The sequence below is a fragment of the Bufo gargarizans genome, chromosome 10 (genome assembly GCF_014858855.1).
Source record: "Bufo gargarizans isolate SCDJY-AF-19 chromosome 10, ASM1485885v1, whole genome shotgun sequence".
NCBI classification, from domain to species: Eukaryota; Metazoa; Chordata; class Amphibia; order Anura; family Bufonidae; genus Bufo; species Bufo gargarizans.
In genome coordinates, this window is record NC_058089.1 from 14151194 (window position 1) to 14223282 (window position 72089).

At 48.2% G+C, this 72089-nt stretch overlaps 2 protein-coding genes across 2 annotated transcripts in view; one reads left to right on the forward strand and one right to left on the reverse strand.

The window, feature by feature from the left end:
- Window positions 1–2189: 2189 nt before the first annotated feature.
- SERGEF (secretion regulating guanine nucleotide exchange factor) lies at window positions 2190–33721 on the forward strand. The gene is made up of 11 exons (XM_044270139.1): window positions 2190–2316; window positions 3575–3713; window positions 3861–4016; window positions 7585–7676; window positions 9758–9818; window positions 10313–10426; window positions 16078–16140; window positions 19280–19438; window positions 21057–21199; window positions 30986–31022; window positions 33459–33721. The coding sequence occupies exons 1-11, from the start codon at window positions 2197–2199 to the stop codon at window positions 33653–33655; spliced, it is 1281 nt and encodes a 426-aa protein (XP_044126074.1). The 5' UTR covers window positions 2190–2196; the 3' UTR covers window positions 33656–33721.
- A 29909-nt stretch (window positions 33722–63630) lies between these two features.
- Window positions 63631–72089, reverse strand: part of KCNC1 (potassium voltage-gated channel subfamily C member 1) — a 56351-nt gene continuing 47892 nt past the window's right edge. The window contains exons 3-4 of the mRNA XM_044270531.1: window positions 65574–65762; window positions 63631–63665 (exon numbers count right to left, since the gene is read on the reverse strand). Of these exons, the coding sequence (XP_044126466.1) occupies window positions 63631–63665; window positions 65574–65762 (224 nt within the window). The remainder of the gene's footprint in view (window positions 63666–65573; window positions 65763–72089) is intronic.

Sequence of the window (72089 nt, forward strand, 5' to 3'; positions counted from 1 at the left end):
GAGACATCTACTGCATTATCTATACTCAGAGAGCTATCACTGTGTTATCTGTGGTGTTACATAGGACTGCAGGTGACATCTACTACATTAACTGTACTCGGAGAGCTATCACTGTGTTATCTGTGGTGTTACATAGGACTGCAAGAGACATCTACTGCATTATCTGTACTCAGAGAGCTATCACTGTGTTATATGTGGTGTTACAGAGGACTGCAGGTGACATCTACTACATTATCTGTACTCAGAGAGCTATCACTGTGTTATATGTGGTGTTACATAGGACTGCAAGTGACATCTACTACATGATCTGTACTCGGAGAGTTATCACTGTGTTATACGTGGTGTTACATAGGACTGCAGGAGACATCTATTGCATTATCTATACTCAGAGAGCTATCACTGTGTTATATGTGGTGTTACATAGGACTGCAAGTGACATCTACTGCATGATCTGTACTCAGAGAGTTATCACTGTGTTATATGTGGTGTTACATAGGACTGCAGGTGACATCTACTGCATGATCTGTACTCAGAGAGTTATCACTGTGTTATATATGGTGTTACATAGGACTGCAGGTGACATCTACTACATGATCTGTACTCGGAGAGTTATCACATAACCCCTACAAACCCCACAAACCACCGCAGCTTGGTTTGGGGTTTCGCCGTGCTCCACCCACCCTGGACCCAAGGCCGGGCTCCAGCTTCCAGTGGGTGAACCTCTCCTTAGTCCAGAGAGCGAAACAGGGACAGGAGCAGCTCTTACAAGAGCTAGGGATTATACTCTGGAGAGTATAATGATTATAGCAATCCCCAGAGTGTAGCTCTCCAATCCCCAAACATGAGCCCGGACTTCAAGAAGGGTAAAACGTGTATAATGTATATGGGGCGCGGGGTCACGTGTGTAATGTATATGGGGCGCAGGGTCACGTGTGTAATGTATATGGGGCGCAGGGTCACGTGTATAATGTATATGGGGCGCAGGGTCACGTGTACAATGTATATGGGGCGCAGGGTCACGTGTACAATGTATATGGGGCGCAGGGTCACGTGTATAATGTATATGGGGCGCAGGGTCACGTGTATAATGTATATGGGGCGCAGGGTCACGTGTATAATGTGTATGGGGCGCAGGGTCACGTGTAAAATGTATATGGGGCGCAGGGTCACGTGTGTAATGTATATGGGGCGCAGGGTCACGTGTATAATGTATATGGGGCGCAGGGTCACGTGTACAATGTATATAGGGCGCAGGGTCACGTGTATAATGTATATGGGGCGCAGGGTCACGTGTACAATGTATATGGGGCGCAGGGTCACGTGTACAATGTATATGGGGCGCAGGGTCACGTGTATAATGTATATGGGGCGCAGGGTCACGTGTATAATGTATATGGGGCGCAGGGTCACGTGTATAATGTGTATGGGGCGCAGGGTCACGTGTACAATGTATATGGGGCGCAGGGTCAAGTGTGTAATGTATATGGGGCGCAGGGTCACGTGTGTAATGTATATGGGGCGCAGGGTCACGTGTGTAATGTATATGGGGCGCAGGGTCACGTGTATAATGTATATGGGGCGCAGGGTCACGTGTATAATGTATATGGGGCGCAGGGTCACGTGTATAATGTATATGGGGAGCAGGGTCACGTGTATAATGTATATGGGGCGCAGGGTCAGGTGTGTAATGTATATGGGGCGCAGGGTCACGTGTGTAATGTATATGGGGCGCAGGGTCACGTGTATAATGTATATGGGGCGCAGGGTCACGTGTGTAATGTATATGGGGCGCAGGGTCACGTGTGTAATGTATATGGGGCGCAGGGTCACGTGTATAATGTATGTGGGGCGCAGGGTCACGTGTGTAATGTATATGGGGCGCAGGGTCACGCGTGTAATGTATATGGGGCGCAGGGTCACGTGTGTAATGTATATGGGGCGCAGGGTCACGCGTGTAATGTATATGGGGCGCAGGGTCACGTGTGTAATGTATATGGGGCGCAGGGTCACGTGTGTAATGTATATGGGGAGCAGGGTCACGTGTGTAATGTATATAGGGCGCAGGGTCACGTGTATAATGTATATGGGGCGCAGGGTCACGTGTGTAATGTACCATTTTCGGGTGGGAACAGGAGGCGCGTGAAGTGGGGCGGGCCGGAGCCGGACTCCTCCCTCTCATGTGACTAATCACATGACATGCGCCGTCAGCAGTCACCACGTGACCTCATAGATGACGGACACTCTGCTCCGGCAGGTGGCGCTGCCCTGACGTCACACATGGAGGAAGATAAAAACCGCCAAGCTCTGTTCACATGGGTGAGTGTGCGGTACCGCCGTGTGTGGGATCCGAGAAAGCGGCCGCTGCGTGATTGTAGAGGGAATACAGCGCAGTCAGCAAGCGGAGTGTGTGCCTGGGAGCCCCGCTTCACTGACCCCAATGTTCCTGCTCTGTCTCCTCCATCCAGTTTATCAGGGTCTGGAGTCGCCTCTTCATTCAGCTCATTTTGTCCCATAAAGCAATGACGGCTGCGTTTTTTCTCTGCACAGACTTGTGGCTTCAGAAGTTAAGGAGACTTTGCTGCAGTGAATTGTAAGACCCCCGAAGTCTGAAACCCCCAGTCAGCGGCGGACAGCTCCTGTTGTTGTGCAGTAAGCGGCAAGCGGCTCCTGTGGTGGTACTGTGTGAAGTCAGTGGCGGACGGCTCCAGAGTCCTTAGTACCAGGTGCAGTCAGCGGTGGGAAGTTCCTGTGGTGGTACCGGGTGCATTCAGTGGCGGACAGCTCCTGTGATTGTACCGTGTGCAGTGAGTGGTGGGTCACGTGGCTCCTGCGGTTGTACAGTGTGCAGTCAGTGGCGGGTGGCTCCTGCGGTTGTCCCGTGTGCAGTCAGTGGTGGGCGGTTGTCCCGTGTGCAGTCAGTGGTGGGCGGTTGTCCCGTGTGCAGTCGGTGGCGGGCGGCCCCTGCGGTTGTGGCGGGCGGCCCCTGCGGTTGTCCCGTGTGCAGTCGGTGGCGGGCGGCCCCTGCGGTTGTCCCGTGTGCAGTCGGTGGCGGGCGGCCCCTGCGGTTGTCCCGTGTGCAGTCGGTGGCGGGCGGCCCATGCGGTTGTCCCGTGTGCAGTCGGTGGCGAGCGGGCGGCCTCTGCGGTTGTCCCGTGTGCAGTCGGTGGCGAGCGGGCGGCCCCTGCGGTTGTCCCGTGTGCAGTCGGTGGCGAGCGGGCGGCTCCTGCGGTTGTCCCGTGTGCAGTCGGTGGCGGGCGGGCCCCTGCGGTTGTCCCGTGTGCAGTCGGAGGCGGGCGGGCCCCTGCGGTTGTCCCGTGTGCAGTCGGTGGCGGGCGGGCCCCTGCGGTTGTCCCGTGTGCAGTCGGTGGCGGGCGGGCCCCTGCGGTTGTCCCGTGTGCAGTCGGTGGCGGGCGGCCCCTGCGGTTGTCCCGTGTGCAGTCGGTGGCGGCTCCTGCGGTGGAGTTTCTCTGCCTGCACTTGTCATAATTCTGGATTGACCCTTTGTTGTCCTGACTCTAGCCGCGGGGGGTAGAGTTCCACTTTCCGACCTCCCAGTCTGATTCTTTTCTTCCAGGGCTCGAACAGTTACGGTCAGCTGGGGCTGGGCAGCACAGACGACGCCAGAGCTCCTCGGCAAGTGCCAGGCTTGGGGGAGACGTGTGGCATCCTGAAGAGCCTCACTGCTGGCGGGGGGCATTCTGCTGCTGTTACAGGTACACGTCTGTGTCATAGATGAGGCGGTTACTGCGTCCGTCGTCCGCTGACGCCATGTGTGATGCCAGTGACGCCTCGCCGGCAGGAAGGAATGCGCTCCGGCACAGGGAGACTTTCGGTAACGTTCTCCTGTTTCTTTCTCCCAGATTGTGGGAAGTTGTACGTTTGTGGTCAGAACAAGAGTGGTCAGCTGGGGCTGGGGCACTGCCAGGACCTCGCCCGCCTCACCCTGTGTACTGCCATTTTGGACCTGTGCGTTGCCAAGGTTTCCTGTGGCTGGGACTTCTCCCTCATCTTGACAGGTATTGTGGCGGCCATGTCTCATTCAGACTGCTGGAGTCCCCGGTGAGCAGCCATCTTCTGTGCTGGACATCGTCTCTCTGGATCTGTTTTTTTTTTTTTTTAGGAGCCACGTGGGCGGTGCTACCGCTCCCTGTCCACGTGAGCACGCAAAGTTGCCGTGGCTCCGCCCACATGACTCCTAAGCATGTAAAACATTTGTGGCGACCGGTACAGAGGGGCAAGACGGCGCCTACTCCTCCGAACCGCTGTGAGAGTTTTCTCATGACACCTTGCACTTCATGACCATGCTAGTCTTTATGTTTCACCTTTATTTATAAAAAAATAACTAAATTTACCCAAAATGTAGAAAAATTGGCTAATTTAAAATTCTCTGCTATGAAGAGAGCGATGCCACATAGTAGTCCTCACTTTACATTCCCCATTTGTCCACTTTATGTTGGCGGCATTTTGTAAATATTCTTTATTGGAACAAATAAAATTAAAAAGTTCATATTTATCACAGGCCTTTACCTGCATCCACGCTTTTCGGACTGTTTTTAGTAAGGACTATGTACAGTCTGAAAGGCGTAGACGCTGTCCATGGGGATAACGGCCTGTGATGCAGATTACATTATTCTTTTGCAAGTAGGCCGGCACGCCCCCGCACGTGTTAGATAAAAGATTGTTTATTGGTAAACAATCAATAATACAATTGGATTAAAATAGACATGAGTGTGAAAGAATAAACATTTTTTAAAATACTATACTGAACACCTAAAAATAAAATACAATACACCGCCTACAATGTAACAGTATAGTGCACTATACATCCTCTGTATACAAGTAGCTCCTGCAGATATATCCTGTAAACATGCTCCTAGGTATATACACATCACACCACAAGCCGTAATCCGTGTCCAGGGGCGTAGCTCATCGGCCCTGGTGCAAGAGTTCAGCTTGGGCCCCCTACTTTGTGGCAAGGGACAAGGAAACACATAGCCTTCGTGCCACCTGAGGCAAAAAATTGAAGCAGCACCCCCCCCCCCCCCCCTTCAATCCAAATTCTTGATGTAACCCCGTCCCTCCAGCCAGAGGTGTAACTTGACCAGCATGTACTTTCTATAATACCGGTGTCTCTTATATGGCACAAGGGTCTTTGGGCCCAGTCCTCTGCACCCCCTATAGCTACGCCCCTGTCCGTATCTATATGGTCACTTGAAGATGGTATATCAAATATATGTCATGTGATTGCGCCAAAGGTTTCCAGTAATATAGATAAATGCAGATCAAAAGGCTTTGTTAATAGTTCAATGTATAAGACCTGCTGTTACCGTCAGTTTGTTGGTGTCAGTTCACCATTTCTTTTAATAGATGTTCGCTGTATTATATATATACGGTATATATTATATCAAAGCCAAGGGGGGCACTGAAAACAATAGTACAACAAGGGGGGCCAGCGGCTGTCAAACCGTAAATGAAAAAGGAAATTCCACGGGTTTATTTCACCAGATGCAACGTTCCGGTTCTCCCTCTGGAACCTTTCTCGAACAGTGACAAATTCATGCCCCAAATAACATATGTTTTATAGCACACACGTGATTATTGGATAATTAAAACAAAAATATAAGTACAAGTACAAAAATATAAAAAGTGCATGATTATAATATTACAAAATACATATAAAACAGTGTATAATATAATACATATAATGTGTCTACATTCATACATGAAATATCCAAAATGTACAAAATCACAGAATTCATAAGTGATCCTTAATTCATTAATTACAAACAAATGTGAATAACCCCTGGTTTGTGATTAAAAACATAATTGATGTGTGGGGGGGTGAATACCGTACCTGTCAGCATAGAAACACCATCAGACACAGCACCTGTCAGAAGGAGGTGCAGTCACGTGACACGACGTCACATGATGCATCCTGATCACACGGCCGCTTCCATCCACAGCCTCGCTCTGCTGCTTGGCCTCAAGCACATGATAATAGTCACGAGATCACGTGACCGTGTATTATTCAGCTATAATAGCCGTAGTAAGAAAAAATATTAATTGAAAATTAATCCCTCTTTTTCATTCACTACTCAGTTACAAATAAATAATGTAAAACAATAAGTATACTAATAAACGAGTGCCCGCCCGCCTCCGGGATAGTCCCCCAACAATCCACAAACATCGGCAGAATTCGTGGATGGCTGGACATTGCAGCATCAATAAGAGTAACCAATCCCCAGAGGAAGTTTGGCCCCAAATCAAACACTAAATAATATAATTCGGGGCCACACGTTTGGGTGTCTTTTTAATGACATTCCAAATATGGAACATAATAATGTATTACTTACGGGTGAACTATCCAAGGGGCCTTGTGTTGATTAGATAAACTATGGCAGAAACCGTCCTGCCCCCACAGCACCGGACTACCATATAATGAGGACATTCCATGGCAGGCAACCCCGCTAAGGGTGCCATCCAAGACTATCCTCAAACAGTGAAAGGTAAGATTTTAAAAAAACTCAGCGAGGACTGTCCTGCAACTGTGGTACATAAAAGGCCGCCACCAAGAGACTGTTCAGGTCAGGCTCCTCACCATATCTACGGCAAGAGGATCCTTCCCAGGCAAATATCCATCCAGCACATCACTCTCACGTCATCGTGGCCCAACAGAAGTCCCTCCACAAGTAGAGAGTAAAAATGTGTATATTAACTATTAATAAAGGCATCTCGACGTATAACGGCCTGTAACAAGAAAAGAGTAACGATAAACAAAAAAAGTAACATGAGTAAAAAAAAAATAGGGGGGGGGGGGGATTCAATAGTTGAGATGATACAATCTAGGTGTGTGCTGGTTCATGCTGATATCTAGGCTTCTTCCTCCACACACCAGCAATTTACACTAAAAACAAAGGGAAAAATATTAGTATTGTAGTTTTAGTTTGCACCACATTCAAGAAGAGACAGAAATCTGACGCATCTCTGTCTGTGGGGGAAGTTATATAAGAATACCCGTTCAGAGTGGCGATCCAATACATCTCACGTTTTTTCAAGGACACATCAATTATGTTTTTAATCACAAACCAGGGGTTTGAATGAATTACGGATCACTTATGAGTACTGTGATTTTGTACATTTAATTATTTTCACATTTTGGATATTTCATGTATGAATGTAGACACATTATATGTATTATATTATACACTGTTTTATATGTGTTTTGTAATATTATGATCATGCACTTTTTATATTTTTGTACTTGATTGTTTTAATTATCCAATAATCACATGTGTGGTATAAATATATGTAATTTGCGCCATGAATTTGTCACTGCTTGAGAAAGGTTCCAGAGGGAGAACCGGAACGTTGCATCTGGTGAAATAAACCCGTGGAATTTCCTTTTTCATATATAATATATATATTTTCTCACTGTACACATTTGTAGGTGTGCTTTTTTTTTGCTAACAGTCCCCTAGAACTTGTGTAGGAATATATTTATTTATATCCATCTGTGAGAAGGGGTTAATGCCGACTGTCCTAGGGCTAGAGAATTTTATTAACGGATTATGTTTTGCTTGCTAGATGGCGGGCATCTGTTATCTTTTGGATCCAATGCCTATGGGCAGCTGGGAAACACCCAACAGAAGACGAGTTCAGTTCCTAAACTAATTCAGGTGTGTATTGTACGTGGGACCGCTGTGTGAGGAGACGCAGAGTCCGGGCTGAGAGCTGCCAGGAGGGAATCCTCTGCAGACAGATGCAGTCTTATCTCTGCACTATGGTCACTGCGCGCACACAGGTGGCAGAGACTCTTCACAGAAAGTCTTATGGGTATTTGTACAGATGAGACTTTCTTTGGGTGGAGCGCTGTTTTAGGACGGCCTGCTCTGTTCAGTCCCATTAGTCCTGGTGGGCGGCAGAGACTCAAGACTTGCAGATTGCGCTGATGCTCCAGATCACCGTAGTGGGCTCCCGCTATAACAGGGCAGAGGAATCGGGGATCACTTAACTCCTTAGATGCAATGTCAGTAGTGATGGTGACATCTAGGCAGTTGGAGGGAGAGGCTTAGCCACCATCAGCCGTGGCGGCAGCGGGTCTAACAAATGCCCCGGGATCAAAAAGATTGGCGACCTTTATGATAAGCAGCTTTTCATCTCCTTTACCAAATACAGTGTTCCTGCAAATACGTCAATTCCTATCGGGATTAACCCTTCCCACTTATCATGTCCCTTCCAAAATACTTGTCCTGTTAATGGATTTCTCAGTCTAAAGCTTTATCTTTAAGCTGCTCGATTCTGGTTGAGCCGTTAAACCGTGCGCTCACCCCTCTGCTTCAGAAATGGGGGAAAGATTTGGACACATCTGAGGAAAGTTCGATAAAAATACTTTACAGATGGTATGTGAGCCCTCCCAGGCTTTCTAGAATCTACCCACCTTCTGCATCTAATTGTTGATGTTCCTCCCCTGAAGCGGGTATGCTTCGCATTTGGTGGAGGTGCCTATAAATTAGTTAGTAAATCGCCCCCCATCTCACTGACTCCCACCCAAGCTTTTCTGCATTTGGACTTTGCTTGCTTTCCTGGACTGGATCGCGCAGGGCTAGGGCTTTTTTGTTGATATTTTTACCCTTCTAGACAGAGGCTTCCGCCTAGCAGTGACATCACCGGCACTGATGGGTGGGCTTTAGCGTATAAAAGCCCGCCCATTAGTGCCAGTGACGTCACCGGGCTCCCTGCTAAGTGGAAGCCTCTGCCTAGAGCCCAGTACGTCACCGGATCTCCAGAAAAAGCCTTTGCCCTGCACAATTTAGAAATGTCAGAGAGGCTGTCTGGGTGAAAGTGGGGATCTGTCCGGGTTCAGAGCTGAAGCACTTTAAGCCACATTCTTATTATAGTAAGATAAGGACTGAGCTTTGAGTGTTTATTTTTAATAAAGTGCAATTGAAAAATAGATTTTTAGCTCCAAATAAGGCTACTTTCACACTTGCGTTCAGAGCGGATCCGTCTGGTGTCTGCACAGACGGATCCGCTCCTATAATGCAGACGATGGGATCCGTCCGCATTATAGTTTAGAAAAAATTCTAAGTGTGAAAGTAGCCGCAGACGGATCCATCCAGACTTTACATTGAAAGTCAATGGGGGACGGATCTGTTTGAAAATGACGTTGACACAGTATGGCTTAATTTTCTAACGGATCCATCCCCATTGACTTACATTGTAAGTCTGGACGGATCCGTTTGCCTCCGCACGGCCAGGCGAACACCCGAACGCTGCAAGCTGTGTTCGGGTGTCCGCCTGCTGAGCGGAGCGGAGGCTGAACGCTGCCAGACTGATGCATTCTGAGCGGATCCGCGTCCACTCAGAATGCATTAGTGCTGGACGGAAGCGTTTGGGGCAAATGGAACTCTCAAGCGGAGCCCCGAACGCTAGGGTGAAAGTAGCCTAAGTACAATGCAACAAAAAATTCCCCCATAGGTGCACATAGCCTTTTAGAGTAAAAAACAAAAGGTAGAAAATGCAGCGTGTGATGGGAAGGGCCGGATGTTGGTGTTCTCCAGCGTGGGCTGTTCTTCCCTGTGCCTGGAGAGTCAGAGGGGGGGTGTTGGGGTAATTGAACCAACCAATCAGAGCTTTGCTTTCAAATTTGCATGATTTGGAGTGAGGGCCCCTCGGTGTAGGATGGCCCCCGCCCAGCCTGGACTCTTGCTGGCTCTACCTGCATCCTCCTACATGCAGATTTTGTCTCTTTTTCTAGAATGTTCCTGAGAGGATTGTGGACGTCGCTGCTGGTTTACGACACTCGTTGGCTGTTACAGGTCAGAATCGGATGACGTGTGAACGGGGGCGGCAGTGGTCATACGATGGAATGAGTCCGTCACTATGGCGCCAGGAAATGCTAATTGATGTGATTAAAGCCACAATTCCCGTCCACGATGCGGCGGTAATTGAAACGAGAGCGCCTAGGCCTGTGCACCCTCAGAGAGCGCGGGAAGGAAATTCAAATAATAATCTGTCAGGGCGGGGGCGCTGGGGGTTTAGACACCAGCCTCAGGGGCATTCACCTCATCATAACAAATGGCGGATCCATGGAACGCCGGCACTGGCCACGTGCAGCCCACGTTTTCCTCTTTCACACGTCCCTCCCTACATTAGAAATACGTATATTGTCTGCTTAACGGACTAGAATAAGACGCGTTCTACTCTATTGTAACGAATGAGACCCAGGGCCACGTGGACCCCTTCAGCTACGTGTGGCCCCAAATAAAGAAAGGCCCATTTATTTCTGTACTTATTTGACTTATTTTTGCAGAAAGTGGACAGACATTACAATGGGGCTCTGGACTGGCATCGCAGGCAAAGAGATTCTGCCAGGGGGGATCAATCCTTGGTTTCTACACAGCTCGGGAGCCTTGCCCAGTGCCAGGTAATATCTGTATTCTGAAGGCAAAGCACCGGGGGCTCTCTTACTCCTCCTGTCCACGGCACTTCTCCTTACTGATTATTTTTTTTTTTTTTATGATTTCATTTTGCTAATTTTGGGCTAAAAATTATTATTTTAATTGGCCTTTATTAAAGGGGTTCTGCACCTTCATTTAACTGATGATCTATCCTCTGGAGAGATCATCAGCTTCTGATCGGCGGGGGTCCGGCACCCGGGACCCCCGCCGATCAGCTGTCTGAGAAGGCAGCGTTGCTCCAGCAGCGCCGCTGCCTTCTCACTGTTTACCGCCGGGCCGCCCGCCCACTGACGTCACGACTTGTATCAACTACAGTGGGCTTGGCTAAGCTCTGTTCACTTGAATGGAGCTTAGCTGCGCCCACTCTAGTTGATACAAGTCGTGACGTCAGTGGGCGGGCGGCCCGGCGGTAAACAGTGAGAAGGCCGCGGCGCTGCTGGAGCGCCGCTGCCTTCTCAAACAGCTGATCGGCGGGGGTCCCGGGTGCCGGACCCCCGCCGATCAGAAGCTGATGATCTATCCAGAGGATAGATCATCAGTTAAATAAAAGTGCAGAACCCCTTTAAAAATATTGAGCCGTTGTGTCACAAAGGGTTAACTGTCTAGCTGTGTGACTGGTACTGAAACACGTATTGAAGCCACATTCTTCTCGGTAACACGAGAACTGAGCTGTAATGAGGGTTTATAAGGGCACAGATAAGGAGCCGTCAGCTGAGCTGCCGGATGGAACAGAGTGAAAATTCAGATCCTGCTACTAGAGAAAGTCAAGGCAGCACAAAGGCTCAAAGTAGTTCAAATTTTCTAATAAACAACCAATTAAAAAAATCTGTACAACGCAATAATAAAAAAATTGCCCCCAAAGGTGTCAAAAGCCTTTAAAAGGGGTCGTCTCACTTCGGCATATGTTATCATGTAGGTAACGTTAATACCAGGCACTTCCTAATGTATTGTGATTCTCCATATTGCCTGCTTTGCTGGCTGGATTCATTTTTCATCACATTATTCACTTTTCGTTACGACCACCCTGTAATCCAGCAGCAGTGGTCGTGCTTGCACACTATAGGAAAAAGCCAGGACAGTGGGAGTGCGCATAGTCCAGCACTTTTTCCTATATTGCACAAGCACGACCACCACTGCTGGGTTACAGAGTGGTTGTAGCAATGCAAACGAGCCATATAATGTGATGGCAAAACGAATCCAGCCAGCAAAGGAAGCAATATGGAGAATCGCAATACATTAGGAAGTGCCTGGTACTAACTTTACCTACACGATAAATGCCGTTTGCTGGAGTCTGACAACTCCTCTAAGTCTTGTCTGGGTATAAACTGGGTGTCGGGCATCCTCCTAGTGGTCCGACTCTTCGCCCACACATGCCTCTGTATTTCACATCTCTGCTATCATTATGGGCCGATCTTTCATCAGTCTTGTCTGCCCGGACGAAGGCTTGTGCTTTATGAGCCGGCACAGTAGGCAGCCTGGTGCAGGGAGACCTCTTCTATTAGAGGTCCTACCCGCGTGGTTGCATTGGAGGGAACCAAGATGTGGGGCCAGACGTGTATTGAGAAAGAAGTGAGGGCCCACAAGACTAGCAGGTGAAGGGTTAGGGTGCTGCGGTGGTGCTAATATTTAACCCCTTAAAGATACAGCTCATGTTGGTTTATTGATCAGATCGGAACATTTGTGAGAAATACCAGTGTAACATAGTACCATGGTTTGTGAGGCTGAAAACGCCTGCACATTGATCCAGAGGAAGGAAAAGAAAAAACTGAGGTAATAACCGATTTATCTCATTTAATGGGAAAAAAATTCCTTCCCGACTCCAATTGGGTATCAGAATAACTTCCTGGTTCAACGACCCCTCTCTAGTAGCTATAACCTGTAATATTATTACACTCCAGAAATACTTCCAGACCTTCAACTGTCCCATAGTCTCGCCGCTCTTACCGTAAAGAGTCCAGAGTCTCGCCGCTCTTACCGTAAAGAGTCCAGAGTCTCGCCGCTCTTACCGTTCATACAATTTGCGCACTTTTTGGATCAGAGAATATATATGACACATGGAGGGTACTACACGTTTCGGAGTGTGATTGCTCTTTTTACTCGCGCCCCCATAAACAATATTCTAAGATAGACTTGATCATTGTTGACAAATGGTCTCTACAAAAAATATCTTTTAGCATCCATATCATGGTCCGCTCATGCCCCAATCTCGTTTCAAATCTCGGAGCAATTTAATTAACCCCCTTATTCTCCTTTTGAGGCCCAATGAGTATTACTTATCTTTACCTTCTACTCAATCTCAAGTTAATGAAGTCCTTCATGAATACTTTGAGTTTAACTGTACCCCTGATATCCAACCGACCATGATTTGGTGCGCCCACAAGGCCTACACATGAGGTCATTTTATTCGTAGCTCAGCTTTTTATAAAAAAACAAAAAACCCAGAGGCGTCTTCGCACCGAACAATTATGTACGTCTATAGCTTTGCATCCCTCCTAGGTCACATTTAACCAACTTGAAGATTTATGTTTCGCACTTTACCAACTATATGATTGCGTTTTATATTTTGTTTAATACTCTGTGTAATAGTTTACAAGTTTTTCCTTGTAATGTAGTGGGTTAGAGATAGTACCCATCCCCCATTGTGCTGATAAGAACAGATTCCTGAGTGATCTCAGAGACCTGTGTGATGTGCACTGCAGGAGCCTGATAACTGTGGTCTGCACTGACATTTAATTGGGGCTCCATTGAAGACTTCATCCTAGGTAGGATGTAAGTACTGATTTGCCCTATCTCTCCACGGGCTACGACATGGCGACCGGAGTGCCTCCCCATATTGTATGTGGCGTTGTTCTCTTACCTAATCTCACATAAATATATTTATGCATGAGTTTATTCCTTCCCAAATCTTTTGAATTTACGTTACAATGAAAGTAAATTTGAGCACAACTTGAGGACGTCCAAAATATTATTCACAAGGGAATAGAGCGAGTATGATTGATTCTAGCCAATACAATTAAAGCCATGATGGGAGGAAATTGCTGTCTATCTATAATACACATAGGGAAGAGATTATTCATCCCCGAGCTATCTCCAGGACGTTTCCAGTCTATAATCTCAGATAACCGCCGCTCACTGCCTCAGCCGACCCCAGACCTCATTAATAAATTCCCATCCGATATCTCATTACCTAAACTGTCTCCTGATCAGCTCTCCCAACTTAATTAACCAGTAGAGCTCGCCGGAATATCACAGATCATCAAATCATCCAAAAATAACAAATCCCCAGGACGGCTAACTAACGAATACTCTAAAAATCACTTTCTCCTCATCTCCTCCCTAACTACCAGGAATTATCCATCTGAAATGCTCCGCACGACTGGTGGCCCTCTCTGAAACCGGGAAATCTCCGGAGCAGCCTGGGAGTTTCTGACCCATTTCTATTTTAACCCCTTCAGTACCGAGCCATTTTTTACCTTTTAAGGACCATGCAAAATTTTGGAAATCTGACGTGTCACTTTATGTGGTAATGTATAAAGAAATCCCGGCAACCGTATATCTTGCTTCAGAGTATGTTCTGTTATTTCTTAGTTGTCCAATATATGACGCGTTTCTCAATCCATTTGTGCCGAAACGCTTCATATATTGAATGACTAAGAAATAAAAGAATATGCTCTGAAAGATACGGTTTCCGGGATTTCTTTATACATTCCACGTGGAGCTTGCAACGTGAGCACAGGATTGAGTGCCGACTGGAGTCCGCTAATAACTTTGGAGCGCTTTTACTTATCCAAGTCATTCTGGAGGCCCCCCACCAGTGACCGATGCTTGGGCCCCCCCCCCCCACCAGTGACCGATGCTTGGGGCCCCCCCCCCCCACCAGTGACCGATGCTTGGGGCCCCCCCCCCCCCCACCAGTGACCGATGCTTGGGGCCCCCCCCCCCACCAGTGACCGATGCTTGGGGGCCCCCCCCCCACCAGTGACCGATGCTTGGGGGCCCCCCCCCCACCAGTGACCGATGCTTGGGGCCCCCCCCCCACCAGTGACCGATGCTTGGGGCCCCCCCCCCACCAGTGACCGATGCCTGGGGCCCCCCCCCCCCCACCAGTGACCGATGCCTGGGGCCCCACCAGTGACCGATGCCTGGGCAGCCCCCCCCCCCCCACCAGTGACCGATGCCTGGCCCCCCACCAGTGACTCTTTTGTGTTAATTACTTTATGTAATTTAGTATCTGCAAAAAGTTATTTTACTGGGCAAGCCTTCAACAAGATCATTAATAAATATATTACATAAAAGAGGGCAATCCTAACCCCTGTGCTACCCCGCTAGTGACGGTGACCCCTCTGGTACCCCACTGGTGACAGTGACCACTCCAGTACTAACCCCTGTGCTACCCCGCTAGTGACGGTGACCCCTCTGGTACCCCACTGGTGACAGTGACCACTCCAGTACTAACCCCTGTGCTACCCCGCTAGTGACGGTGACCTCTGTAGTACACCCACTAGTGAACCTTCCAATCCAACCCCTGTGCTACCCCGCTGGTGACCCCTCCAGTACTGACCCCTGTGCTACCCCTGCTAGTGACGGTGACCCCCTCCAATACTGACCCCTGTGGTACCCCCGCTAGTGACGGTGACCCCTCCAATACTGACCCCTGTGGTACCCCACCAGTGAACCCTCCAATCCTAACCCCTGTGCTACCCCGCTAGTGACGGTGACCCCTCTGCTACCCCGCTAGTGATGGTGACATTCTCCCCCCCAGTACTTACCCTTGTGCTACTCTACTAGTAATGGTGACACCTCTGATATGGACTCTCCTGTAGATTATATGAATCTTAGTCTTTATTAGATGTTTGTTAGTTTTTTTTTGTTTTTTTTATATTCTCCTCCGAGGGACAGGAGGCATGAGGATGGTGGGTGTGGTGGTTAGGATGATCTGACTCTTCCTATGCCCACCACCGCCCTTTACATGGGATGATAATTTTGCCAGATAATCTCTAAAGTGTTCATAGAAATACTTGTTAGCAATTCTCTGGCAGTGTAAAGCTGCTGCCGATCACCTGATGAACGAGCGAGTCTCTATGGGGATGAGCGATGGCAATAGTGATCACTGCTCCCTGTACTGTGGAGGAGATCGCTGCATGTAAATGTGTCTCCTCCACTGACGAGCAGGAGATTGTCAGGAAGGTACGCTTCTCTATGGGGATGAGCAATGGCAATAGTGATCACTGCTCCCTGTACTGTGGAGGAGATCGCTGCATGTAAATGTGTCTCCTCCACTGACGAGCAGGAGATTGTCAGGAAGGTACGCTTCTCTATGGGGATGAGCGATGGCAATAGTGATCACTGCTCCCTGTACTGTGGAGGAGATCGCTGCAGGTAAATGTGTCTCCTCCACCAACGAGTAGGAGATTCTAAGGATTGAACAATCGCTTGCAAAATTGGCCCATGTGAAGGTTCGTTCATGATTGTTTCTGGGCCTCGTTGTATTGGTTCGGTTAAGTTTAGTAGAAGGAAACCTCGCCCTGAGATCTCCAGGGAGTTTCAGTTTTTAAGTTGGATCCTTTGCGTATTTCTGTTCAGCTCAACTTCACAAACTCCAATTTTTCTTTTATAGGTTTGGAAACTGTAAAAGTAAAGCGTGTGGCGGCAGGTTCCTACCACTCGGTGGCGCTCTCAGGTGAGGCGTTTCTGTGTAATCATTAGGGTTAGGTTTAAGGGTCCATTCACACGTCCTTAGTGTATCGCGGATCCGCAAAACACCCGGCCGGCACCCCCATAGAACTGCCTATTCTTGTCTGCAATTGCAGAAAAGAATAGGACCTGCTCTATTTTTTTCCAGAGCTGCGGACCGGAAGATCGGGGCCGTGCTCCAGAAATGCCGATGCGGAGAGTCCATTCCTGCCCCATTGAGAATAAATGGGTCCGCTCCCGTTCCGGATATTGTGTAGCGGATGCGGACCCATTCCACGGACGTGTGAATGGACCCTAATTCTTATAATTGCTTTAGAAACGTTGCTTCTGTTCCTACAATTGTTGTCCTGAGAATGCGCCATCAATATAAAGGCGCTGGACAACCTGATGAAGTGGCGAGATGAAGAGAAAAACTGCTGCGCACAGCGGTATTTGTCCGGCTGTTTCTCAACATATTTGCCGTATCCTGCCATACTCTTCACGCTCCATGTGAGAGAGGGATGGTGCGGGGTCTGCACCATAGACAACGCTGCGTGCCTCTGTCTGACCTTTCTGTAACGGAATCATACTGACCGCTTTATGCTTAGGGAAATATCATTGTCATTGATACATTTTTGGATGGCATCAAAGTGAGCCCTGGGCATTGTGGTGCAGGACCTCAGTGGACCAATAGGCTTTTAGAGAAGTATTTTTTTTCACATACCGGTATTTAGAACCAGTCCCCAACACTGCTGGATTTCGCTCCTATTGGTGGGATGCCACCTGTATGGCCTGGCAAAAAAAAAAAAATGAACTGGGATTCGCCAAAATATACTGTTGGGCATAAATATGTGTTTGGTCCATGATAATTTGGAGCAGATCATCAGAAAAAAGTAATTTGAAAAATTCTATTCCTGGGATCCCTGCCATCTTTATGCGGAACCCTGCAGCGGAAAAATCTGGTACTTGGGGGGTGTAGGTGGTTGGGGGCAGCCAATTAGCCTCAGCTGTGGGCACCGCCTGAGCGTTAACCCTCCTGTGACTGCGAGGAGAAGGAGAGAACAAAATACCTAAATAACTGTTTGTTTATTTTTTTTTTACTGTTTTATATAAAAAAAAAAAAAAAAAAAGCTCCCTTTTATACAGTGGCAGTGATGGGGGTGAGAAATATCTTGGGGAGATTGAGTGAGTGGTTAACTTTTTTTTATTATTATTTTTTATTGAGGAGGCAGCTCTGCCACACAGGCTCAGCTCTCCCCCCTCTACTATGAGAAGCTGTGAGGAGATTGGAGCCTGTAACCGGCTTCTTTGCCGGCTTTTCTAGATTTTCCTGAGCAGACTAGCCAATCAGACCGATCACTGGCAAGGACCACTCTGATTGGTCCCTTGCCGGCATCACCGGAGTGTCCGCTGTCCGTGACAGCAGCGGTGTGAAACTTCTGCGTGTTTCAGCAGTGCTGAATAATTTGGGCATAACTGTACGCCAAGTTACTGCTACCCTTGGGCGTGCAGTTATGCCCTGGTGCGGGAAGGGGTTAAAAGACTATATCTATGGCTTGTCTGTCTCCAGCCTAGTGTAAACAGAAGACAGAGGGGGCGGTCCTCCATGCTGCATGTTTGCATCAGGCTGCAGAGTGAGGAGGCGTGTCTCTCAGTAATCCAATCTGATTGGCTGGCAGGGAGCTACTGGCTACAGCAAGTGTGTATGGGAAGTGAGGGAAAGCAGTGCTGGCCTCAGAGAACTGGCAGAGGAGCCATCTTGAGGAGGTCCTCATATTGTAGGGTTCAAAACTGCAATAACTAAGAGAAACTCAAGCAAAACAGTGGTAAGTGAGGAAACTAAAGATGGCTTTATGCATAATGCTGCTGCAGCAGTGACATATGCTAAAAAAAAATATGAAAACATGAGTTATACCCAGAAAGTCTTCCCAGTGCAGGAAATTATTAGGGATCTGATCATAATGAGTGGAATAAACCAGATAAAAAAAACTCTTCTTCCCTGGATCAGTAAAAAGAAAGGATCCTATTAAGGAGGATGTTTCTATATGGCAAAGTAGATCTAGGGGTAGATGCACCGGGATTAATAAAGGATCAGCTTTGCTGTTTGAAGATCGGAAAGATGTTGCCTCGAAGTCACTCTATCATGCCCTGCCATGTCTAGGAAGTTAGATGAGATTCCGTAGAAGGATACAGGGTTTTCCTGTAGCCACCTGCCCGAAGCCACTTCAAGGGTAAGAAGAGCAATAGATCTAAAGGCCTCCTCTTTAGACCCCAGTCAGCCAGCATTACTCAACTATGACGCCAGGCTTCAGGTGGAGGATAGCCTTGGATTTTTTTGAATAGGCTTGGCAGTGTATATCCGCAAGTTCTTGGGTAAGAAGTATCATAAAAGGTTAGGCTACTTTCACACTAGCGTTCGGGGCTCTGCTTGTGAGTTCCGTTTGAAGGCTCTCGCAAGCGGCCCCGAACGGATCCGTTCAGCCCTAATGCATTCTAAGTGGATGCGGATCCGCTCACAATGCATCAGTCTGGCAGCGTTTGGCCTCCGCTCCGCTCAGCAGGCGGACACCTGAACGCTGCTGAATGCAGACGATTCCGTCTGAACGGATCCCATCGTTTGCATTATAGGAGTGGATCCGTCTGTACAAATACCAGACGGATCCGCTCCGAACGCAAGTGTGAAAGTAGCATTACCAACTAAGCTTCAAAAGCCCCCTACCAAGAAGGGTCAGGGTCCCAAACCAAAGGTCAAGCTCTCCAAAGTAATTAGGGCTGTTAAGAAAAATCACAGAACTACTGGAAAGAGAGTAATTACTCCAGTACCACTGAAGTACTCTCTTCTGGTACCAAAGAAATTGTAGCACTCAGGAAGACAGGACCTGTCTTATGTCTGCGGCATGGAGGCCCAGATTGGCAGCACTATGAAGCGCTTCTGTAGGCTTTGGGGTCTGGGCCTCTGCACCACAAAAGATAAGACATGTCCTATCTTTGACCGTATCTTGTGGGTCACAGATCCATTCATGTCAGTGGGTCCGCAGCACGGAGTACACGCGGCCGGTGCCTGTATATTGCAGACCCGCTGTTTGGAGACCGAGGCTATGGGTGGCTGAGCAGATGCTATTTGTGTTCCTTTTCCTTTTGTGTAGTTGCAGGAGAACTGCATGGATGGGGCAGCAATAAACACGGGCAGCTTCTTCATTCTGAGCCCTTCCTACTGCAGCCTCGTAAGATGGATGGCGCAGCGTTCTCTGAAGAGAAGCTGAAGGCGGTGTGGAGTGGATGGAGCCATCTGGTCGCACAGTCTGGTAAGTGCCACCTGCGGAAGGTATTGGCCATCAGCACACATCAGTCTGTACAAGGCTACTTTCACACCAGCGTTTTGGCTGGATCCGTCACGGATCAGCAAAAACGCTTCCGTCACCATAAAGCAACCGTCTGCATCCGTTCTGAACCGATCTGTTTGTATTATCTTTAAAATGGCCAAGACGGATCCGTCATGAACTCCATTGAAAGTCAATGGAGGACGGATCCGTTTTCTATTGTGTCGGAGAAGATGTATCCGTCCCCATTGACTTGCATTGTGTGTCAGGACGGATCCGTCTTGCTCCGCACCACATCGTGGACAGAAAAATGTTGCTTGCGTTTCGTTTAGTTCGGAAGCATTCCCCTCCCGCTATTGAGATCTTATGACTGATCTCAATAGCGGAAAGGGAAAGCGCACACGTGAAAGTAGCCTAAGGCCTCATGCACACAACCGTATTTTGTTTCCGTGTCCGATCCGTTTTTTTTGCGGATAGGATGCGGACCCATTCATTTAAATGGGTCCGCAAAAAACACGGACACGTGCTGTCCGCATCAGTATGTCCGTTCCCTTGCTCCGCAAAAAAAATAGTGCATGTCCTATTTTTTTTTTTTTGTAGCTTGCGGACAAGGATAGGCATTATTACAAAAAAAACAGATGCCATACGTAACATCATCCCTTTTTTTTTTTTTGCCGACCGCAAAACGCATACGGTCGTGTGCATGAGGCCTATGGCCATACGGATGGTGTCCGGGTCTGTTCAGGAAAACTGATGGTTTTACACGCCAGTTCGGTCAGTTTTGTCTGAGATTGCGTTAAGTGTTTCAGTTTTTTCCATGTCGGGGCATGTGGAAAAAAAAAACTGAAGGATAACAATCTTCATCTCTTAGCAACCATCAGTGTAAGACGCATTGTATCCGGATGTAATCCGTCTTTCACTGAAGCCCTATTCACTTCTATGGAACCGGAGCTGCGAGAAAAACGCACAATACAGAACATGCTGCGATTTTCCTGAATGCAGAAACTATGTGTGAAAAACGAGGCTGCGCAGAACCATTCCAATAAATGGGTCAGGATTCGGTGAAATCTCGCTTGTGTGAAATGGGCCGAAATTGTTAGAATGCCGTGGTCTGTAGAGAGGTCTCCTGTCGGAGTCCTGCGCGCCGGGTGCCCTGTTCATGGCTGTCTGACTTTTCAGCTTGGCTCTATTTGATCTCGGACACTTTGACAGGAAAGCTATAGTTTTTGGGAAAAAAATTCTATTTTATTTCATTTTAATAAAAAAAGAATTGATATGGTGAAAGGTAGTGGAGCCGCTATAATGGTGATGGAAGTGGTCAGCCTCTCCTTGGGTGCGGAGTCCTTGTGGTCACCCTTACATTTTATGTCCAGCTTGGGGGGGGGGGGAGGGCACCAAGGCAGCCAGTCCGAGAGTGTCTGGAAATCTAGAGAACATTGGCACGTGACACTGAGCCGTGAAGAGACAGCTGAGCTGGGGTCTTCACTACCAGCCGTCTCACCATCAGCCCCACGCATGTAGACAAGCGTCCCGTACTCCTGAAGAAGCTACGGAAAATGCCCTCACTTTGTACAATGGTTTCATGGTTGGTTCTGTATTTTAGAGACTGGTAAAGTGTTCACTTGGGGAAGATCAGACTACGGACAGCTTGGTACCAGTGTGGGCTCTCCTTGTGCCAAGAGCCAAGAAGCTAAAGGGAAGTTCAAGCCCCCGCTGTGTGTCCCTGTCTTGACCGGAGCCTCTCAGGTATGATGCCGATCGTGGCCGTGGTCCGGACTCCCTTTCATCTCTTGTGGGTTGTGTTTTTGTAGCGAGGTATCGCATCTCCCTAAAAAGGGAAAACTCTGCCATCCTACAGAATCGGTATATACCGTCATCTCCACAATAAATGCACCGGAGTCAAAGAGAGAACGATGTCGCTCCCATCCAGTTCACCATCTCCCATAGGTACCTGTGGCCATTACTGCAATAACCCTAATGAAATCTCAGTGTTTTTTTTTTATTTATTTTTTTATTTTTTTATTTTACATGTTATTATAAATATTAAAAAAGAAAATCCTGAAATCCTGCAGTTTTCTCTCTGGTCGCTGGGTCTCATAATACTTCTCACCATCCGTAATAGGTGATGTTTCAGCTTATGTATTCCTTATCCCCCCCCCCCCCCCCCCCCCCGCCATACAGTGACCTGTACACAGGTATCATGTCAAGAAACATCTGCCATACAAGTCACTGGGAATGTCCTGTGTCCTCCGCCATACAGTGACCTGTACACAGGTATCATGTCCAGAAACATCTGCCATACAAGTCACTGGGAATGTCCTGTGTCCTCCTCCGCCATACAAGTCACTGGGAATGTCCTGTGTCCTCCTCCGCCATACAAGTCACTGGGAATGTCCTGTGTCCTCCTCCGCCATACAAGTCACTGGGAATGTCCTGTGTCCTCCTCCGCCATACAAGTCACTGGGAATGTCCTGTGTCCTCCTCCGCCATACAGTGACCTGTACACAAGTATCATGTCCAGAAACATCTGTCATACAAGTCACTGGGAATGTCCCGTGTCCTCCCCTCCGCCATACAGTGACCTGTACACAAGTATCATGTCCAGAAACATCTGCCATACAAGTCACTGGGAATGTCCCGTGTCCTCCTCCGCCATACAAGTCACTGGGAATGTCCCGTGTCCTCCCCTCCGCCATACAGTGACCTGTACACAGGTATCATGTCCAGAAACATCTGCCATACAAGTCACTGGGAATGTCCTGTTTCCTCCTCCGCCATACAAGTCACTGGGAATGTCCTGTGTCCTCCTCCGCCATACAAGTCACTGGGAATGTCCTGTTTCCTCCTCCGCCATACAAGTCACTGGGAATGTCCCGTGTCCTCCTCCGCCATACAAGTCACTGGGAATGTCCCGTGTCCTCCTCCGCCATACAAGTCACTGGGAATGTCCCGTGTCCTCCTCCGCCATACAAGTCACTGGGAATGTCCCGTGTCCTCCTCCGCCATACAAGTCACTGGGAATGTCCCGTGTCCTCCTCCGCCATACAAGTCACTGGGAATGTCCCGTGTCCTCCTCCGCCATACAAGTCACTGGGAATGTCCCGTGTCCTCCTCCGCCATACAAGTCACTGGGAATGTCCCGTGTCCTCCTCCGCCATACAAGTCACTGGGAATGTCCCGTGTCCTCCTCCGCCATACAAGTCACTGGGAATGTCCCGTGTCCTCCTCCGCCATACAAGTCACTGGGAATGTCCCGTGTCCTCCTCCGCCATACAAGTCACTGGGAATGTCCCGTGTCCTCCTCCGCCATACAAGTCACTGGGAATGTCCCGTGTCCTCCTCCGCCATACAAGTCACTGGGAATGTCCCGTGTCCTCCTCCGCCATACAAGTCACTGGGAATGTCCCGTGTCCTCCTCCGCCATACAAGTCACTGGGAATGTCCCGTGTCCTCCTCCGCCATACAAGTCACTGGGAATGTCCCGTGTCCTCCTCCGCCATACAAGTCACTGGGAATGTCCCGTGTCCTCCTCCGCCATACAGTGACCTGTACACAGGTATCATGTCCAGAAACATCTGCCATACAAGTCACTGGGAATGTCCTGTTTCCTCCTCCGCCATACAAGTCACTGGGAATGTCCTGTTTCCTCCTCCGCCATACAAGTCACTGGGAATGTCCTGTTTCCTCCTCCGCCATACAAGTCACTGGGAATGTCCTGTGTCCCCTCCGCCATACAAGTCACTGGGAATGTCCCGTTTCCTCCTCCGCCATACAAGTCACTGGGAATGTCCCGTGTCCTCCTCCGCCATACAAGTCACTGGGAATGTCCCGTGTCCTCCTCCGCCATACAAGTCACTGGGAATGTCCCGTGTCCTCCTCCGCCATACAAGTCACTGGGAATGTCCCGTGTCCTCCTCCGCCATACAAGTCACTGGGAATGTCCCGTGTCCTCCTCCGCCATACAAGTCACTGGGAATGTCCCGTGTCCTCCTCCGCCATACAAGTCACTGGGAATGTCCCGTGTCCTCCTCCGCCATACAAGTCACTGGGAATGTCCCGTGTCCTCCTCCGCCATACAAGTCACTGGGAATGTCCCGTGTCCTCCTCCGCCATACAAGTCACTGGGAATGTCCCGTGTCCTCCTCCGCCATACAAGTCACTGGGAATGTCCCGTGTCCTCCTCCGCCATACAAGTCACTGGGAATGTCCCGTGTCCTCCTCCGCCATACAAGTCACTGGGAATGTCCCGTGTCCTCCTCCGCCATACAAGTCACTGGGAATGTCCCGTGTCCTCCTCCGCCATACAAGTCACTGGGAATGTCCCGTGTCCTCCTCCGCCATACAAGTCACTGGGAATGTCCCGTGTCCTCCTCCGCCATACAAGTCACTGGGAATGTCCCGTGTCCTCCTCTGCCATACAAGTCACTGGGAATGTCCCGTGTCCTCCTCCGCCATACAAGTCACTGGGAATGTCCCGTGTCCTCCTCCGCCATACAAGTCACTGGGAATGTCCCGTGTCCTCCTCCGCCATACAAGTCACTGGGAATGTCCCGTGTCCTCCTCCGCCATACAAGTCAGCGGCAGATCTCTGAATGCTGTGAACTGCAGGTCAGAGAGGATGAGTTGCCGATATGAAGAAGTCCAGAAACAGAATACATTTCTGCATTCAGATTAGAAGAACCTGTACCGCACACACATCTCATGTTCATTAGTAAAGCTGCGTTCACAGGACGTATGACTACAGTTTACTTCGGGACCCTCAGCTGATGGAAAGGAAGAGCCGCTAAGGGGCCTGAAGGGTCTTCTCTTCCAAGGATTGGCTGATTCTCCGCATCAGACGTTCTTGCTAATGTTTGATCCCAGTAATTGACTTGTGTAAATGTGGCTCTCATCATCTGTAAGCCAAACGCTGGCGTCGGTGATGGCCTCTCATGTGACGTATACCAATCGTCTGTTTCCTGCACAATATGGCAGGTGAATGGGGGTAAATGATCGCAATAACGATTGATTGGCTCATTTTCACCCTTTGAAAAGCGTTTTAACAGGTGCCGTTGAGCGCTAATTATTGGCTTGGCATCCGGTGGTGTCGGAGTGCCCATAGTCTTTACAAGAGACAGAGATCTGTAGAAGTATAGAAATAGATGTACCACAGACTAGTGATCGCTGCGCAGAAGCCGACTGTGCATGTGCTATACCCACATGTCAGCGGTTCATGGACAGTCTGTGTCTGTGCTGCCTGTGCCGCTACTATTGGGCCAGCCAGCAGATATTGCGTGGACACCCGGCACCCCCGCCCGTCAGCTGTACGAGCGCTGCCTTCTCCTCTGCACCTGCCAGCGGTTTTCTATGGGACGGCTTCTAGATCATTACTTATCGACCGCTGTAAAGACGGCTCAGGTGACACAAGAAGAGACGGACACCCTCCAGGCCCACTTTAGGTTCCCAGACACCAAATGTCGTCTAAAGCTGCTAGACTCTGCGCTTTCCAGTATTACTTGGGCACAATGTGGCGTTTTCACCCGCATGTAGTTTAATCTTGGCCTCATTTCCTTGTACGAATCTTCTGGGGCTTTGACTAAGTTCTAGCCTTCAGACAGCCTGTGGAAGTAAGATGGATTCACGACTACCTGCCACTCCATTGTGCTTCTGTCCTTTTGGCTGTGCCCATGTCACTGCCCGGTTCTGCAGGCTCTTCCGCTGGCGTGTCGGCCAGATCTGCTCCATGGTCTTCCTCTTCAGCCAGGTGGTCACATGAGCAAGGCCTAGATTACAGAATCGGGAGCATGATGGAGTGGTAAGTAGTGGTGAAACCGTTCATCTTTTACAGGTTGTTTTGATGATAAACTTCATTTTAGTTCATTCAGTCCTGATGGCAGCTGGCACGTCAAGGGGCACAGGTACCAGGCTGTCGAGCGGCGCGGCCTGCCTCAACCACATGAGTTTCTCCACTGCTGTCTTCCTGGACTCTGGGTTATGCTGCCATAGCTTGTCATCAAATTTCCTGTCTGTCCCTATGGATGCAGGATTGGTCAGAGCTACTGATTTGCTCTGTAAAGCACCAACATATTGTGTAGCACTTTCCAATCAGAGGGAACAATTACAGACACAATCGGACAGAGTAACAGAGTAACAAAACAATCTAAAGAACAGGAGCGAGGACGTGATCACAAGAGCTTACCATCTATGAGGAGATGGATGAATAACCCAGGAGGAGCGAGGACCTGATCACAAGAGCTTATCATCTATGAGGAGATGGATGAATAACCCAGGAGGAGCGAGGACCTGATCACAAGAGCTTATCATCTATGAGGAGATGGAGGAAACCCAGGAGGAGCGAGGACTTGATCCCAAGAGCTTACCATCTATGAGGAGATGGAGGAAACCCAGGAGGAGCGAGGACCTGATCACAAGAGCTTATCATCTATAAGGAGATGGATGAATAACCCAGGAGGAGCGAGGACCTGATCACAAGAGCTTACCATCTATGAGGAGATGGAGGAAACCCAGGAGGAGCGAGGATCTGATCACAAGAGCTTACCATCTATGAGGAGATGGATGAATAACCCAGGAGGAGCGAGGACCTGATCACAAGAGCTTACCATCTATGAGGAGATGGAGGAAACCCAGGAGGAGCGAGGACTTGATCCCAAGAGCTTACCATCTATGAGGAGATGGAGGAAACCCAGGAGGAGCGAGGACCTGATCACAAGAGCTTATCATCTATGAGGAGATGGATGAATAACCCAGGAGGAGCGAGGACTTGATTACAAGAGCTTATAATCTTGCGCCAAATATAATAAAACTGAAAAACACTTAAATGGTCACTAACTTTGCTAATTGCTTCTCCCTTTGATCATATTACAAATGTCAACGCAAGACAATGGAGAGGGGAAGGGGCTGGAGCTACATGGGCCTAAGGTCAGTACCTCTCTGTAAAGTCCTCCATGTTCCTGGGGCTGCTGAGTGCATAAGAGAAGTTTAGGAAGCGGATTCTCCTCTACTGTCTGTGTGCAGCGGATGGCAGCTCGTCTGCACCCACCATGCCCGGGAGAACGGCAAACTAGACACTCAGTATGCACAGTGGAAAACTGCTAGAAAAGGCCAGTGATAGACTGTTACTCCTCACACTGTACTACTGATTAATGGGTTAGGTTTGTTTAACCCCTTAATGACTAGCCTGCTTTGGACTTCCCTTTTTTTCCTTGTCTCCTTCCAAGAGCTATAACTTTATTTGTTTGATGTGTGTGTGTGTGTGTGTGTGTGTGTGTGTAGCAGCACACCACTAAATACACTGAGACTGAGTATACAGGTGAATGTGTGAACAGGGTCAAATACATGACGCCAATATTTACTGCAAATGCAGTGAAGAAGCTCTTAGAGCATATTATTGATCAAAAATATGTCGGACCCACTTACCAGACGACAAGGTAGCTTCTTATCAGGTGGGACCTACTCTAACATGGAGGGTCCAGCTCCATTTTCACTCTGATTTAAAAACACCAAGGGCTGGGGGATGGGCGGGGAGTGCTAAGTTCCAAAGAGGATGCCTGGTCCTCTATAATATACATATAAGCACAAATAAGAAGCACCTGATAAGAAGCTACCTTGTCGTCTGGTAGGTGGGCATATAAAATAGTAAATATTGGCGTCATGTATTTGACCCTGTTCACACATTCACCTGTATACTCAGTCTTAGTGTATTTAGTGGTGTGCTGCTACTTTATTTGTTTGCTGTATTATTGCCGCGTAGCTTGCACCTGCGATTTGTCTCAGGAAGTTTTTTTGCTTATATGTATATATATATGTATGTATGTCTATGTGTGTGTATATGTATATATATGTGTGTGTGTATGTGTATATGTATGTGTATATATATATATATATATCTCTATCTCTATCTATCTATCTATCTATCTCTCTCACACACACATTTATTTATTTTAGTCAGTGTAGCCATATGTGGGACGAGTTGGTGCTGCTTTGGGGTGCACAACTTACTGATTTAATTTTTATTAACTCTTTCCGGGAGGGGGATAGGAATTCTTACGTTATAAATTTTGCGGCATTCATTTTTCAGCCTAAAGAACATGATAGCTTTATTCTCTCTGGGTCAGTATGATTACAGCGATGCCAAATATATACAGTAAATTTTTTTTTTTTCATGGCGTTCACTGTACAGGATAATTTGGATATTATTTGCATAGTGCAGGTTCTTACAGACACGTGGAGATTTGCATTGAAAAATGGAAAAAAATTTGCCCACGGCATGTGAGGGTTACACAGCCTGGATCGGTGCTCCTGCCATTCCAGGCTATTAGACTGGGCCGCCATGAAAAGTCGGCACTCCAGCCTAAAGCCCCTTAATGAGCACCGTAAAAAGGGGTATTGCTGGTCACTATGGGGTTAAAGCTTAGTGACGCATTACAACTGACACTGCAAATGATAAAGTCCCCTGTATGATTGCAGGACATAGCATTCTATGGAAGATTAGGAATCAGGTGCAGGGTTCGTCCACGTTTCTACATGAATGCTTCATTTGTTGGCATCTCTGATGGATGGTGATGTCCTCGGGGACGCCTCCTCATAGATGAATGAGCTTCTGCACAACTATGAATTCATTCTCCCAAAATAGGACGAAGCTGCGTGCCCAGGAGCCTCTGCACTGAGGCCAGGGTGAAGCCAGGAGCCTCTGCACTGAGGGCAAGATGGAGCTGTGAGCCCAGCAACCTCTGCACTGAGGCCAGGATGGAGCCGTGAGCCCAGGAGCCTCTGCACCGAGGCCAGGGTGAAGCCAGGAGCCTCTGCACTGAGGCCAGGATGGAGCCGTGAGCCCAGGAGCCTCTGCACTGAGGCCAGGGTGAAGCCAGGAGCCTCTGCACTGAGGGCAAGATGGAGCTGTGAGCCCAGCAACCTCTGCACTGAGGCCAGGGTGAAGCCAGGATCCTCTGCACTGAGGCCAGGATGGAGCCGTGAGCCCAGGATCCTCTGCACTGAGGCCAGGATGGAGCCGTGAGCCCAGGATCCTCTGCACTGAGGCCAGGATGGAGCTGTGAGCCCAGGAGCCTCTGCACTGAGGCCAGGGTGAAGCCAGGAGCCTCTGCACTGAGGCCAGGATGGAGCCGTGAGCCCAGGAGCCTCTGCACTGAGGCCGGGATGGAGCCGTGAGCCCAGGAGCCTCTGCACTGAGGCCGGGATGGAGCCGTGAGCCCAGGAGCCTCTGCACTGAGGCCGGGATGGAGCCGTGAGCCCAGGATCCTCTGCACTGAGGCCAGGATGGAGCCGTGAGCCCAGGATCCTCTGCACTGAGGCCAGGATGGAGCCGTGAGCCCAGGAGCCTCTGCACTGAGGCCGGGATGGAGCCGTGAGCCCAGGAGCCTCTGCACTGAGGCCGGGATGGAGCCGTGAGCCCAGGATCCTCTGCACTGAGGCCGGGATGGAGCCGTGAGCCCAGGAGCCTCTGCACTGAGGCCGGGATGGAGCCGTGAGCCCAGGATCCTCTGCACTGAGGCCGGGGTGGAGCCGTGAGCCCAGGATCCTCTGCACTGAGGCCGGGGTGAAGCCGTGAGCCCAGGAGCCTCTGCACTGAGGCCGGGGTGAAGCCGTGAGCCCAGGAGCCTCTGCACTGAGGCCGGGATGGAGCCGTGAGCCCAGGAGCCTCTGCACTGAGGCCGGGATGGAGCCGTGAGCCCAGGAGCCTCTGCACTGAGGCCGGGATGGAGCCGTGAGCCCAGGAGCCTCTGCACTGAGGCCGGGATGGAGCCGTGAGCCCAGGAGCCTCTGCACTGAGGCCGGGATGGAGCCGTGAGCCCAGGAGCCTCTGCACTGAGGCCGGGATGGAGCCGTGAGCCCAGGAGCCTCTGCACTGAGGCCGGGATGGAGCCGTGAGCCCAGGAGCCTCTGCACTGAGGCCGGGATGGAGCCGTGAGCCCAGGAGCCTCTGCACTGAGGCCGGGATGGAGCCGTGAGCCCAGGAGCCTCTGCACTGAGGCCGGGATGGAGCCGTGAGCCCAGGAGCCTCTGCACTGAGGCCGGGATGGAGCCGTGAGCCCAGGATCCTCTGCACTGAGGCCGGGATGGAGCCGTGAGCCCAGGATCCTCTGCACTGAGGCCGGGATGGAGCCGTGAGCCCAGGATCCTCTGCACTGAGGCCGGGATGGAGCCGTGAGCCCAGGATCCTCTGCACTGAGGCCGGGATGGAGCCGTGAGCCCAGGAGGCTCTGCACTGAGGCCAGGGTGAAGCCAGGAGCCTCTGCACTGAGGCCGGGGTGAAGCCAGGATTGAAGGGATTTTCCCATCTAAGAGAATGGGGACAAATCGCTAGGATCCCCTACAGGTGGGACCCACACCAAGAACGGATCCCTGAAAGTGATGGAGGGCGCAATCTGCGTGTGCAGCCAACCGCCCATCTATTTGTATGGGGCTGCCAAAAATAGCAGAGCGCTGGCACAGCTATTTCCGTTGACCCCATACAAATGAATAGGAGCGGTGGCTGCGCAAGCGTGGTGCCCTCCCTCTCACTACTATGGGCCACCACCTTCCTCGCTCCGTTCTCGGTGTCTCTCTGGGACACACACCTATCAGACCTATCCTAGCGATATGCCCCATTGCCTCTGATGGGAATACCCCTTTTAAGGTCAGCTTCGTGTAAGTGACTGTTTCTGGAAGGCAGCCGCCTATATATATATATATATATATATATATATATATATATATATATATATATATATATATATATATATATATATATATATATATATATATATATATATATATATAATAAACGAAAAAAGTAGCAGCACACCACTATATGCACCAAGACTGGACAAACAAATACATGTATGAACAGGGTCAAATAAATGACAGCAATACTTACTGCAAATGCAGTAAAGAAGCTCTTAGCGCATATTATTGATCAAAAATATGTCGGGCCCACCTACCAGACGGCAAGGTAGCTTCTTATCAGGTGGGACCTACTCTAACATGGAGGGTCCAGCTCCATTTTCACTCTGAGCTCCATTTTGTCTCAGGAGGTGCTGTTCCGTTTTTCGTTTGTATGTATATTATAGAGGACCAGGCATCCTCTTTGGAACTTAGCACTCCTCGCCCATCCCCCACCCCTTGGTGGTTTTAAATCAGAGTGAAAATGGAGCTGGACCCTCCATGTTAGAGTAGGTCCCACCTGATAAGAAGCTACCTTGCCGTCTGGTAGGTGGGCCCGACATATTTTTGATCAATAATATGCGCTAAGAGCTTCTTTACTGCATTTGCAGTAAGTATTGCTGTCATTTATTTGACCCTGTTCATACATGTATTTGTTTGTCCAGTCTTGGTGCATATAGTGGTGTGCTGCTACTTTTTTCGTTTATTGTATTATTGCCCGGTATGCCTGCACCCGCGATTTGTCTCAGGAGGTGCTGTTCCGTTTTTCGTTTGTGTGTGTATATATATATATATATATAATTTTCTAACCGTTGACGACCCCGCTCATGTCCCCCAAGCAATTTGTTAAAGTTTCTTTCTTTTGCTTCACAGGTTGCCTGCGGGTCAGAACATAACCTGGCATTATGCGGTAAGTTTTGTTACCTGCCCCCGTGTAACTCTTTGTTTCTAGGAGAAGTTATGGATTTACAGGTAAAGCTAGTCCTCGGCGGGCAGGACTCGGCAGAGGTCATTGTGCAGGGAGGTGGAGTAGATAAGCTGTGATATGGCCTATTGTCAATGGTGGATGCCGTCTTATCTATACACAGAGATACTATCTTTACAGGCAGGATTAGAATAGCATGCCCAGAAGACTCTCCCGTAGAGGTCAATGAGGGCCCCTCCTGTCCATTGTGTCTATGGCCCATGGGGCTGCCATAATGCAATTTTTTTTTAATGCTGTGTGGATGCTGTTAAAAGCATCTCAGGCAAGATGGCCGCCCCCATAATAATGTTCAGGGTGGCTGCCCCCATAATAATGTTAAGGAAATAGAATTTAAAAAAATCTACAATCAGAAAATAAAAACAGGTTAGAAAAAATGGAGACGAGTCGCTACCTGATTTTTAACTGGCAGATAACATTTTTGGGGACACATTTCCTTTAAACTGCAATGTATTGAAAGGTGTCACATCAGGCCCACCGAGGGATGGGTGGGGATGTCCTCTGGCACATTTCCTGTTGGGTACACTGGTTTCTGTCTGACACGTGAAGGTCGAGCTCTGGAATTTCATCTGTATTATTCCGGATTCCATAAGTAATCTCCGTAAATTCCCGTCTGTGTAAACCATACGTTTCCCAGTGACCGCTGCAGAATGGAAGGTAACAGAAGATTGTGCTGCTGCGGAGCAGATCCGGGGCATAAATGGGAACGTTCCTCCGAGGCTCAGTGGTTAACCACGAGGGGGAAGCAGAGCGCCGCTGAAAATCTCATTATCAGGAGCTGGCACCAGAAATCACCGAGCTGCTGCGCTCAAGGTCAGGGGCCAAATTATCCAGGGATTTGACATTGATCTCCAGACTGCAGTCCTCTAATATTTCTCACTAGATGTGGGTATTCTGTAACGGGTGGCTTTTATGAACAGCCTGGGAGGAGACCAAGGGAAGACGGAATGATATGAAGGTGTTTCCTGTGACCTTGGCGTATATTGCAATGAGTGACTGCAGCGGTCAGTGCAGGACGCAGAGCTGGTGAACAAACGGGCAGTAGGGTCATCATGACAACTGAAGACCCCTTTGTGAGGGGTTTGGGCCGAGCCCACAGAAAAGCTGCTCGCTATGTGGGACTGCAGACCGGAAAGCGGTTTTCTGGGTGTCTAACTTTGATGATGGTGGCGTTCTGCCACCCCTGCCGATCTGCTGTTTGAAAATGCCACGGTACTCATGGGGTGCAGTGTCCCTTCCTCGCCCAGTGATGTCACAGGGCCAAGCCGTAGCTCGGTCACATTTAAGTGATGACCTGAGGCTAGTTTGTCAATTTTAATCACCCGGAAACCCCTTTTTAATACTCCATTAACCCAGCTTGCCTCTCTTCCACCAATTTCAGAAATAACTATTAGGGTACGTCCACGTGTGGCAGAAAATCGGCGGCGGATCAAGAAGCAAACAGCCTGAAATGGACTGTTTGTTTTTATTATTATGGGGAACATGGCTGACGGGATTGCAGCGTGTCCTCCACTGCTTTTATTGCAAAACCTGCGATATGAATTGACGCGCTGCAGATTGGATGAAATGACACCCCCTTTAAAAGGGGTTCTCCGGGGTTTTACTATTGATGACCTATCCTCAGGACCACTATCAGATACCTGGGACCCCCGCAGCTCAGCCGTATGAAGAGACGCTGCGTGCCTTGCCTTCATACAGCTAACTGATTGGCATAGGTCATCAATATTAAAAGCCCGGAGAACCCCTTGTAAAGCGTCCTGGCTAAGGCCGGCCACACACATGCGATTAGTGGTGGCCGTCAGCTCTCTACAGACCCTCCTGAGATATACACGCTGGTGGCTTACCTGCCAAATCAAAATGCTCGACCTGTCTGTCGGAAGATGCTGAAAGCTGCAGGTTCGGCCAATGTGTATGACAAGCTTAACGGTTAGAGGTCCTAGACTAATGGTGTGGACAGGCTGCTGACATCAATGGCGGCTGAAGACTCCATCCGGCAGCAGTGACCAAAAGAGTCGGTGAGTTCTTTCAGAATGGCCGCCTGGGTTGGAGACTGGACGGTCAGTGTAAGAAATAGTGACAAGGACGGACCCAATGACCAGAGGTGATGAGACCCCGTCTGCAGGTGACATTTCTCGTACAGTCGAGACCTTTCTCGGCTCTTGTCTCTTCTGAAGGACGGTCCCGTAGTTTCTGCTTATTCACCATTTGCATTTTTCACTTTCATGAATTTGCTTTTCGCAAAGTCTTGTGACTTCTCCTGATCTCCGACTTTTACTGTGAATCCCTTCTCCCTGTAATGACGAGCTGTGTTGCCTTTCATTTTTGTGAAGGTCTTGTGCCAAGTGGCTCTTTCTTTGTATTCAGGGAATGCGGTTTATTCCTGGGGATGGAACGAGCATGGGATGTGTGGAAACAGCGATGAAGACGCGGTCCCTGCTCCAGCAGCGGTCAGCCTCCAGGCTCCCGGCAGAGTGGAGCTGATCGGATGCGGAGCCGGACACTCCATGGTTCTGTGCACCGGCCACAGCTCATCCGGATGCATTTTCTATGGACACCGATGATTCATAGATCTACCGAATTTCATTGGTTCATTCAAGAAAGCGGAATAAATGTGTGTAATGCTGAAACTGCTGTCATTGTGAGTGGGATGGGAGACCGCCATCAGACACATGGGACAGCCTCACTCCGCTTAACGGAGGAATGGTATATTATAGGGGGCCTCCAGACATCATGTGTTCAGTACAGGAAACACAGTCCGTGTGGGAGTGGGATTTCCCATTATGGACCCTGTTCGATTCAGTCTCTGCCATAATGCTGTCGGTATAATTCTGTGGAAGAAAGGTCGGGCAGAGAGGCACTGAAGTATTAATCATTACAATGCTGTGTGATCCAGGTAACGGAGCAGTGTCCATAATGGAAAATCTCGCTTCCACGCAGATTGTGTTCATCTGAAAGAGGCCTTAAAGAGGACCTTTCACCGATCCTGACATTGTGAACTAAGTATCATGCCATATACAGCGGCGCCCAGGGATCTCACTGCACTTACTATTATCTCTGGACGCCGCTCCGTTCTCCCGTTATGTCCTCCGGTATGTTCGGGGACTTGGTTATAGTAGGCGGAGTCTGCCCTTGTTCTGCTAGGTGTCTCCTCCTCCCAGGCTGTGAGCTCTGCGCTGCGATTGGCCAGCGCTACAGCCTAGGAGAAGGAGACGCCCAGCAGAACAAGGGCAGACTCCGCCTACTATAACCAAGTCCCCGAAGATACCAGAGAACGGCGCGGCGTCCAGGGATAATAGTAAGTGCAAGTAGATCCCTGGGCCCCGCAGGATTTCGGGAGCAGGGTGACATAAGCAGAGCACTTGCTGAAAGCCAGGAGAGGAGTTCTTGACCAGTAACTCCAAAGGGGCACTTACAGCAAAAATAGCCATTATCATTTGCATCTCTCTTCCAACTTTTCCCCTCACATCACAGCCACAAACGCTAAAGGTGAATTTACACGAGTTATTGGAAATGACCGTTACTGCAAACACTCGTTCTAGCCATCCCTTGTCCTCCTACTGTGGAGAAGATCGCTGCATGCAAGTGTGTCTCCTCCGCTGAGCGAGCAGCCGACTGCCGGGAAGGAACGCGGCTACATCGTGCAGTGTAAACCCGCCTTATCAAGGGTTACCATTGTAAACCATAATGGGATTCTAGTCGGTTATTATGAGGACATTGGCCGACAGACTCTCTTTAACTAAAGAATGGTTCTGGATTTTGGAATGGCCGAGTCCTGACCTAAACCCCATCCAGATGCTGCATCATGACCTGAAGAGGGTTGTACACACAAGGCACCCCAGACATATTGATGACCTGTAAAGTATTGGAGGTACAGGAAACATTTGGTAGAGGTGACTGCAGCTGGCTGAAGGCCCGGGTTCACTTACTTTTCCCGTGCACTGTGAATGGTTACAGGAGCAGTACAACTATCTCTGTGCTATTCGTTTAGTTTCTTAATAATTGTGCCTTAGGAAAACAGAACCAAAAGGTTCACTTTTTATTGCAACTGTGATGCATTTTAATGGCCCTTAGTCTCTGTTGTGCAGACTGATGACCTATGAGAGGAGGCTGTGTAGTCGCCGCCAAATTCCAGGCAAATGTAAGAAATACCTATGAGCTACATCTTCTTCTGCATGGATCAGTCCCTTGCAATCCACCTCGAGAGACAAGACGGTAAATCAGCTCACTGATAGATTTTACAGCTGTTTCCCATGGAAGTCTGTAGAAAGTGGATTGGAAGAAGGAAGCAGAGGGAGAGAGACAGGCAGAGATGCTGCTGCAGTTTAGGTCAGTTCTCTGTCTCTTCTCAGTACTGCTGTATGATGTCCTACAAGCCGCTGCTGCAGAGAGATGGGGGAGCAGGGTCCCCTCTTCTGTGTGTTGTATATGGGAGACATCACAGGAGCTTGTCTTCACCCACTATCTCATGGAAAACTGGCAACTTGAGATGAAGCCTGGGGGTAAATACAGAACACAAGTCAGATAATGGACAGTTGTGATGTTGTAACACACAGCAACTTCTTCTGCAAATCACCTTCAATGTCAGGTACGCTTTAGGTAGTTATTGGGATTAGGGGTTTTATACTGATGACCTATCCTCAGCTCTGTGGGGTCTGACACCTAGGACCCCTGGCAATCGGCGGTTTAAGGCCTCTTTCACACGGGCGAGTATTCCGCGCGGATGCGATGCGTGAGGTGAACGCATTGCACCCGCACTGAATCCGGACCCATTTATTTCTATGGGGCTGTGCACATGAGCAGTGATTTTCACGCATCACTTGTGCGTTGCATGAAAATTGCAGCATGCTCTATATTGTGCGTTTTTCACGCGACGCAGGCCCCATAGAAGTGAATGGGCTGCGTGAAAATTGCAAGCAAGTGCGGATGCGGTGCGATTTACACGCATGGTTGCTAGGTGACGATCGGGATGGAGAACCGATCATTATTATTATTTTCCCTTATAACATGGTTATAAGGGAAAATAATAGCATTCTTAATACAGAATACATAGTACAATAGGGATGGAGGGGTTAATAAAAACATTTTTTACTCACCTCCACTTGTTCGCGCAGCCCGGCTTCTCTTCTGTCTTCTTCTTTGATGATCTGTGAGGAAAACGACCTGTGGTGATGTCACTGCGCTCATCACATGATCCATCTGTGATGAGCGCAGTGACGTCACCACAGGTCCTTTTCCTCAAAGATGAAGACAGAAGAGAAGCCGGGCTGCGCGAACAAGTGGATTAAGGTGAGTTAAAGGGAACCTGTCACCCAAAAATCGCCTATTAAGCTGTTTACAGTACCTTATAGTGCTGTATAGTCGTTTCCTGATGCACTTTTTGTTAGTTTTGCAGCATGTATGCTCAGTCAGAAATCGATGTTATATTCAGCTGCTGCCCCGTGCTTCAAGTCAGGCTTGAAGTCACGGGGGCAGCGGCCTCGGCGTCTTACATGGCCCTCTCCCCGCCCCCTGCCTCTGTGACTGACAGCCGAAATCCGATTCCGGGACCGCGCTCAACGGCCGCATGCGCAGTAAAGGGCGGCAGGAGCGCGGTCCCGGCTGCCGCGCGTACTACGCGCCGTCTTACTTTCGCCGCACTGCGCATGCGCCCGACATCCTGTATCAAACGCGCCCGCGCCCGGCATCTGGGCGCATTTGATACAGGATGTCGGGCGCATGCGCAGTGCGGCGAAAGTAAGACGGCGCGTAGTACGCGCGGCAGCCGGGACCGCGCTCCTGCCGCCCTTTACTGCGCATGCGGCCGTTGAGCGCGGTCCCGGAATCGGATTTCGGCTGTCAGTCACAGAGGCAGGGGGCGGGGAGAGGGCCATGTAAGACGCCGAGGCCGCTGCCCCCGTGACTTCAAGCCTGACTTGAAGCACGGGGCAGCAGCTGAATATAACATCGATTTCTGACTGAGCATACATGCTGCAAAACTAACAAAAAGTGCATCAGGAAACGACTATACAGCACTATAAGGTACTGTAAACAGCTTAATAGGCGATTTTTGGGTGACAGGTTCCCTTTAAATTATTTTTTTTATTTTTTTTAACCCCTCCATCCCTATTTTATTAAGCATTCTGTATTAAGAATGCTATTATTCTCCCTTATAACCATGTTATAAGGGAAAATAATAAAATCTACAGAAAACTGGCTATGAAAAATGCTGATTTTTTTATTTTTTTTCTCACGCGCGTGCAAAACGCATTAAAACGCTTTGCACTTGCTGGGAAAAATCGCGCATGTTCCCGCAATGCACCGCATCTTTTCCTGCAACGCCCTTGTGAAACCAGCCTAAGGAGGCCGTACTCTCTTTGCAGCAAACCCTATCTGTCTCACGGCCTAGGTGCAGTTCAGTTTAATAGAATGCGTCTGAATGCTGCTCTCCAGAGGATGGCGCTGTGCTTGGCAGGGTGCAGCAGTCACCGGAACACTCCTTACAGCCTCTTTAAACAGCTTATCACTTGTGAGACCCCCACTGATTACATGAGGACAGGTCGGGTCCTTTAAATTCCTGTTTTCATAGGCAATCTAGTGTTTAGCTAAGGGGTTTATAAGCCAGCTACGGTTGGGCCAAGAAGGAATATATTTTTGGCAATATGATGCAAAATTGGACATAACATCCTTGATGGTGGGAACTCTGTAGTAAAGTGAGGGAAATGCTATCGCTGTAACTGTCTGTTATGGACCATGTTAAGTACTGACTTTGGCCATGGCGTTCTTTCATTTGTAAGTCTTGGATATGGACAGAGATGTCTGAGAATGTACATGTAACGGAGTAAGACATCAGGGTCAAGTGCTGGTCACTCACAGCTTTATGAATTTACAGCAGGTTGAGGACCTTGCATGTTAAACGAGAATTCACAGCAAATAGATATTTATCATTCACCCCAAAAGCCAGGTTACCGCAGGCAGCTTCCTGGTGACATCACGATGACTAGAGCCGGACAGCACCCTCTAACAGCAGCCAGCTGTGACCTCTAAAACAGACAAAAATGATTAAAACTATAAAAAAAACTATTGGATATAACATTACAATTAACTCCCCAAAATGAACAACAGACCTTATTCAAGTTCAAAGCTACATTATGTGGGGATGACTCCAAGCTGCTGGCATCCAGAAGGGGGATCATGGGAGCGAACTCTATATAGGGCTGTGACGGCTAACCTCCAGCAATCCAGGTGCGGTAAAACTACAACTCCATAGAAATGGATGGAGCATGCTGGGAGTCGTAGTCTCGCCACAGCTGGCGTGCCGGAGGCTGGCCTTCACTGACATAGGGGTATAAGGCCATCTCTCACATTAGAACTTTCTTGAGTCATCGGGGTTTGAGAGGGCGATGCTGCCGCCTATAGGCCCCACTAAGCTGTGAGACAGGTGGGCCCAGCAAGACTTCACCCTTCCCATAAATTACTATTAACCTCATATACAACTAAATAAAATCAGATTCATGGATATATGGGTAAGCTGGGGCGTCGGTCACACGTTCTCTTTTAGCAATGATTCAGGACTTTGCACTTTAGTTAAACAGTTGTTTGTCTCTTTATGATTCACCCCAAATGCTTCTTCATAAGGTCTTTCAATGATATGAAGAGCAGGAGGAGATCCTCCCATGGACCACCACAGCAGCCCAAGGTACGATCACCTAAAAGGCCTGCTCCATGGCATCTTGTGTAGTATCAGCCTCTTGTTACCGTCCAACAATCTGTTTAATAAATGGTCCACTAATCGTGTCCAGAGACCTGTACGGTAACAGTCACACGGCTGTCCAACTTCTGCATAGATCTACATCACTTTCCAATGACCCTTGGGACCAGACTTCACCTTTTCTGGTTCTTGGAAGAAAGCTCAAAAGTGTAAACAGATTGAGGCAATTAACTTGGATAAGCGTGGCACTCAAAGCACTCTCCAGATGGATTACAAGGACTGTAAGTTGCTATTCAGCTTGCCGAGAGCCACTACTTCCTGGCGAACCTGAAACTATTTGAGCTACTTACCCTCCAAGTCACATTTGCTTGACAGAAGCCCAGTGATAGATGACCAGGACAATAAGATGCTCTTTGAGATACCTAAGGGTGGCCAAGGATCCACAAAACTGTTGTCTTGGGAGACCAGTCAACTGGAAGATGTGCTAATCAGGTTCCTGGCTCAGCTTCCTATCCCATAGCTGTACGGGGATATAAAACTGCTACTTGGTGATTGTGATCACCTGTAATAGCATGAACTCTTCTGGCTGGGTTTGCACCTCTATTCTTTGTACCTGAACTTAACACCTGCTCGTCTACCCTCTGTTTATCGAACTTTGCTTGTTTTCTGGCCATTGGCTTCTACTGATTCTCCTTGAATTCTGACTGTGGACGGTTTCTGGATGAACCACTTGTCTGTTGTGTTGGCTATATCCATCTCTCCTGGTTCTGACACTGTTTGCCTAGTATTTGCATGTCAGTCATTCTGGTAGGTCTATGTCTAGTGAGTAGGGATGAGGGACCTGAACTGTGAAATACACCTCCTTTACATCCATGACAGAAATACAATTGTTCGTGACAGGACGTTCTGCATAATTTTATAGGCGCAAGTACCGCTGTACGAAAGGTGAAGCCAGAACAAGTAGAGGCGGTAGTAGATTGGATGGCTGAGAGTGCCTCCAGATCCTTCACATGGTCAGGGTTTGCATCTGTGGCCCATTGGCATCTGTCTTCCACCTTGCAAATCAGCCAGTCTGAGCCCCAAATCATTTGATGACTCTGCTGGCGGGGGTTCCATGGGCCATCCACCTAGCCTTGCCCCAGAAGTGGAAGAGATTGAGAGCACTGATGCCCAACACTTATGTTTGAGGATGAGGACCACCGCAGCACGTCTCTGATGACGAAACACAGGTGCCAGCGGCTGCGGCTTTTTGCAGTGTGTAGACTGGCAAGGAGGGCAGAGGTTAGGAGTGGCTGGCAGATGATGAGGTTAAACCCCACATGGAGGGAGTCCATATGACGTTTATAGGAATAGGTGGTGGTTATACAGCGCCAGCCACATAGTAAAAGAGGGAGCAAGGTGCAAAATCACAGCGGCCGGCCCCTTGCCAGTACGCCTGCTACTGCCCACAGCGCCAAGGGACAGAGCACACCAAAGCCAACTCAAAGCAGTTCCCTGGCATGGTAGTTCTTTAGGCAATGTGCTGATGACAAGACATAGGTGATTTGCATGCTGTGCAGTCAGAGCCTGAAACGAGGTATAAATGTTCTAAACCTGAGCACCACCTGCATGATCCGGCATCTAACCGCAAAGCACGAGCTACAATAAAGTAGACACCTGAAGAACCACAAAAGATCTGAGGCTTCTGCTCCCTCTTTTGCTGCAGTCTCGGCCTCTTCCTGACCCTATGGAGTGACAGGGCCACCTGGCACCCCACAAAGAGAGGTGACAACACCACCAGCAGTGTCACCGAGCATCAAGAAAGCATTCAGCTGTCCATCCCCCAAACACTGGAGAGTAAGAGGAAGCACCCCACCCGCGATCCCTGGCCCTGAATGCCAGCATTTCCAAATGCCTGGCCTTTGAAATGCTGCCATTCAGTCTCGTAGAGACGGACACTTTAAAAAAAAAAAACTTATGGCGGTGGCTATCCCACAGTAGGTGGTTTCCAGCCGCCACTACTTTTCCAGACGGGCCATCCCAGCACTGCACAAACCAGTAGCAGACAAAATCAGATGTGCGTGCGCAACACCATCAGTGGCAAGGTCCACATAACCAGCGATACGTGGACCAGTAAGCATGGGCAGGGATGTTCTATCTCCCTAACTGCCCACTGGGTAAATGTAGTGGTGGCTGGGCCTGAAGCAGAAAGCGGTTTGGCGCATTTCCTACTGCCACCGAAGATTGCTGGACGTTTCTCGGTGCCTCCTCCTCCAACTCTGCTTCCTCCTCTACCGCCTTCTCATCATGTCAGCGTAACACCTACACCACCAACTTCAGCACGGCCAGGGGGAAACGACAACAGGTGTTCTGAAAATCATATGTTTGGGGGAAAGACCCCACACTGCACAGGAGCTATGGGCAGGCATGAAAGAACAGACCGATGAGTGGATGGTGCCGCTGAGCCTCAAGCCTGGCCTGGTGGTATGCGAAATATCATAGAAGCTCTGGGCCTAGCCAGTTTGACGGCTATCCTTTGCTTGGCATGTGTTCTGAATTTGGTGGAGAGGTTCCTGAAAAATTACCACGATACGTCAGAGCTGCTGTAGAAAGTGCGGGCCATCGGTCCGTGCTTTTGGCATTCTCATCTTGCCACTACTCGCCTGTCTGCGTTGCAGCGTAACTTCAGCCTTCCCGCTCACCGCCCTATATGTGACATATACCATAAGGTGGAACTTTACCTTGCACATGCTGGAGAGACTGTGCGACCAGCCGCAGGTGATAGTGGAGTTTCAGCACGCACAGGTGAGTCGCTCTGGGGAACAGCACCATTGGGCCTCCATGCAGGGACGTGTGTGCCGTGTTGCGCTGCTTCGAGTACTCCACCAACATGGCCAGCGCTGATGACACAGTCATCAGTGTTACGATCCCACTTCTATACCTCCTTGTAAAAAACGCTTCAGGCGATGATGGATGAGGTGGTGGCACAGGAGGGAGAGGGATCATTCTCACGGTTATCAGGCCAGTCGTCCACATGTGGCTCGGAGGGCGGGTTCTTGCACCAACAGAGACCAGGTACACAACTGTCCAGCCAGGGCAGAGTTTTGGATGATGAGAAGGAACCGTGTTCACAGCAGGGTAGCACCCAAAGCAGCTCACGGGCATCACTGGAGTGTGGCTGGGGGATAAAGAGGACACAGACGATACACCTCCCACCAGGGACAGCTTGTCGTTGGCTCTGGGCAGCCTGGCACACATGAGCGACTACATGCTGCAGTGTCTCCGCAATGACCACTGAGTTGCACTGATTGTTACAAGTGCTGATTACTGGGCGGCCACCCTACTGGATCCCCACTACAAGGACAACGTGCCGTCCTTACTTCCGTCACTGTAGTGTGATCGGCAGAAGTGTGAATACAACTCGCGCTTGTAGACACACTACTGACAGGGGGGCTCAGTGGGAGAACAAGGAGGAGGAAGTCGCCAATGCAGCTGGGGCACCAGCACCACCTCAAAAGAGAGGGTTTGCATGGCCGAAATGTAAAAAAAACCTTCGTCAGCATGCAACAACAACCAGCACCACCATCTGATACAGACCATCTTAGCAGGGGGCAGCATTTCAGCAACATGGTGGAAGAGTACGTGTGCACACATCTGCTCGTACTGACTGACGGGTCTGCCCCATTTAACTTCTGGGTCTCTAAATTGGGCACATGGCCAGAGCTTTCCTTTTACGCATTGGTCTTTTGCGTATGTAGAAAATGTTTCAGCTCATGCAAAATGGGAGCAAAACCGAAAGTGTGCCTTTTTATATTTTTGTTCAGTGTAGAAACGGACTTGTCCGGGCTGCGACAGATGACTTCAGAATGGATCTTAGGGAATGGTGGGGGGGGGGGGGGGGGGGGCAGGAATGTCCGGCCTGATTCACTGGTGGGTGCTGGTCCCTGAAACAATTCCAATAAAAATGTGAGTGAGCATCAGCAACATTACATTTTTCCAGGATTTTATGTTTTAAACATGGTTTAACTAGAAAACATAAGCCCAAAGCTGATAATGGGCTGGAAGTCACTGCCTAGTCTGCCACTGTCGCAGATAAGAGTTGGACCCCTGTGGACCCTGGCTAGGCCTGGGGGATTATGATCAAAATTGATTGAATTAGGGTCCTTGCACGCGAATGGTATGCCCTCCGAGACATGCGGTCCGTGAGCGGAGCGGCATTTATCGTGTGCACAGGAGTACACAGCATCATAGATTACAACGATGCTGTGCGCGTCGGGCCGCCCGCGGGGCTATTGATATAAGATCATATGAGTGCGGGACAATAGCCCCGCGGGCGGCCCGACGTGCTCAGCTTCGTTGTAATCTACAATGGTGTGTACTCCTGTGCGCACGATCAATGCCGCTCCGCTCATGGACTGTATGTCTCGGAGGGCATATGGTCATGTGCAAGGGCCCTTAATCGAACATTTTACCTCAGTTATAATTAGTGAAGGATTATTTAGTTTTTTGGCCTGACACAGAGGAGGGGAGACTCAGAGAATGTATTGCTAACAAATACACCATTTCGGGTTCAGATCCTCTCTAAAGAGAGACTCCACGCACCCCTTTAAGAATAGTAAAATAATATAAGTACATTTATTATGGGAATAGTGTTAACCGGGCAAATGGACGTCCTTTTAGCAAATTAGTTAAATATAAAGAACAAGGGTTAGATAAAACACAACACATAATTACATCCACACTTCATCTCGAGTCCTGACTCCATCCAGACTGAAGGTACTTACATCACCAATGGAGACTCGATTGGGAACACCAATTTTGCTACACAGGGGACGTCTCCTTCAGAGGTGAACTCCAACTGCTTGCTGAAAAGGTCCAGCTTTTATAGTGTTTTAACCAAAGAGCTTCCCCACCTAATGGAATGAGGCCGGTTTATGCCATCCATAATGGTCACTGTGCATACCTTGTTATTGTGAACCCTAGAGGGGCCAGTGCTCAAATCCGCAATAAATCACAATCCCAAGACCAACGATGCAGACAGTGCTAACTCTCCTGCACACATTTCCATGCAAGTTCTGGTTCATTTAGCATCCATCAACTAAATGGGACAAGGCCTGGTCCACATATTTCAGACATTTCTCCTTGTTTAGTCTATCCAATAAAATGGACAAAGTCTTCCACAAACATTCTTTGTTCATTCCATCAGACAGAAATGGACAAGGTCTCCAATAAACAAGCCAAATATTCAATTTATACGTAGGTCAGGATAATTTTATTAGACTCAACGGATTCCAGATGACCACAGGCTCCATATTCACACCAGCAAAATTGTTGATTAATTAGGTTACATTTCCTTTTAGGACTTTCGTTCCCGTCCAAAATAATGGCACTGTGGCGGAACGCTGGTTTCCGTGTTTTGGTCTATTCAACTCTGTTAGGACGGATCAGAACGGAATGCCTTTGAAGTGTTCTCCCCTTAGTGAGGGTCTTATCTTAGTGCCACCAGGACTATAACCTGTGCTATATGTAAGCAATATTTGCTGTATCGTGTCATGGTGTAGAAAAACCTCAAAAGTCCTTTAGACTGTGTTGACGTAAAGTGCAAAGCATTAAGACAATTTCCAAAGGTTTTTGCAACTTTGGCTTTTTAACGTCAGGTTTGTCAAACCATTTTTCTTTCTCAGTCGTGGGTTGCTCCACTGATGCCAAAGACCAGAAATCTACAAATTTACAGTTAGAATTCTTTTAACTCATTAGATACCTGTCCTTAAAGGCACAACCCTTGCTAAAATATAAATCCCTGACCATCATACAGACTAGTTAATGATCCGGCACAGTCAGCGATTCATCCGTCTCTGGGGAAATACCCACACTTTTTATTGTGACGTAACATTGTTTAAAACATTCAGCATCCCTCGGGGCCTGTAGACTATGCCCAAAGGCAAGATAACTCACCTCTAGACTGCATTGAAGGTGGAGCCCCGATAGACTGGACAGAAGGCTGCGGAGTAGAAGTAGCCATTGCTGGAGGATCTTGACTTTGACCATGTAGTTTTTGGTGTGATGATCTGTGGCCTGTCACCATGCTTCCATCTGCTATGATGGGGCTGACCTCTTAGATCTGAAGAGGAGGAGGAACAGGCCTCTGAATGCTCCCTAGAGCTTTCTGAGTGTCTCCTGCTTTATGAATGTCTAAACAAACCCAGCAACTTCTAGTATAAGAATGCTGGGACACTTGACTGAGGCACTAAGGCTGATAGTTCAACGGATACTCAGAACAGAGTATGACCATGACCTCTTGTAACTAGCAGGACCTCTGCCTCAGTGTGTACATAATCTGGATGAGAAAGTAGGCTGAGGAGTAGTCTCACCATGTGCCCCAGCTGAGACTGGTAGGGTTACTGAGCTCACCAGTCTTTGCAGGCTGGTTTCTGCCAAATTCACTGGTGGCAATGGCTACACTAGTTGCAAATCAGAAGGCACTCTGGCTCGGAGGAGTGGAGCCACTGCCCTGCACTGAGCCACAGGAACGGTTCCCAGAAGCAGCTGAGCTACAACCCAGTTGCTTGGGTTGTGATGGGGGACAGAGAGTACTGGAGAGAGGTATCTGCAAAGTGCCTTTACCTCTCCTCTGAGGGGCAGTGAGAGGATTGAGCCCGAGGGAGGAGAGAAATTGACGCTGTGGCCTGGCGCTGCCAGATAAGGGTTCAGGAACAGAGGTAGCGGACAGCAAATACAGCATTTGTGGGGGTTCTTTAGAAGTGCAGTAAGAGCCTTGTAAGCCACAGTAAGACCTAGCAGTAACTTTCGAGACTACAGGCAAGGGGCAGCAGCTAGAAGGGTCTAAAGAGGAAGAGGGTTCATGGGAGCTAACATTCTGTAGGGGGCATAGGGCAAACCAAGAAGGATGATGCCACCACCCAGAACAGCCTTAAATTGTATTTGTGGGTTCAGTTTATTTTTAATATCATGTAGAGATAAAGACATTAAAACATTTTTGTAATATACTTTATTAGGGAAACAGCCTTATTAGGAAAGTTCTCAGCGTCACTGAGGAGGGTCCATGTACAGTGTCTACTGAGTGTCCACTGAGGAGGGTCCATGTACAGTGTCTACTGAGTGTCACTGAGGAGGGTCCGTGTACAGTGTCACTGAGGAGAGTCCATGTACAGCGTCACTGAGGAGAGTCCATGTACAGCGTCACTGAGGAGAGTCCATGTACAGCGTCACTGAGGAGGGTCCATGTACAGCGTCACTGAGGAGGGTCCGTGTACAGTGTCTACTGAGTGTCACTGAGGAGAGTCCATGTACAGTGTCACTGAGGAGAGTCCATGTACAGCGTCACTGAGGAGAGTCCATGTACAGCGTCACTGAGGAGAGTCCATGTACAGTGTCTACTGAGTGTCACTGAAGAGGGTCCATGTACAGTGTCTACTGAGTGTCACTGAGGAGAGTCCATGTACAGCGTCACTGAGGAGAGTCCATGTACAGCGTCACTGAGGAGGGTCCGTGTACAGTGTCTACTGAGTGTCCACTGAGGAGGGTCCATGTACAGTGTCTACTGAGTATCACTGAGGAGGGTCTATGTACAGTGTCTACTGAGAGTCACTGAGGAGGGTCCATGTACAGTGTCTACTGAGAGTCACTGAGGAGGGTCCATGTACAGTGTCTACTGAGAGTCACTGAGGAGGGTCCATGTACAGTGTCTACTGCGTGTCACTGAGGAGAGTCCATGTACAGCGTCACTGAGGAGGGTCCATGTACAGTGTCTACTGAGTGTCCACTGAGGAGGGTCCATGTACAGTGTCTACTGAGTATCACTGAGGAGAGTCCGTGTACAGTGTCTACTGAGCATCACTGAGGAGAGTCCGTGTACAGTGTCACTGAGGAGAGTCTGTGTACAGTGTCTACTAAGTGTCACTGAGGAGGGTCCGTGTACAGTGTCTACTGAGTGTCACTGAGGAGAGTCCGTGTACAGTGTCTACTAAGTGTCACTGAGGAGGGTCCGTGTACAGTGTCTACTGAGCATCACTGAGGAGAGTCCGTGTACAGTGTCACTGAGGAGAGTCCGTGTACAGTGTCTACTGAGCATCACTGAGGAGAGTCCGTGTACAGTGTCACTGAGGAGAGTCCGTGTACAGTGTCTACTAAGTGTCACTGAGGAGGGTCCGTGTACAGTGTCTACTGAGTGTCACTGAGGAGAGTCAGTGTACAGTGTCTACTGAGCATCACTGAGGAGAGTCCGTGTACAGTGTCTACTAAGTGTCACTGAGGAGGGTCCGTGTACAGTGTCTACTGAGCGTCACTGAGGAGAGTCCATGTACTGCGTCTACTGAGCCTCACTGAGGAGAATCCGTGTCCTGCGTCTACTGAGTGTCACTGAGGAGAGTCCGTGTACTGCTGCATCTACTGAACCTCACTGAGAATCCGTGTACTGCGTCTACTGAGCCTCACTGAGGAGAGTCCGTGTACAGTGTCACTGAGGAGAGTCCGTGTACAGTGTCTACTGAGCATCACTGAGGAGAGTCCGTGTACAGTGTCACTGAGGAGAGTCCGTGTACAGTGTCTACTAAGTGTCACTGAGGAGGGTCCGTGTACAGTGTCTACTGAGTGTCACTGAGGAGAGTCCGTGTACAGTGTCTACTGAGCATCACTGAGGAGAGTCCGTGTACAGTGTCTACTAAGTGTCACTGAGAAGGGTCCGTGTACAGTGTCTACTGAGCGTCACTGAGGAGAGTCCATGTACTGCGTCTACTGAGCCTCACTGAGGAGGGTCCGTGTACTGCGTCTACTGAGCCTCACTGAAGAGGGTCCGTGTACTGCGTCTACTGAGCCTCACTGAGAAGAATCCGTGTACTGCGTCTACTGAGCCTCACTGAGGAGAATCCGTGTACTGCGTCTACTGAGCGTCACTGAGGAGAATCCGTGTACTGCGTCTACTGAGCGTCACTGAGGAGAATCCGTGTACTGCGTCTACTGAGCCTCACTGAGGAGAATCCGTGTACTGCGTCTACTGAGCGTCACTGAGGAGAATCCGTGTACTGCGTCTACTGAGCCTCACTGAGGAGAATCCGTGTACTGCGTCTACTGAGCCTCACTGAGAAGAATCCGTGTACTGCGTCTACTGAGCCTCACTGAGGAGGGTAAAGAGGAAGGAAAAAGATGAAGGAAGAAAAAAATGGGTCCTAAGCAAAATAGGCACTTAGCGGATTTTTCTAGGTTAAAACCAGGCCAGAAACCCTTGGAATCTGCAAAGTTTGAACAGGGAGAAGGGAGATTTATCCAACGCTGATTCTGCCCCTTTAAAATAAATATTGATTGCAGTGAAAAAAATATGGGGAGTTAATACGTGACATTTCAGTGCAGCTTGGGACAATTCAGTCCGATGTGGTCTTTATAAGGGATGATGTCTCGAAGATTCGGGACAGAGTTACTACTATAGAAAAGTCCGTGGGTGTTCTACAGAATGACTTGGAACACACTAAAGTTGATTAATTCACAGCCTGATAGAACGTTAAAACCAATTTTTTTATTAAGAAACACTGTATCAAATGGGCTAATCCACCCTTATCGGTGTACAACAGGCGTACAGGCATACAGCGTGTAAAGAGGGACTTTATGTATACGCCATCTACACGTATATCTACCTGAAATACAACACCTGTAATGTGTTGGGATTATAACAATAGGCTCCTCGATGTTAGAGCCGATACATCTACATCACATACAGGCATCTGATGAAGGCCACCAGGGCAGCCATCTACTCCCCAATGTTACCATTAAACACCAGTGTGGTGCACCTGGGAAAGGGGAGCCCTCACGGCATAAATCACCCCCGGAGTACTAGCTGAAAAGCCAGCATACTACCTGCCCTGCCTACTATATAGCTGTAATTGCTAACTCGTGTTCGCTCAAAGCATATTACCCCACGCTTCCTCATGAGGGATATTTAGCAACAAGACATGTGGCGCAGGTTGCTGCAGTGAAGCCACATTGTTACGTGCGGACACTGGCGCTATGATGGCCGTACACGGCCGCCGGGTAGATAAAGTACAAGACCCTCCTCCCATGGTGTGTGTGTCGGTACGGGCGGCCAATTCGGAAAGTAGGTGTGTCAGACTGACACGACCCCCAACTAAGCCGACCGTCAGGGAAGGACATTACAGCCCGGGAGGCGAGCGCAGACGCGCTCAACGGTAAGGGGGGAACCGATCATGCGGCCAATTCAATCCAGTATGTTAAGTATCAGTGCTGGTACATGGGATTAACTAGAGGGGAAGAGTCTGAATATATATACGGAACAAAGAGGATAAAAACGCCACAGCACTATAAGGCACCCGTCATAGCAGATAGAGGGAACGCAATATCAAAATCCCTACCCTATATGCGCCTATATACATCCTATAAATCCAAGTACAGTAATACAAGCAGGAGATACGGATGTAAAATCAGACAGGGCTATGACTAGCAAACCCACACCATGGGCTTCCTCGAAGGGTAGGGCAATGAGGGAATACAGGGCACAAACACGCTTATGGTAGATATACTCATATACCCATTCAATACAGGTATATTACTAGAACATCAGCCGGGTGATCCTGGATCATGGAAATGCACTATATGAAGCAGGCATATGAAATTGCTTCATTCAATCCTCTCGGGTACACTGTCCGTAATTTGAAGATCCATTGGGTCTCTTTACGAAGCAACATGGTGTCAATGTCACCCCCACGGATAGGTTTCCTAATGTGCTCAATCCCTTGAACCCTCAGCGCCTCTGTTCCCTTCATGTTTTTCCCAGATGTGACGTGCTACAGATGTTTCACGGTTTTGTCTGATAAATGCTTGCCAATGCGTCGTCTCAGTTCACGTGTGGTCTTGCCCACGTATTGCAGTCCACATGGACAGGTTAAAAGGTAAATCACACCTATAGACAGGAAATTAATGAAAGATCTCATGGATTTTATTACAAGACACGGAGGCGAGTATTTGCTTAACTCTTTCTTTACTGAAAAATAGCAGCAAAGACAATTGAAGAAAAAACCATAAGAATATCCATGGTAACAGCTCCACCCCTTCTACCCCTATATAAGGGACATCACTGGCTGGACACTTCCTCTTTCTTTGCTGCTCCAGCTCAGATAAGTGGTCTAAAATTTCTTTCATGTTATTTGTCTTATTGATTTCTCCTTTTTAGTTTCTGAGGGGTACCCCTTTTGGAGATTGTGTTTGGATTATATCCTTTACCCCAGTTCCTTTGGGAACAGGGGTCCTAGTGGTATCTTTCAGGGCCATTTTCTTATTGTGTACCCTGTCGGTCTGTCTCGACTTGTAGGGGTTAATCGTGCCGCTTGCGGTCCCCTCCGTTTCACCCCTGTGACACCGGGTCAGTCTCCGGCTGTTCGGTGCCGCTTTTCCATAGCCCTTAGTCATATTTCGGCCATTTTAACTACCATTGTTCCTTCTCCTTACCTGTGCCTTCCCGCGCTGTTTTCCCGGGCTTCGGCGCCTCACGTCTCGTTGCACGGGATTCTCAGGCGCCATCTTTGTTTTTTCTCCCCTCAGACGCCGAGATCTCGCGTTTCTTGGCGAGATTCTCGGACGCCATCTTTCTCCTCCCTCTCTTCCTATTGGTCTTTCTGTGGAAGGGGAGGGCTCTTGCTCCTGCGCTCCTCGTCGGCTACATTGCTCCACAGTGCTGTCCGCATCGCTCGTTCGGGTTCCTGCTCTCTTACCAGCGTTTTTTCTGCTATCTGTTGGGGTGACCTACTCCTCAGGTACATATCTAAAGAATGTCTTTGGTCCCTGTGTCCCCTGCCAGTTCGGTACCGGTGAGAAGATCCAGTCAGGTCTCACCTTCCCCCCCTCATAGGGTTAATGATGCCCCTGTTCAGGAATTGCAGGCTGCTAATCTCCAGCAGTCTATTTCTGATGCAATAGTTGCTGCTATGGGGACAGTTTCAGAGTCCTTATCGCACACTATATCCCAGGCCCTAAGGGCTCAGACTAACCCTGTAATGCCCCCTCCTGCCTCCAGAACAAATGTGAATGTGGGTTCTGGCCCATCCAATGAATGCGCAGTCAAATCGCGCAAAAGAGCTAATTCACGCCCGGCAGAAAGGGCACGTGCATGGAAGACCGCCCGGTCCTTACCGGAGCAGGTATCTGATTCGGACGCAGAGTCCGTTGAGGAGGCGTATGATGATTACCCCCTTTACTCTGGGGAAGATAATTTACATGATGTGGCAGTGGATCCTGCTATTGAGGAGGACCCGTCTAAATCAGCGGGGACCGATACAGACCCTTTAGAGTCCGGCAAGGACATTATTCTGGATCCCATGGGTGACCCCCTATTTAATCCGGACCAGTTACACCATCCTAGGTCCTCAGAATGGCTTCCCGCCACTCATGTGGCGCAATATTTGGAAGCAAGGATTCGTACTCCCCTCTCCAAGGAAGCTCGCAGTAAGCTTCGGGCAGAGTGCCCACGTCCCCTGATCCCCCACAAAATTTGTGAGACACCTAGTGTGGACCCAAAAGTGGTGCAATTTCTAGCCAAAACGGGGTTCAACCCGCGTAAAGGTTTAGACTCTGCATTAAAGGCCTGTCAGGATAAATTACTGGATATGACAGGTCCGCTGGCCAAAATTTTTGACCTAGCCGAATCTGCTAAGGCAGCGGGCACCCAGGTAGATCCTGAGGATCTTAGCGGTTGGGCCCAAAGAGCAATTTGCCTAGCTGGCAATGTTAATACTTCTATAGCCATTGAAAGAAGAAAGGCCATTTTAATGAAAATCGAGCCTAAATTGGCAAATTTATCCCTGACTGAATCCGGGAAAGAGGCGCAAGGCCTATTGTTTGGGGACCCCTTCATAAAAGAGTTGGGGAAGTATGTTGGCGCCTTTACGGCCCTTGATAAAGCGCAGAGCTCCATGCGCCGCGTCTTTCAGGCGCGTTTTTCCTCCAGGGCCGGCAATCCTAGGGGCCGATTGTCCGGCCGCTCCAACTTTCAGCCCAAAGGCACGGGCCGTGGCTCCTATACTTATCGACAGTCGCTGCAGGACTCCAGGTACCAACCCACCTTCTTTCCGTCTCGCGGAGGTCCTTCCCGTTCCAGAGGTTTCCGTGGCACTCCGGGCTCAAGGCGCCCATATGGTAAGTCCTCCTTGTGTGCCGCCCCTGAGTTCCCAGCAGGTTGGGGGAAGACTCCGTCACTTTTTCCATGTGTGGTCAGGAATCACCACAGACCAGTGGGTCCTGTCTACGGTCCGGGGTTTTACCATCGAGCTAGTATCCACCCCTCAGGGCCTTCCCGCTGTTTGGGGGGGTCCGACCTCGGACCAGTCGCTCCTAGATTCAGAACTGTCATCCCTTCTATTCAAAGGGGCCATAGAATTGTCTCCCCATCCCTTCTCGGGGGTTTTGAGCAGTATCTTCCTGGTACAAAAGAAAGGTGGCCAGTTTCGGCCAGTCATAAATCTCAAACATCTCAATGTCTTCGTTCGCTACAGGCATTTCAAGATGGAGGGCATCCATCTGCTCCGGGATATGCTTTTGCCGGGAGACTGGTTTGTCAAACTGGATCTGAAGGATGCGTATTTAACGGTCCCTGTAGCTCCTCCATCTCGAGATCTCCTGCAGTTCTTATGGAACGGCCAGACTTGGCGGTTTACGTGCCTCCCGTTTGGCCTGTCATCCGCCCCGTGGTGCTTTACGAAGATCATGAAGCTGGTAGTGGCTTGGCTCAGGGCGAGAGGGGTGCGTCTAATTATTTATTTGGACGACATCCTGATCATGGCCCAGAATCCTTCCCTTCTGTTGTATCATTTAGTGATGGCCAAGTCCCTGCTTCGGGGGCTGGGTTTTGTTCTCAACTTAGAAAAATCATGTCTGGTCCCGGACACCTCGGTAGAGTTTCTCGGTTTCTCCGTGAACTCTTTGGATCAGTCCCTCAGTCTGCCCTTAGCCAAGGTCAAATCAATACGCAAGGAAATTCGGCATGCTCTCTTGCTTCCTCAGTTATCTCTCCGTCACCTTGCTCGACTGATCGGTCTCCTCACTTCCTCCATTCAGGCGATATTCCCTGCCCCTCTTCATTATCGGGCTCTACAGAGGCTGAAGATTGCTCACCTTCGGGCAGGGGCCTCTTATTCAGACACTCTTGTCTTGGACACGGAGACCAGGGACGAATTGACGTGGTGGATACACAACTTGTCGGTATGGAATGGTCGAGCGATATTCGGTCCTCTTCCAGATCTGGTCATCGAGTCAGATGCCAGTCTGAGGGGGTGGGGAGCACACTGTCAGGGAGTATCCACGGGTGGAGCATGGTCTCCGGAGGAGGCTCATCTTCACATCAATGCCCTCGAACTCTTAGCGGGTTCTTTCGCGATCCGCAGCTTTGCTCAGGGGTCCGTACGGGCGTGTATTCGCCTTCGTATGGACAACGTCTCTGCGGTCCGTTATGTGAATTGCCTGGGGGGAACGCGGTCCAGGGTTTTGGCCTATCTGGCCAAAGATTTTTGGGAGTTTTGTCTTTCCAGGGGAATTTCGGTGGTGGCGGAGTACATTCCTGGACTCCACAACACATTGGCCGACTGGAGTTCTCGTTGCATTTCGGACTCCAGCGACTGGAGATTGGATCCGGGGGTCTTCCGAGATATTGTGTCTCTTTGGGGCCCATGTTGCATCGATCTGTTCGCGTCTCGCCTGAACACGCAAGTGCCCAGGTACTTCAGTTGGCGTCCGGATCCTCAGGCAGAGGCCGTGGATGCTTTCCTCCAGAACTGGGGGGGTCCTCTCCATTATGCCTTTCCTCCGTTCGCTCTCATCCCTCGGGTGCTCGCCCAGGTCCGTCGCCAGATGGCTCAGTTGGTCCTTGTGGTTCCCTTCTGGCAAACACAATCGTGGTTTCCTCAGTTGCTGCATCTTCTTGCGGAGGAGCCTCGACTCCTACCGTCGTTTCCACAGCTTTTGCTCGACCCTTTTGGTCGCCTTCACCCTCTTCTGCTAGACGGCTCTCTGCAGCTTCTAGCTTGCCGGGTTTCAGGGGGCCCTGGGATTCCTCTGAGTTTTCCACAGCAACCAGACAACTGTTGGAGTCGGCTTGGGCTCCAGGCACTAGACGAGCCTACCAGGCGGCTTGGGACGTCTGGGTTCGTTGGTGCGATCCACGGGACTTGGATCCCGTTCACGCCCCTGTAGTCGCGGTTCTTCAGTTCCTCACTTCTCTCTTTGAGGCGGGTAAAGCTTACCGTACCCTGAACGTCTACCGCTCGGCGATTTCTGCTAGACATTCCGGATTTGATGGTTGCCCCGCTGGTCAACACCCGTTGATCTGTCGTCTGTTGCGTGGGTCTCGATTGTCACGTCCTCCTAGGCCGCGTTTTTCTACCACTTGGGACGTGGCGACGGTTCTCCGGTTTCTGGAGGGTTGGCCCGTCAATTCATTGCTGTCTCTTCGGCAGTTATCTGCCAAGTTGGTGACCCTTCTTTGTTTAGTATCTTGTAAGCGCGTCTCGGACGTACGAGCTTTAGATATTGACGCGCTTTATTTTACGCCTCATGGGGTACTGTTCAATATATCCCGTCGCACTAAGACGGGTATCAAGTCGGTTACTTACCCGTCTTTTCCTTCTTCTCTGCAGCTGTGCCCCTTGGCTTGTTTGCGGGAGTACGAGTCTCGCACCGTAGCTTTTCGCTCTCGGGATTCCCCGCAGTTGTTCATCTCTTTTCGTCGCCCTTTTTCCCCGGTTACCAGTGTTACGCTTTCCCGTTGGGTTAAGTGGATCCTTTCCCTCTCTGGTGTTGATACTTCCATCTTCACCGCGCATTCGGTGCGGGGAGCAGCGGCTACTTCTTTGTCGGTGGCTGGTGCCCGTTTGGAGGATGTCATGCGGTTGGCAGATTGGTCCCGAGTCTCTACCTTTCGGGAATTCTATTTCAGGCCAGATCCTCACGTGTTTGCTTCAGTTATTGCCCAGCTTTAAACTTGCAAATATGAGCCTCCGTGTCTTGTAATAAAATTAGAGATTTTCCTAAGTCATGACGTAAAGTCATGATTTTATTAAAGACACGGAGGCGAGTATTTCCCGCCCATTGCTGTTTCACCCTCCCTGCTGGGTTTTTAGAGTCTTTATACTGTTCCATATTATTTATCTGTCTGTTACGGCATGTGAAGTACTTGGGCTGTGGTGCTTGTTCGGAAGCAATGCAGTTGGGTGAGTTGCTGCCATGATGTTTGTTTTTCTCTTCCCTCCAGGTTGATGCACTTTGGTCATCCATCGTCTGATGTTCACCTTCCAGAGGTTCCGTTTGACTGTTCTACGGCTGCTGTTCCGGTTGTTACTGTCCAGTTTTCGCCGTTGAAGACTGCAAAGAAAGAGGAAGTGTCCAGCCAGTGATGTCCCTTATATAGGGGTAGAAGGGGTGGAGCTGTTACCATGGATATTCTTATGGTTTTTTCTTCAATTGTCTTTGCTGCTATTTTTCAGTAAAGAAAGAGTTAAGCAAATACTCGCCTCCGTGTCTTTAATAAAATCATGACTTTACGTCATGACTTGGGAAAATCTCTAATTATCAGTTGTTCTACAGAATGAACTTAAAAAACTTGAAACTGAGTTTTCCACCTAAAAGATGGACTTTAACATGCTTAAAAAAGTGGTAGATCTGGAAGAAAGGTCGAGGAGATGTAATGTGAGAATTTTGGGGCTACCTGGGGGCATAGAGGAAAAAAAAAAACCTGCTCAGATGATACAAATGATGATTTTGGAGAAGTTTGGAAAGGAGCATTTCTCTCCATTGTTTTTGGTGGAAAGGGCACATCAAGTTCCTGGGGGCAAACCAATTCCTGGAAGGCACTTTTGGTGGATATTGGCCTCACGAGATAGAGATATGATGCTGAGAAGGGCGAGAGAGTCTCCACACATCTTATACAATGGGAATAAATTGTCCTTTTTTCCGGACTTTTCCAAGGAGATCCAAGAAAAGAGACGCAGCTTTACTGTGGTTAAAAAAACGGCTACAGGAAAAGGATATTAAGTACTCATCTCTTTATCCAGCTAAACTCTGGATTCTTTTTTTGATACTCCTGATCTCGCCACGGATTGGCTTGATCGGAATAATATCTAAGTAGCTCTTTGTTTTCAGTTTTTTCCCTTTCTTGATTTCTCTATTCTCCTTTTCTTGTGTTTGGGAGTAGTGGCAGGGCTGTGTGGGAGTGAGAGGAGGAGGGATGGTCCTAGGTGAGAAATCTGTTGCAGAATGTGGCGGATCACGAGTGGGGGGGTGGGGTAAAGACGGTATTGGGGGGCTTGCAATGCATCTCATAGGTTAAGGGAAGGGGGGTTGAGGCTACTGGAAGCCCCCATGGTTTGGGACTCTTGACTGATTTAATGTTAGGTAGAATCTTAACCTGGAATGTTTGGGGTCTGGGTGATAAACTAACGAGACAGGCGGTCTTTGATCTGGTACAGAGACATCTCCCAGCCATTGTCTGCTTGGTGGAGACTCATCTCGCTGAGGAGACCTCCCGGAGTGTAGGCAGAGGATGGGCTCCGCAGAATTATCACTCTACCTTCACTAGTTATTCCAGAGGAGTGACAGTCCTTATTCATAGGGCGATTGATTATGTCTGCGAGGCGTCCTCGTCTTCTTATACGGTAAACTTGATGAGAAACTATGTATCCTGGCCTTTGTCTATATCCCGGCTCCTTTTTCCTTATATGTACCTGAATGTCTCTTGTTTGTTATTGGGGACTTTGGGCGGTTTTGTAAGGAATCCAGCTTAGGGCGAGGGAGAAGAGTCTATTCTTGTGTAAGCAAATCTGGAAAATCGACGTCCACGATAGATCTGGCCTTAATAAATGAAAAATATATGAGTTACGTAAAACAGATGAAATATGAGGCCAGGTCTCTCTCGGACCATGTACCTCTCTCCCTTGGGCTATGCTTGGCTCATGATAAAGATATGGTAAGATCCCCATTCAGATGAAATCCTTACTGGATGCCGGTAATGGATAATCATGAATTAATACAACAGGAAATTGTGCGTTTTGGGGAGAAAATTAACTACAATTCAGTTAAAACCCAAGTAGTATGGGATGCATTCAAGGCCTTTATGAGGGTTTTTTGTTAGTAACATCTCCAATTTAAGGAAAGGGTACAGTATTAAGGAGAAGCTTTAAAAGAAGCAGCGACATCAGCTATGAATCACTTTTCTAGGAACAAGATAGAAGGAAATAGAAAAGCCATGCAGAACGCAAGTCAAGCATCTTCTGATTTTCTGCTCGACAAGGCCCAGCAGAGGCTATTTTTTAAGGGTCAAAAATATTTCACTGAATCAGGTCGCCCGGGAAAACTCTTGCTGAGGGTGATTTCCAATCAAGATTAAAAAAAAAAAAAGATAAGTAACATCCGTCTTAGAATTGTTAAGGATCAAGAGGGTATAAAGGGGATTTTTCTGAAGCAGTTCTCTGAGCTATATAAAGTAGACAGCAATATTACGACTAAAATGATGGACTCCTATCTGGACGCCATTTCTTTTCCAGTCCTTACAAACATTCAAAGGGAGTAGCTGGAGGGAGACTTTTCCCTACAAGAAGTAGAGGCTGCACTTAAGACATGCTCCGGTAACTCCTGGACTTTCATATGAATTATATCGTAGATATAGCGAGGTTATTCTCCCCAGTCTACTGAGGGTATTCGCTGACTCATTAAAAGATGGGTCTCTACCGGAATCCCATGACAGAAGCTGTAATAATATTAACATGGAAAAAAGGTAAGGACCCTTTGGATTTGGGGTCATATATACCGATATCCTTACTGAATACTGAAGTGAAGCTTCTTTCAAGGATTCTGAGTACAAGGCTCTCTAAGGTTATTCCTTCAGTCATACACCCAGACCAGAACAGGTTTATTCCAGATAAGGGCACCCATTATAATCTTTATCGGCTGTTTTCGAACATTCAGTCTCCCGGTGGGGGGTCTCTCTCCATCCTGTCCTTGGATGCCTCCAAGGCTTTTGACAGGGTGGAGTGGAGATTCCTCTGGAAGGTCTTGGGTAGGATTGGGTTTGGAGACAGTTTATAGCTATGATCAAACTGTTGTATAGATCTCCTCTGGCGAGACTGAATATTCAATGTGAGTTTGACAACAAGCTTTGCCTTGAATAGGGGCACTGGTCAAGGCTGTCCTCTCTCCCCATTGCTATTTGATATCTATATTGAGCCCCTAGCCCTGGCTGTAAGATTGAAGGGGGTGAAGGACCGCATTTCTTTATAAGCAGATGATGTCTTATTTTTTTATAGATCTTACCAATAGAACACTTCCAAGACAAATCCAAATAGTTTTCTCTTTGGGCAAGGTCTCAGGCCTAGATATAAACTGGTCAAACACCAGTGCACCTTACATGAAATATTGCTCCAAGAATCACTTCCCCCTGGGAATCAGTCAGCGGAGGAGGTGGAATTGAATGCACTCACTGCAGCGTGTATGATGGCAGAAGGACAAGCCGCTAGCATATTCACTGACTCCAGGTATGTTTTTGGCATACCGCACGATTATGGACCCATTAGGAAAAGTAGAAACTTTACTACATCCTCAGGTAAACCTTTCAAGAATGTAGAAATGGTTGCCCATTTTTTGCGGTTGCCGCTGTACTTCCCCTTCCCGTGATGGCAGAGTGCCACTTTAAAGTAGCAATAGAGAAGTTGGATAGGTAATTGCTGGCCGAAATGAAGAACCAGACCTCCAATGAGGGGATGAAAGAAATAAAGGGGCCGAGAAGAGGCGATAAGAAGTCTGGGCAGTAGAGAACACGCTTTGCCTGCCCTGAGCCCTGTACCCCTTGATGATCCATCTAACACATGGAACGACACATGCTTCAAAGGAAGCCATGGTAACTTTGGTAGGTAATTTCTGGATTGCCCCGGGATTCAACAACGTGGCTACACACTTTGTTCAGGCCTGCCTGATCTGCACTTGCCATGACACTGGAAAGACAATAAAGACTTACCCTGAGCTCACTCCAAAGCCATCATACCCGTTCCAGCCACTGCAGATAGATTTCATCGAACTACCAAAGGTGGGACAGTATGTGTTTGTGCTTGCCTGTCTGGATATTTTCTCAGGGTGGGAGGAAGCATGGCCTGTCATCAAGGCAACTGCAAAGACCGTGTCCAAGAAGCTCCTCTTCTAGTATGTAGGTATATAAAGCGATAGAGGTACACACTTCCCATCAGTAGGACAGGAAATACTAGGTGAATTGGGGACAGAACAGGCTCTGCACACCCCCTATCATCCACAAAGTAGTGGTAAGATGGAGATATTGAACAGCACACTGAAGCTCAAGATCCAGAAGGCAATGACAGAGAGTAGAAAACCCTGGACTGAACATCTCCCTATTGCCCTCCACCCCAATAGGAAAACAAGACTTAGCCCCATGATGTTCTTTTTGGGGTCCACTGCAGATGCCCAATGTTACATTCTATATGTGTGGCATTCTATGGGTTAACTCTCCCGCGTTCTGCTCGTTGGTGCTAGACTACGAGGTCCTGATCAGACCCGCTATGTATTCTTTGTTGTGTGTCTCACCCCTTTCCTGTGCAGTAGTTCTATATAGATCTTCCAGGTCACTCTGATCTACCTGACCATGTAAAACAGCTATGCCCGTTTGTCTCTGTACCCAGTCTGTCTGTCTGGACTTTTGCTTGTGACCCTGATCTGTTTGTCTACCTTTTGCCTGGATTCTGACCCAGTCCCATATTCCCTGGGTCTGTTCCTGCCGGACCTCAACCTGGTTCTGTTTGTGTGCTTTGCCTGTTGCTCTGACATAGGTGTCTCTGACCTTTGTGAGTCAGCTGCCAACTAAACTGGGACTATTCCAAGAGGTCGCGACCTGTTAGCTCCCCTGCAGCGAACATCAAATCACTGTTTAAGGGATAAAGGGTGAAAACCAGGACAGTGCCCTCAGGAATAGCCGGTGAGATGGCTCAGTGGTTTCACAACCATTGTTTATAACACAGGGTTCGCGAACCTCACTCCCTTCCAAGTCAATCTTCTCCGTAACTTGTTGATGGGGACATTTATGTTGTGTATTTTTATTTTATTCATTTACTTGTGTTATAGATGTGTTTTGAGAATTGACCTCACCTAATCATGTCCATGCCTTTTCCTCAAGGCCAATAAATAACTACACAAAAACAGGTCCTGACGGGCTACAACACACTCAACCTATCATCCCCACTCCCCTCCCCCAGAACAACAGCAGAAGATGCCCGATGTGTGACGGATGGTACCCAAACATTATACATATTTGTGTCTATTACACCTCATTATCATCGCCCAGTTAGTGGTAGAGAATTAGGGATAACTAGGGCAGGGTAAGGCTCCAGAGGTCCCAGAGTCCCTACATCAGGGGCTGCTAGGATCCTGCGGGTAGAGTAACACAGAAGAAGGGACAGGATAAGAGACAGATAGAACGTCTTAGGAGTTTGTCAAAAAGAGGGAAATTGTTAGTGTAACCGACTCCATCTTGTCTTTAAACAAACTTTTCCAAACTTTGTAAGGACATTTCAGTACAAGGTGTGGAAAGGGGTCCGGCGGCCACAAGACTTGTTTTGGTTGCCAGTGGCTAAGACCAAGCAGCCCCTGTCCACACATTCCACCATAACCTGCTCTGTGCTGACATGAGGCCATCATGTACTGTTTCTTCAAATCTGATTGGTTCAGTGTCCTACACCATAAACATCTGATTGGCTCAGTGCTCTATACCATAAACCTCTGATTGGCTCAGTGTCCTACACCATAAACCTCTGATTGGCTCAGTGTCCTACACCATAAACCTCTGATTGGCTCAGTGCTCTATACCATAAACATCTGATTGGCTCAGTGCACTACACCATAAACATCTGATTGGCTCAGTGTCCTACACCATAAACATCTGATTGGCTCAGTGTCCTACACCATAAACATCTGATTGGCTCAGTGTCCTACACCATAAACATCTGATTGGCTCAGTGTCCTACACCATAAACCTCTGATTGGCTCAGTGTCCTACACCATAAACATCTGATTGGCTCAGTGCTCTACACCATAAACATCTGATTGGCTCAGTGCCCTATACCATAAACATCTGATTGGCTTTGTGTCTTTATGTATAAATAAAGGGGAACCCCGGACTCTATTGTACACCAACCCCGTGTGAGCTTGATGTCCCCCGGCTGGAAAATGACTTGATCCTCGACAACTTATTTTCAGTAGAGAAAGCTACTCTAACAAGGTGATGCGCAGTGCACATAGTTCATATAAGCGCTATACGCAGTGCACATAGTTGACATAGGCGCTATATGCAGTGCACATAGTTGATATAAGCGCTATACGCCGGGCACATAGTTGATATAGGGTCTGTATGCAATCTACAGAGTTTAAATAGGCTCTATAAGCAGTGCACATAGTTTACACAGGCGCTATACACAGTGCACAGAGTTGACATAGGCGCTGTACGCAGTGCAGAAAGTTGACATAAGAGCTATACGCAGTGCACCTAGTTGATATAAGCGCTATATGCAGTGCACATAGTTGACATAGGCGCTATATGCAGTGCACATAGTTGATATAAGCCCTATACGCAGTGCACATAGTTGATATAGGCGCTGTATGCAATGTACAGAGTTTAAATAGGCTCTATAAGCAGTGCACATAGTTTACACAGGCGCTATACACAGTGCACAGAGTTGACATAGGCGCTGTACACAGTACCGAGTTGACACAGGCGCTATACCCAGTGCAGAGTTGACATAGGCGCTATACACAGTGCACAGAGTTGACATAGGCGCTATACACAGTGCACAGAGTTGACATAGGCGCTATACACAGTGCACAGAGTTGATATAGGCGCTATACGCAATGCAGAGAGTTGACATAAGTGTTATATGCAGTGCACATAGTTGATATAAGCCCTATACGCAGTGCACATAGTTGACATAGGCGCTATACGCAATGCAGAGAGTTGACATAAGTGTTATATGCAGTGCACATAGTTGATATAAGCCCTATACGCAGTGCACATAGTTGATATAGGCGCTGTTTGCCGAGCACAGAGCTTAAATAGGCTCTATAAGCAGAGCACATAGTTTACACAGGCGCTATACACTGCACATAGTTGACATAGGCACTATACACAGTGCAGAGTGATATAAGCGCTATATGCAGGCAGAGTTGACATAGGCACTATACGCAGAACACATAGGCGCTATATACAGTGCACATAGTTGACATAGGCACTATATGCAGTGCACAGAGTTGACATAGGTGTTCTATGCAGTGCAGAGAGTTGACATAGGTGTTATACGCAGTGCAGAGAGTTAAAATAAGCGCTATATGCAGTGCACATAGTTGACATAGGCGCTATACGCAGTGCAGAGAGTTAACATAAGCACTATATACAGTGCACATAGTTGACATAGGCACTATACGCAGTGCACATAGGTGTTATATGCAGTGCAGAGAGTTGACATAGGCGCTATACGCAGTGCAGAGAGTTAACATAAGCGCTATATGCAGTGCACATAGTTGACATAGGCGCTATACGCAGTGCAGAGAGTTAACATAAGCACTATATACAGTGCACATAGTTGACATAGGCACTATACGCAGTGCACATAGGCGCTATATGCAGTGCAGAGAGTTGACATAGGCGTTATACGCAGTGCAGAGAGTTGACATAGGTGTTATATGCAGTGCAGAGAGTTGACATAGGTGTTATACGCAGTGCAGAGAGTTAACATAGGTGTTATATGCAGTGCACATAGTTGACATAGGCGTTATACGCAGTGCACTGATACTGGAGAGCAATCATAAAACATTGTTCCATCTATTAACCCATCAGTTACCCAAAAAAGAACTTTTCCTGCTTCTTACCAACATGGAGAATTTCAGCAACATTCCAGCTTTGCTTTTCTTAGCGGTTCTGCAATAAATCTTCACTCTTTATATCATTTTGCAGAATGAAACCTGCAGCATGTAGTTCCAAGTAAATGACACATTGCAAAATCATGTGAGTACCCGCGATGGTTAGTGACGTGCTGACACATGGCTGTCTATAGAGCAGGCAGTAGAAATTACTATACAAAATTTATTTCATGCACGTTTGCTTTTGCATAACATTTTGCATGCATCTTTGCCCAAACATATGAGTTTGCATACAATGCAGGTCTGTAATTACTTTGACAAATGTTTCCGGATTTTATACTGCAAGTCCCAGCATTAAATGAACACATTTCAAGTTTGAAATCCGTGCGGATTATTTACTAAGGACAATCTTTCGGGATTACCGCCATGTTTCCTTTATACACTGATAACGTACACGACAGTCCCTGCAGGCCACATGTTATCAGGTTGGATATAGGCTCCATGTTCACAAGCATGCCAATAAAAACAGGAAAATAAAATCCGACTATACACAAGTCAAAGTTGCTGCTGTCCATGTAGCGATGATGGTATAGCATGTGTGGACCTGGTCAATGTGACCGATGGCTGCCAGAGCACACTTCTTGTTAAGGGCTGTGTATAAAAAGTCAGAGCAATGTACAGTTTAAACTGGTTCCAGTCTGCTACATAATGGATGGAAAAGACAGTATATGCATTTTACCTCTGAACAGAATCCTCTGCGGCTTTTTTACATCATGCAATTCATGCTAAATAAATCAATAGGTTCCTAGAGAGTTTTACATTTTGGCGGCAGGCCTGCATCGCTCTAGGTTTACATCACCCGAGGCGGATCTGCTTGTCCATAGGCAGAGGTTCTGTCCGGGGGAGTAGAACACGGCGCTTCTTCCCTGCACATCAGTATGGCTGCCTCTGTTTGCATATTTAGCAGTGACACGATGCTCTTTGCAAAAACATGCCTGTAAAGAATACAATGAAGACTTAAGACTCCTCCATGGTCTTTTCATTCGAGCTGGAAATGGAAAAAATGTCGAAGAGCTACATGCAGAGGCAGCCATTTTCTTCTCCAATGGACCTTAATCATCATTTCCATGCAGCTGAATATTGCTTTCTACTGTAATAGGTGCCCATGCATGAGACCATCCTACTGGCGCAGACTCCTGCAGGGCTCCTATGGCTCAAAGAATATCCTGAGAAATAACGATTCTTCCATTGTCTCCGCGTTTTTTCCTCAAATGACAGCAGCCAGTGAGATCCGATGTTTGCCGAGAGAAAAGCATCAAACTAGCAAGACACTATGATAAGTGATGCATCCCCCTTGTCCTGTGTCCCCGATCATGCAGCATATGGCCCGCCAGCAGCTCTCTGACATTTTGTCGCAGCTTATTAGTGGCACCGCGGTGCTACTGCTGGAAACGGGAGCGCGTTAAGAAAATGATTACAAAGCTGGTTAGACCATTCTCTGCTACTGATCCATGCTACGGGATGAATGGGAGAGAGGCGATGTGCGGACACCGGAGGGCGCTCTACCCAGTAATGCTAGCTATGGCTTTGGAGGATGAAATGCAAAGTACAGCAGTGGATCAAGAAGTTGAATGGACTAAGAATGAAGTCAACAGTGTAGCCATTCCGGCGGATTCCCATGCACCGTTACATGCTGAGAGTTGTATCACTTGGCAACAAAATCCAGCGGAGCCAAACTATGGAGAGATTAGAAGATGAGAGATGACAGGAGATGTCACACACACTACAGCGCCCGCTCCTAGTATCGCTTATGTAAGTGCCTCATTTGTGCCCCAGGGCTGACTTTTCCTTCCGCATGCATTGGCAATATTTCCAGCATTTTGGAGGGAAAACCATTTATTCACAGGACTGTAGAGACGTTGCACCCGGCCATCTTCGCGCTGCACGGCTTCACTACAGCTGCTATCTGCTTCTGAATTTAGGGATGGGGATGCAGTATTTGCAGCGGGTCATACACCACATCAATTCCTCCTGTTGCCATAGTGATACCACCCACTTACAGACATAGCATGCAGCCGGGTTCTTCTTTCTATGCATGCAGACAATGGAATCAGATTATGACAACGGTAACGACGGCAGACAAGTGGGGACAGAAACATTTTTACCAAATGGATTTTTTTTTTTTTCACCTAGGATTGCTTCTTAGTTAGCAGCCACCGAAGATGAGGTTGTCTCCGAATACGTGATGTGTGTGAGATGCTCGCCCCTGGGGTGGCATTGCCAGCAAAGCCTCTCTGTGTATGAGCACCTGACACCTTCTAGGAATCCATACTTAATACTTGGAGCCGTGCCATCTAAGGCCCTAAATGTTGTCTTATTCAGTAACAGTCAGGGGTCTACACTGGAACAATACTGGTATCGGTAGAGAATCGGTCACCGCCATCTTGGACAATTATCTAGTCCACTGGTGCAGGAGTCCAGATCACGAGTTTTTATTTCCCTACTTTCCCCCTTCCTCTGCTGAAATACAGGCGTCCTCTCCATCATGGTAGCAGTCCGGACTATGTATTTCAGTGCAACGTTAAATGCTGACAGTGGGTAATGGGGGGCAGTAGGAAAATAAAAAGAAATGGCAGCCTGGACTTCTAAGCTGCCGGCAATAGTCCAGAAGCGGGGTGACAGATTCCCTTTAACATTGGCACAGGCACATAGTGGGCTAGGTCTGGGGCCATTAATGCAGCATTTTACAGGTCAGCCCTACACTGCTAACTGTACAGTGGAAGACTGGGGAAGACTGATGCTTCTTGTTCATGCGGGGTACTCCGCCCCATCTCTGCACCGACTAGGCACAATCTTGGGCTACTGGGGAATGGCAGGTTCTCTGATAAAACTTATCTACATACCCTTTCTTACTCCTCCATCAGGCGGGCTTGGAAATTCCTCGGGTGAAAGGAGAAAGTAGGGTCGACCTTTCTCCCGAGTGCTAGACTGCGTAAAGGACAGGCCCTCATCGGGCGTTATTGTCTGGTCTATGTGGGGACAGTCTTCATTTGCCAACGCCGCTTTGGCCACCTCTCCATTCAGTTTGGAATCTTCAAATATAATAAAGAGGCGATTGGAGACACTGTTCATTGCAGTACGAAATACTAGGATGTGGAGCTCATTGTAGCATGCCAGAATACTTACTGTGTATCACTCACAAAGCTTCACATGCAGCAGCAACAGACTGTGGAGCAACTTCTTGGTTGGGGTAAACATTATAGGCGGTTTGGAGATTTTTTTAAGTTTAACCTCTTATTTTTTTCTCAAATTTATGCATCTTTTAAACATTTATTAAACTATCCATCTATGCACCTTTAAATTCATGTTTCTTATCTATGGGGGGGGGGGGTAGGATTGAGAGAGAAATAGGAGAAAAATGTGGGAGAGAGAGATGATAAATAGGGAATGGCAAGCTATGTCTGAAGAGGAAGATTGAAGGCTGATGAAGACCGGTGATTACAGCAGCCTCAGCACACTAAGAGATGAGGAGGAGAGATGTCTGAAATATATGTATATAAATATTTTTCCTTTTGCCCACTTCTTCGTGTAATAGAATGCTTATTGCTCTTGAAGGGGTCGGTCACATGCAGCAGATCTGGCTGATATGTGCCCCTAGAGGAAATGCCTACAGTAGCCAGTTTTGGCGGTGGCATCTTTGTCGGGATGCTGCTTTCACCTTTGCATTGCAGAGCAAGTCAGTCTACACTGTGGGTTTTATTTGCAGCCTGTGATTTAGACTTCATCCACTTTGCTTGTAAAATGCTGCACATGTTGCACTCAAAAAGTGGGAAATCTGCATTGTTTCCGATATATGTTCCCTAGGGTTGAGCACCAGTCCTTTACTTCCACACATGGATGCAACTACTTTCACTTTTAGGAGGTCCAATTGGCATAGAGCTCTAGGGCGCTCTTATATACCCGTATACCGCGGCATAGCTGATCCTGTGTGACCGGATACCGTGCCCTGCTACAGAAATGCTCCCATTCCTCCATACTATAGAATGTATCTGCCCCCTAACATATAACCAATGGCTTTACCACCTTTATCGGCTGCCCTTTGTCAAATGAAACTCCAACTAGAATTTGGTTTCACTATAAATTGAATGAAGTTACGAAAAGAAGAATGAACAATGGATAAAGAAACCTTGGTGAAGGCCGAGAGCCGCTCAGAGGATGCTTTTCCGATATTTCCCGCTGAAGCAACCAGTAGGTAAGTGCACGGAGCCATGTGCTGTCCTCACCGAGAAGTGCACCACAGTCTGCTACATGATATCCCCATTACTGCACAGATTTACACACAACTTACAAGAAAGCAAATAACATTTGTGCTTTGCTTGAGACAAAAGAAGGCAGCAGGAGCGATGTGTTTCTAGTAACTGGGAGTGTGTGGCAGCCGATTCTTGCCGCCAGACGTCTGGGCTTTTCATTCCCTGCTGGATTTCACCTCCACTGAATGCAGAGTAAAGTACAGCTCCGCTCAGCACATCAGCACTGGGGCCATGTTCACATGCTCAGGATTGAGCGCTGACATTTCACAATCCGCAGCACACTACAGCTGTGGATCTGCACCATTCACATTCTGGTCTCCAGCTGTGGGTCTTCTAAAAAGCTTTGGTGGATGTGAACATGGTCCGAGATATTAAAGCAAAACATATCATTCTGCTGAGAAAACCTGAGAAGTCCCCAGTCAAGTATACCTTCTAATGAGGGCTCCTCATACTGGTGACCTGCTTGAGATCAATGCTCCTGAGCATTTAGCAAATTTTGTTTAAAAAAAAAAAAAGAAAACTTAAATTTGGCCTAGACATAAGTCTTCGGCCCCTGCACTCAGGACATAAGTATTCAGCCCCTTTTCAATAACGATTGACATTTGGCTCTGGAGCCTCCCATTTCTCTGGACTTTCTCTGAGATGTTTCTCCACTTGATTGGAGTCACCTGTGGTAAATTCAGTGGACTGGCCATGATTAAGAAAGACACGGCCAAGATCTCACAGCTGACAATGCAGATCAAAGCAAAAACCAAGCCATGAGGAGGAGAGAACTGCCTGTAGAGCTCAGAGACAGGATTGTGTGGGAGAAACTTCTAGAAGGTCAGCCATCACTGCAGCCTCCACCAATCTGGGCTTTAAGGCATAGAAGCCATAAAGAAACCTCCACTCGGTAATGTCTGGAGAAAACCAGAAGCCGCTCATCATCTGCCCAATAACATCAATACAGTGAAGCATGGGGTTCACAGCATCATGTCTTGGGGAACATGGAGACTGGTCAGGGTGGAGGGAAAGCTGAACTTGAGCAAAGTCCAGAGATATTCTTAGTGAAAACCTAATCCAGAGCTCTGAACCTCAGACTGGGCCAAACCTTCCTACAATGCAATGACCCTAAGCACACGGTCAGGTCAACACAGGAGAGGGTTAGGGACAACTCTGGGAAAGTCCTTAAGGGGCCCGTCCTGAGCCCTTAACCTAAGGGAACATCTCTGGAGAGACCTGAAAATGCTGTTCACCGACGGCTCCCATCCAACCCGACAGAGCTGGAGAGGAGCTGCAAAGAAGAACGGCCGAAAATCCATAAATCCATGTGCAAACCTTGTGGCCTCATCTCCAAGAAGACTGGAGGCTATAATCACTGCCAAAAGGGCCTCTAGTAAGTCCTTAGTAAAGGGGCCAAAGACTTAAGTCTTCAGACCATTTACTCTGGACATATGTCCATGTGCCATTTTATTTTTTCCGTTTGAACCTACTGTTCTCACTTTCATTACAGTTAGGCCTCTTTCACTCAGGCGTTGAGGGAAAATGCGTGATTTTTCCATGCGAGTGCAAAGCACTTTAATGCGTTTTGCACACGCGTGAGAAAAATCGTCATGTTTGGTACCCAGACCTGAACTTCTTCACAAAAGTTTGGGTTAGGTGTTGTGCAGATTTTATTATTTTCCCTTATAACATGGTTATAAGGGAAAATAATAGCATTCTGAATACAGAATGCTTAGTAAATTAGGGATGGAGGAGTTAAAAAAAAAAATATTTAACTCACCTCATCCACTTGTTCGCGCAGCCCGGCTCGTCTTCTTTCTTCTTCTTTGAGGATCTAGGAGGAAAAGGACCTTTGGTGACATCACTGCGCTCATCACATGGTCCATCACCAAGGTTATGGATCATGTGATGGACCATGTGATGGACCATGTGATGAGAGCAGTGACGTCACCACAGTTCCTTTTCCTCCCAGGTCCTCAAAGAGGCTGCGCGAACAAGTGGATGAGGTGAGTTAAATTTTTTATTTTTATTTTTTAACCCCTCCATCCCTAGTTTTTACTTAGCATTCTGTATTAAGAATGCTATTATTTTCTCTTATAACCATGTTATAAGGGAAAATAATAAAGATCGGGTCCCCCATCCGGATCGTCACCTAGCAACCATGCGTGAAAAATCGCACCGCATCCGCACTTGCTTGCGGATACTTGCGATTTTCACGCAGCCCAATTCACTTCTATGCGGCCTGCGTTGTGTGAAAAACACACAATATAAAGCATGCTGCGATTTTAACGTAACGCACAAGTGGTGCGTAAAACTCACCACTCATCTGCACATCCCTATTGAAATGAATGGGTCCGGATTCAATGCGGGTGCAATGCGTTCACCTTACGCATTGCACCTGCGCAGAAAACTCGCCCGTGTGAAAGAGGCCTTAGACTTTCCAAATGCACTGAGAGAGAGATGAGATAGATAAATAGGAAATGCCTAAATTTGAAGCAGCTAAAAGTTAAAGGCTATGTACACCTTTGGGGGCAAATTCTTTATGATTGCATTATACTTATTTTGAGTTAAAATCACTTTTTCAATTGGTCTTTATTAACAATATTGAGTTCCTTGTCTCTGTACAGAGCTGAGATGCTCTACTAGCTGCCTGTGGATTCTTTGTCACCGGAGGAGCAGACGGCTCCTTATCTCTGCTCTCTCACATTATAAACACTCATTACAGCTCTGTCCTTATCTTACTGATAAGAATGTGGCTTAAATAAGTCTTTATGACATCTCAGTAGTTTACAGATAAGGTTTATTAGATGACTGGCACAAAGTGAGAGTACCAGTCACACAGTTAACCCTTTGTGACAGAATGGCTTAATAATTATAATAAAGGCCAATTAAAAATATGAATTTTAGCCAAAAATAAGTTAAAAGAAATTACTAAAAAATTGCTTCATGTGTACATAGCCTTTAATCAATTTCACATTACTTCTATATTTTCGATAATCTGCTGGTGCAGTCACTGTGTACATACATTACTGATCCTGAGTTACATCCTGTATTATACTCCAGAGCTGCACTCACTATTCTGCTGGTGCAGTCACTGTGTACATACATTACTTATCCTGTACTGATCCTGAGTTACATCCTGTATTATACTCCAGAGCTGCACTCACTATTCTGCTGGTGCAGTCACTGTGTACATACATTACTTATCCTGTACTGATCCTGAGTTACATCCTGTATTATACCTCAGAGCTGCACTCACTATTCTGCTGGTGCAGTCACTGTGTACATACATTACTTATCCTGTACTGATCCTGAGTTACATCCTGTATTATACTCCAGAGCTGCACTCACTATTCTGCTGGTGCAGTCACTGTGTACATACATTACTTATCCTGTACTGATCCTGAGTTACATCCTGTATTATACTCCAGAGCTGCACTCGCTATTCTGCTCGTGCAGTCACTGTGTACATACATTACTTATCCTGCACAGATCCTGAGTTACATCCTGTATTATACTCCAGAGCTGCACTCACTATTCTGCTGGTGCAGTCACTGTGTACATACATTACTTATCCTGCATAGATCCTGAGTTACATCCTGTATTATACTCCAGAGCTGCACTCGCTATTCGGTTGGTGGAGTCACTGTGTACATACATTACTTATCCTGTACTGATCCTGAGTTACATCCTGTATTATACTCCAGAGCTGCACTCGCTATTCTGCTGGTGGGGGGACTGTGTACATACATTACTTATCCTGTACTGATCCTGAGTTACATCCTGTATTATACTCCAGAGCTGCACTCACTATTCTGCTGGTGCAGTCACTGTGTACATACATTACTTATCCTGTACTGATCCTGAGTTACATCCTGTATTATACTCCAGAGCTGCACTCACTATTCTGCTGGTGCAGTCACTGTGTACACACATTACTTATCCTGTACTGATCCTGAGTTACATCCTGTATTATACTCCAGAGCTGCACTCACTATTCTGCTGGTGCAGTCTCTGTGTACATACGTTATCGGAACACTCCACCAATGACTGCAGCAGGTAAGGGAGCACGGTCTGGCTTGCTGTCTGATTGATCTGCGCTAATTACAGGCTGGTTGCATTCCTGTGTGAACGGGCCCTTACAGACGTGCTTATTCCACCGCTGTCCTCACAGAATAGGACGAAGCTAGAAATGTAAAGAAGGATTCTTATTCCAATAGTCCAGCGTCCTACCGCCTGCTGGATGATGGGAGCAGTGGTCTCTCAGTAAATCTATTCATTATAATTATCAGGCCTACACGTCCAGACTGCTGCTCGCGGTCCTTACTGTTCTCTTCCTGAACTTTGTTCCATTATCTTTTGGATGTCTCTGTAGCACAACCACCATTCTCTGGTCTGTCCTGCCTTCTTGCATCGCTTTCTAAATGGTGGTTACTTCCAGAACTAGAATTCTATTCCTTCTTCAGTCCTCCCTCCATTCAGGGTCAGTCCTGATGACTTCTCCTCTGCTTTCCTCCCTGCTCCGGTCACCCCTGGTGTGGGTTGTATAGATAAGGATTACTCTTCCCATCGGACATGGTTATGGCTTCTCACTGAGACTATTAGATGGGGAATCATCTCCCTGAAGAGTCGAGGGTCACTGCTCTCATCAGTTCCCCAGCGTTTTTGCGCCTGTGGTAACTGGGACATGTGTCGGGTGTGCACTGACAGTTACGGAGAGTCACCTTTGGACACATCTCCTGCTGAGACCGGTGGCCTCACATCTACAGCTCTTACTCTGAATATCTCATGGCCCGAGTGCTCGGCGCCTCTTTCTTCTCCCCTCTCCCCCCGATTTACCAGAAAGAGACCTTATTCCAGTCTCTTACTGGACATCCAGCGTGTATCTCTAGGGTTGGACTCCTGCCTACACCACCAACATGTCTCTCTCTAAGCTTTTTGATCTTGGTGTGACCCTTGCTAATTGATTCAAGCCTTTTGACCTAACGCTGTGTCCCTTCTACTTGCTGGCCAATTCATGCAGGTGCACCTCCAGACTTCTGATGAACACCCATAATCCTCTACCCACTACCCGCGGCCTCTGAGGGGAGGCAGAGCGCCCTGATAGAAAAGGCAGACGGCTGTTAC

What these genes read in the sequence shown, in the direction of transcription:
- SERGEF (XM_044270139.1), top strand. Translation starts at nt 2,197, where the DNA reads ATGCGCCGTCAGCAGTCACCACGTGACCTCATAGATGACGGACACTCT. An exon ending in ACACTCGTTGGCTGTTACAG is followed by an intron (nt 9,819 to 10,312) that starts GTCAGAATCGGA and finishes TTATTTTTGCAG; the next exon opens with AAAGTGGACAGACATTACAA. An exon ending in GGAGCCTTGCCCAGTGCCAG is followed by an intron (nt 10,427 to 16,077) that starts GTAATATCTGTA and finishes TTTCTTTTATAG; the next exon opens with GTTTGGAAACTGTAAAAGTA.